Source organism: Ranitomeya variabilis, chromosome 4 (genome assembly GCF_051348905.1).
Source record: "Ranitomeya variabilis isolate aRanVar5 chromosome 4, aRanVar5.hap1, whole genome shotgun sequence".
In the NCBI taxonomy this organism is placed as follows: Eukaryota; Metazoa; Chordata; class Amphibia; order Anura; family Dendrobatidae; genus Ranitomeya; species Ranitomeya variabilis.
The window spans coordinates 585,654,733-585,726,821 of NC_135235.1; the positions used below are offsets into that span (position 1 = coordinate 585,654,733).

Sequence of the window (72,089 nt, forward strand, 5' to 3'; positions counted from 1 at the left end):
CTAGATGAAAAAAGCCCATCATAATACACTGGCTTATTACTATTTAAAATAGAATCATTTCATAGAGTGGAGACCCCAAGATATAATGAAAAAATCTTATCCCAAGGAGATGTAAAAAATGCAGCATATAATCATTTAGATGGCCCTATCATATGCAGTTCAAGCCACCCATCACGCCACATGGAGCGCCTTCACACGCAGAAGAAATAGAGATGTGGCCCATCTGATTCATCGACGTCCTTCAATAATGCTGTAGATATAAGTGCAATAGTCATTCAGATAGCCATGTCATATACAGCTCAAATAGTCATACAAGCGCTGTGGATACCGATCCAGAAGTCATTTAGATATCCATATCCTGTGCAGCTAGAGTAGTAATTAAGCCATATCAGGCGCTTTACTCATCTGATCCGTCGGAGTCCTTCACAGCACTATGGATGTCAGTCCCGCCACCGACCACCAACAGACATCTCCATGAAGTAGTCATCAGGCCATATCCAGCGCTTTTGCTCATCTGAATCGTAAGAGTCTTTCAGCAGCGCTGCAAATATCAGTCCAGCCACCAATGAAACGTCTCCGTACGGGATGACATCCCTTACAACATCTCCGTACGGAGATGTTTCATTGGTGGCTGGACTGATATAATAAACCAACATATATAATACTATCCTGTCAGACTTAGTCCATTGAGTAGAGTGTCCCATGGCGAACTCACATGTAGAACAGTCACATCAGGAGATGTGACCTCTACATGGCCGCCGGCGAAACACTGACAGGAGGTGATTGCTCCCGCAGTGTATCGCCGGTGGCGGGGTGAGATCGACGTGAGACACTCAGTATTAAATGGACTACGGTGCAAAGGTGAGTATATGTTGGTTTATTTTTGATTGGTTGCAGGAGACACGGGCATCGGGGATTAGGCGTTCGGTGAGTAAGTGAATATGTATGCAATTATGTAAAATGTTTTGATGTTGTGTTTTTGTTTGTTTTTTTCCAGTTGAACACAGGAGCTAGATGATGATACTATTCTCCCATCATCAGCTCATGCTGTCTCTGTTATATGTGACAAAACACGTAGCTGGATGGGAGTGGTAGTCCCATCAGATGACGCCTGGGTACACACACACATTCTCCGCCCACACACTCCTCCTCCTTCTGACATCGTTTCCCTTTGACAAACTGCCGCGCTTTTTACACCTGCGTTTCTACTGCAGATTTGATTGACTCAATTGAAGTCAATGAGTCAAAAACGCAAAAAGAATTGACATGCTGCAGAAAATAAAATGCTGCAAATATGGAGGGAAATCTACTGATCATATGCACAACACTTCAGGATTGTCATTGAATTACCTCACTATAGTATTCCATTGCGTTTTTGGAGCAGTTACGCGTGTAAAAAAAACCAAAACATTTTTAAATTGCGAAAATGCATCGTGCATTTTCAATTTTTGCCAAATTTCCATTTTTTTCATAAATAAATGCAAGCTATATCGAAGAAATTTTACCACTAACATGAAGTACAATATGTCACGAAAAAAATACAGTCTCAGAATCAGTGGGATATGGCATTCCAGAGCTATAACTTCATACAGTGACAGTGGTCAGAATTGTAATAATTGGCTTGGTCATTAAGTACCAAATTGGCTCTGTCACTAAGTTGTTCTCTGGAATATTGATATTGATAACCTTAGAATTAATCATCATTTGGAGGGGGCCAACACTTCTACCAATCAGCTGTTAGCTCACTGAAACAACTGTTGTGTAGCTGCTGTTGCCAGGTACTGCAGATCAGCTCATCATGGGGCTTCCAAGTGTAAGATCCCCACTATTGAATAGTGATGACCTACCCCGAGTCATGAGCCTCGACATTCCCTTTAGAATACTGTTGACCTTCCTCCATAAAGGGGTTCTGCGGCACCTCTTATTAGGCACTTTTCTCGGCATCTGTCCTGCCTGAAGTGCAGCAGCATCACTTTGCTGACAGATCAGGGAAACGCAGAAGTGCTCCATTTTTATGTAAACCGTGCCTCATCTGGCAACAGGCTGTTATCTTTGCTTCATTCAAATACATGGTTACTAAAGGTCTACCTCTGTCACTGCAGCCAAACCTCCCCCCCCCCCAAAAAAAAAAATGATTGGGGTACAGATGAGTTATAGCAAGCATGAATCTAATGATTGTTCTAGCGTCTGCCATAATAGGATTAAAACCTTCAATGCAATGAAGTGCAGGTATTGTACAAATAATTTTATTATTATACATTTATATAGCGCCATTTATTCCATGGCGCTTTACATGTGGAAGGGACAATTATAGACAAGCACCATAAACATGAGCAATACAAGGCACACACAAGTACAGAGGGAGAGCGGACCCTGCCCGCGAGGGCTCACAGTCTACAGGGGATGGGCCAGGATACTCTACGAGAGGGTAGAGCTGGTCGTGCGGCGGTTCAGCAGACTAAGGATCACTGCAGATTGTAGGCTTAGCGGATTTAAATATTCAAATGGATAACACCCCCCAAATGGATAACACCCAAAATTTTTAACCATATTATTATTTTTTTTTATTTTATTGTTATTTTGTTACATTGCTCTTAAACATATTAAAATGATGCCCATTTTTCACATCGATCTATGTAGAAACGTAACCATGGTATTTCATGTTCATAATCCTCTGAGCCAGCAATAGTCTGATTATACTGCCAAGTGCCCTATAAAATTCCTTTTTTGTGTGATAAATATTTTTAATATGTACAGTCATGGCTGAAAGTGACTCCCTTGAAATGGTTCCAGAAAATGCAATATTTCTCTCAAAATTATTGCAATTACACATTTTGCTATACAAGTTTTTTCCTTTTGTGTGTATTGGAGCAACCTAAAAAATGAGAGAGAGGAAAGTTTGAATAAATAACTGTAATCAATTTCTTCCTATAACCATCAATTTACATCTCTCAGAGGGATTTTTGGACCACTCTTCTTTTGCAAACTGCTCCAGGTCTCTCATCGTTGAAGGGTGCCTTTTCCCAACAGCAATTTTAAGAACCCTCCACGAGTGTCCAATGGGATTTAGATCCAGACTCATTGGTGGCCACTTGAGAGAGCTCCAATGCATTGTTTACATAAATTTCTGGGTACTTTTTGAAATATGTTTGGGGTCATTGTCCTGCTGGAAGACCCAGGACCTAGGATGCAAACCCAGCTTTAACACTAGGCACTACATTGTGACCCAAAATCCATTGGTAAGCTTCAGATTTCATGGTGCCTTGCACACAGTCAAGGCGTCTAGTGCCAGAGGCAGCAAAGCAACCCCAAAACATCTTTTGAACCTCCACAATATTTGACTGTAGGTACTTTTCTTTTCTTTGTAAGGCATCATTCGATTTCTGGTGTAGGAAATTTATTTTACTGTTTACTGTCTCTTCTGTTCAAAAGACGCTTTCCCCGAAGGTTTTTTTTCTTACTTACGCTTTGGCAAACTGCACTCTAGATTTGTTTTGTCTGTGTTAGCAGTGTGGTCCTCATGGGTCTCTTGTAGGGTTGATCGAATATCTTTGGATAAGTGCGTATTATTATTATTTATTGTTATAGCGCCATTTATTCCATGGCGCTTTACATGTGAGGAGGGGTATACATGATAAAAACAAGTACAATAATCTTAAACAATACAAGTCATAACTGGTACAGGAGGAGTGAGGACCCTGCCCGCGAAGGCTCACAATCTACAAGGGATGGGTGAGGATACAGTAGGCGAGGATAGAGCTGGTCATGCAGCGGTTTGGTTGATCGATGGTGACTGCAGGTTGTAGGCTTGTCGGAAGAGGTGGGTCTTCAGGCTCTTTTTGAAGGTTTCGATGGTAGGCGAGAGTCTGATGTGTTGTGGTAGAGGGTTCCAGAGTAGGGGTGATACGCAAGAGCAATCTTGTATACGATTGTGGGAAGAAAAGATAAGAGGGGAGTAGAGATGGGGATCTTGTGAGGATCGGAGGTTGCGTGTAGGTAAGTACCGGGAGACAAGGTCGCAGATGTATGGAGGAGACAGGTTGTGGATGGCTTTGTACGTCATGGTTAGGGTTTTGTAGTGGAGTCTCTGGGCAATGGGGAGCCAGTGAAGGGATTGACAGAGGGGAGAGGCCGGGGAATAGCGGGGGGACAGGTGGATTAGTCGGGCAGCAGAGTTTAGAATAGATTGGAGGGGTGCGAGAGTGTTAGAGGGGAGGCCACAGAGCAGGAGGTTGCAGTAGTCAAGGCGAGAGATGATGAGGGCATGGACTAGGGTTTTGCGTATCCGAATAGCTGCATCGACAACCTGGAGCGCTCCAGATAATCAGCTGTTGGGTGCTGCAGCTGCATGTGTCGCGGCTGTGTGACAGTCTCAACACATGCATTAATAGCCTGCTTGTTGGGATCAAGGATTCCCTTTCTATTTCCGATGCTACGGTGCAATCCTCTGCAGCTGTTTGCTGGCCCCAATGTCTAACAGTCCTGCCATGCTTGTGACAGCAGATGTGTACCCTGGCATCGATCACAAGTCCTACACACAAAGGAACCTTGTTTAGCAAGCACGCCATAAATGATGCTTCATGTCCGATCATCATCTTGGAGGTTAAGAAACACCTTTATTTGCACTGATCTTGTTGCATCACGTTTTGCACTCCTCTCCCTGCCAGGGCTGCATTCACAATTCTGTTAGGTGCCTGTTCAGATATGTTCACACAGATTTTACGGAGTGGACAAATTCTACCTGATTTTCAAGACAAATCCTAAGGGCTCGTTCAGACACCAGTTCTTCATGTCCAAGTGCTTTGTGTTTTTCACTTATAGTGCTCTTACCTATGATAGTTTATGCGGTTGGGTTTTTTTTTTTTTTTTTGCTGATCGGGTTGTCAGTGCAAAACAACGGAGTCATGTTAGTTTCGGATCAAATTTGGTAATGAATGTCTATGGATCCAGGGGGAAAAAAAGCGGACAGCGCTGGGTTGCCATCTGAATCATGTCTGTTATTCACGGACTGATGGAAGGCGAATAAACTTTTTTTTTTTTTTTTTTTTTCTCATCAGACTAGGACCTTTTTCTTATTTTTTCCTGCAGACTTTGTTACAGTGTTAATTCCTTGTGCAATCCGCTTTAAAATTATCAAATGATGGATATGTCACTATTTTTATTCCTTGATTTTTTTATTTTTTTTTACGAGTTTAAAAATAACAACTTGCTGTATAAACTACAATTTGGATTTCACACTAAAATCAATAGAAAGACTATCCAACCAGTATTTGAAGTATTTTGAGGTGGATATTGAAGTAGACCATACCCAGGAGATGGCAGCAGCATTAACCACGCTAATGACGCTGACAGTGGCATTTAAATTGAGTGGCCGCCAGTGTGTGCTCACATTGCTTTCCATCAGCCCCCCACGACACGATTGGTTATCATGGTTGTTGGGGGTCTGCTATTGCCACATCACTGCCATCTGGGTACTCCCGTGAAGCTCGGTCACAGGCTGAACTTCATGGGAAACCATAATTTTTGCTATATGCTGCAATACTACTAGTGCAAGTGATTAAAGGTTCAAGTCCCATGAGGGGTTTAAACTTTTTTTTTTTTAAAGATTAAAAAATGTAAAGTTCTAGTCTCTTCCCCTTTTGCACCATAAAAAAAAAATAAACATTTGGTATCACCGCATCCATTAAAGTCTAATCTGTCAAAATATAAAATTATTTAACTTGTACAGTAAACACCATAAAGAGAGAATCAAAATGCCAGAATTGCTATTTTTTTTTTGGTCATGTCACCTCTCTTAAAAAAAAAAAGCAATAAAAAGCGTTAAACTATGTATCAGCTCACCGCAATAAAAAAACAAAAAACAAAACTTAGTCTGTTCCATTAATGGAAAAATTAAAACTTTACAGGTCTTGGAAAAAGGTGACCCAAAGCAAAGTAAAGATATATTTTTTCATCACTTAAAAAAAAAAACCTGATGCAAGTTGGTATTGCAGTAATCGTATTTACCTGGACAATCACGTGTCCAGGTAATTTTTTACCGCACAAATGAACGTCCTAAAGAAATTGCAGAATTGCTTTTTTTAATTATTAATTTTTGCACATTTTCATTCCACTTGGAATCTTTTCCCTCCCACTTTTCAGTACATTGTATGGTAATAGGAATGGTGTCAAACTACAACTCGGTTCACAAAAAAAACAAAAAAGCCAGCATGTCAGTATGCTGACCAGGGCTGTGGAGTTGGAGTCGGTGTCATGGAAATTGAGAAGTCGGAGTTGGAGTCAGAGGTTTCTCTTACCAACGCCACAGCCCTGATGCTGACCAATCCGAATACAGGCAGACAAAAAAAATGGAAGTGCTGTTTCCTCTAGTGCCAATCAGGTGATTGCTTTTAAGGGGTCACCCTCTCTGAAAAACCCCTCCCCAAAGGACCATTCCTGTCTAATGACATGTGAACTTAATCACTGCACCATAAAAGTTTTGTAGCTCTGAAATATACTTTAATTTCTCAACGTTTACAAGATCTCTGTTTGATGCATGTGAACAGGAACAAATCACTAACAAAATATTAACATCCATTATTTTTCATAAACTGTTACCAGATTACACCTTTAACCCCTTCACCCCCAAGGGTGGTTTGCACGTTAATGACCGGGCCAATTTTTACAATTCAGACCACTGTCCCTTTATGAGGTTATAACTCTGGAACGCTTCAACGGATCTTGGTGATTCTGACTGTTTTCTCGAGACATATTGTACTTCATGTTAGTGGTAAAATTTATTCGATATAACTTGCGTTTATTTGTGAAAAAAATGGAAATTTGGCGAAAATTTAGAAAATTTCGCAATTTTCCAACTTTGAATTTTTATGCCCTTAAATCACAGAGATATGTCACGCAAAATACTTAATAAATAACATTTCTCACTTGTCTACTTTACATCAGCACAATTTTGGAAACAATTTTTTTTTTTGTTAGGGAGTTATAAGGGTTAAAAGTTGACCAGAAATTTCTCATTTTTACAACACCATTTTTTTTTAGGGACCACATCTCATTTGAAGTCATTTTGAGGGGTCTATATGATAGAAAATAACCAAGTGTGACACCATTCTAAAAACTGCACCCCTCAAGGTGCTCAAAACCACATTCAAGAAGTTTATTAACCCTTCAGGTGTTTCACAGGAATTTTTGGAATGTTTAAATAAAAATGAACATTTAACTTTTTTTCACACAAAACTTATTTCAGCTCCAATTTGTTTTATTTTACCAAGGGTAACAGGAGAAAATGGACCCCAAAAGTTGTTGTACAATTTGTGCTGAGTACGCTGATACCCCATATGTGGGGGTAAACCACTGTTTGGGCGAATGGCAGAGCTCGGAAGGGAAGGAGCGCCATTTGACTTTTCAATGCTAAATTGACTGGAATTAAGATGGGACGCCATGTTGCGTTTGGAAAGCCTCTGATGTGCCTAAACATTGAAACCCTCCACAAGTGACATCATTTTGGAAAGTATACCCCTTAAGGAACTTATCTAGATGTGTGGTGAGCACTTTGACCCAACAAGTGCTTCACAGAAGTTTATAATGCAGAGCCGTAAAAATAAAAAATCATATTTTTTCACAAAAATGATCTTTTCGCCCCCAATTTTTTATTTTCCCAAGGGTAAGAGAAGAAATTAGACAGCAAAAGTTGTTGTGCAATTTGTCCTCAGTACGACGATACCCCATATGTGGGGGTAAACCACTGTTTGGGCGCATAGCAGAGCTCGGAAGGGAAGGAGCGCCATTTGACTTTTCAATGCAAAATTGACTGGAATTAAGAAGGGACGCCATGTTGCATTTGGAGAGCCCCTGATGTGCCTAAACATTAAAACCCCCCACAAGTGACACCATTTTGGAAAGTAGACCCACTAGGGAACTCATCTAGATGTGTTTTGAGAGCTTTGAACCACCAAGTGTTTCACTACAGTTTATAACGCAGAGCCGTGAAAATAAAAATTATTTTTTATTTTGCACAAAAATGATTTTTTAGCCCCCAGTTTTGTATTTTCCCAAGGGTAACAGGAGAAATTGGACCCTAAAAGTTGTTGTCCAATTTGTCCTGAGTACGCTGATACCCCATATGTGAGGGAGAACCACTGTTTGGGCGCATGGCAGAGCTCGGAAGGGAAGGAGCGCCATTTGGAATGCAGACTTAGATGGATTGGTCTGCAGGCGTCACGTTGCATTTGCAGAGCCCCTGATGTACCCAAACAGTACAAACCCCCCACAAGTGACCCCATATTGGAAACTAGACCTCCTAAGGAACTTATCTAGATGTGTTGTGAGAACTTTGAACCCCCAAGTGTTTCACTAGAGTTTATAACGCAGAGCCGTGAAAATAAAAATTATTTTTTTTTTCAGAAAAATGAATTTTTAGACCCCAGTTTTGTATTTTCCCAAGGGTAACAGGAGAAATTGGACCCCAAAAGTTGTTGTCCAATTTGTCCTGAGTACGCTGATACCCTATATGTGAGGGGGAACCACTGTTTGGGCGCATGGCAGAGCTCGGAAGGGAAGGAGCGCCATTTGGAATGCAGACTTAGATGGATTGGTCTGCAGGCGTCACGTTGCATTTGCAGAGCCCCTGATGTACCCAAACAGTACAAACCCCCCACAAGTGACACCATATTGGAAACTAGACCTCCTAAGGAACTTATCTAGATGTGTTGTGAGAACTTTGAACCCCCAAGTGTTTCACTAGTTTATAACGCAGAGCCGTGAAAATAAAAATTCTTTTTTTTTTTCAGAAAAATGAATTTATAGCCCCCAGTTTTGTATTTTCCCAAGGGTAACAAAAGAAATTGGACCCTAAAAGTTGTTGTCCAATTTGTCCTGAGTACGCTGATACCCCATATGTTGAGGTAAACCCCTGTTTGGGCGCACGGGAGAGCGCGGAAGGGAAGGAGCACTGTTTTACTTTTTCAACACAGAATTGGCTGGAATTGAGATCGGACACCATGTCGCGTTTGGAGAGCCCCTGATGTGTCTAAACAGTGGAAACCCCCCAATTATAACTGAAACCCTAATCCAAACACACCCCTAACCCTAATCCCAACGGTAACCCTAACCACACCCCTAACCCTGACACACCCCTAACTCTAATCCCAACCGTAAATGTAATCCTAACCCTAACTTTATCTCCTAACCCTAACTTTAGCCCCAACCCTAACTTTAGCCCCAACCCTAACTTTAGCCCCAACCCTAACTTTAGCTCCAACCCTAGCCCTAACCCTAGCTCTAACCCTAGCTCTAACCCTAGCTCTAACCCTAACCCTAGCTCTAACCCTAGCCCTAATGGGAAAATGGAAATAAATACATTTTTTTTATTTTTCGCTAACTAAGGGGGTGATGAAGGGGGGTTTGATTTACTTTTATAGCGGGTTTAGCGGATTTTTATGATTGGCAGCCGTCACACACTGAAAGACGCTTTTTATTGCAAAAAATATTTTTTGCGTTACCACATTTTGAGAGCTATCATTTTTCCATATTTTGGTCCACAGAGTCATGTGAGGTCTTGTTTTTTGCGGGACGAGTTGATGTTTTTATTGGTAACATTTTCGGACACGTGACAGTTTTTGATCACTTTTTATTCCGATTTTTGTGAGGCAGAATGACCAAAAACCAGCTATTCATGAATTTCTTTTGGGGGAGGCGTTTATACCGTTCCGTGTTTGGTAAAATATATAAAGCAGTTTTATTCGTCGGGTCAGTACGATTACAGCGATACCATTTATATCATTTTTTTATGTTTTGGCGCTTTTATACGATAAAAGCTATTTTATAGAAAAAATAATTATTTTGGCATCGCTTTATTCTGAGTACTATAACTTTTTTATTTTTTTGCTTATGATGCTGTTTGGCGGCTCGTTTTTTGCGGGACAAGATGACGTTTTCAGCGGTACCATGGTTATTTATATCCGTCTTTTTGATCGCGTGTTATTCCACTTTTTGTTCGACGGTATGATAATAAAGCGTTGTTTTTTGGCTTTTTTTATTTTATTACGGTGTTCACTGAAGGGGTTAACTAGTGGGACAGTTTTATAGGTGGGGTCGTTACGGACGCGGCGATACTAAATATGTGTACTTTTATTGTTTTTTTTTAGATAAAGAAATGTATTTATGGGAATAATTATTTTTTTTATTTATCTAGGAATTTTTTTCTCACTTAGAGCACTGCAGGCTTACCAGCGTCTGCTCTGAGCAGGCACTCGGTAAGCCACCTCCCTCCCTGCAGGACCTGGATGCCGCGGCCATCTTGGATCCGGGCACCTGCAGCGAGGAGGAGGTAAGAGACCCTCGCAGCAACGCGATCACATCGCGTTGCTCCGGGGGTCTCAGGGAAGCCCGCAGGGAGCCCCCTCCCTGTGCGATGCTTCCCTATACCGCCGGTACACCGCGATCATGTTTGATCGCGGTGTGCCGGGGGTTAATGTGCCCGGGGCGGTCCGTGACCGCTCCTGGCACATAGTGCCGGATGTCAGCTGCGATAATCAGCTGACACCCGGCCGCGATCGCATATGACGTACTATCCCGTCGGTGGTCATACGGGCCCACCCCACCTCGACGGGATAGTACGTCAGATGTCAGAAAGGGGTTAAAAAATACTGGAAAACGGCAAATTTATGGAAAAATACGTTTTTAATACAATTATCACAAATTGTAACAATAGGCAAAACTTCAGTAGAAAAAGTCATAAGAAGTGTCAACAACTGCGGCGTAAAGTGCTGATCTGGTGAATTTATAGAATGGAAGCTCAATGGAGATAGACAGAAAATGTCCTTTTAATCCGGCATCATCGGTGCGTAGTAGGTTCTGGATTATCAGACAGTCGCGGGTACCCAAAAAATAACACAAAATCTACAGAATTTTTTTACATGGATTTTGAAGATGCTTCAAAATTTTCATGAAAATCTATTTCAGATATCTTTGAATATTCTATTGCTTTCAATGGGAAATTCCTGAGGCTCTTCACGCAGCGAGTTGTTACTTTACAAGGCTTGGAAAACTTTGCGTCTTAAAAAAGGAGTGGTAGGTCAAGTCTTTGATGCAGATTCCCAGGTTACATGTGGTTTTTGAAGAGTTTCTCCATGATTATTGATGCATTTTTAATTATAAGCAGTAAGGCGCTTTTGTTGGTAGGTTCCTGCTTGTAAAAACTCTTTTGTGGCAATTCTTCAGGCAGATTCTTGGTGGAATCCACCTGAAAAAGAGGTTGTGTGCATATAGCCTTGGGGGGCGGTCACACTAAATCTCTTCTCTGCTGTTAAAAACGACTGTTTTCCATGCGAAATACACTTAAAGTGAAGCTGTCATCAGGATTTTTCTAAGTAAACTACAGGCATTGTCAGTTTGGCGCTGTTATACTGATTAAAATGATACCTTGGGTGAAGATATCCATCTTATGGTTATTGTTTAATCTGTGTTAGAAGTTATCAGTTAATGAGATTCTGGGCTTGTGGGCGGGGCTGTGGGGCATGTGGGCGGGGCTTTATTTGGTGCTCTGGCCTCATCGTCCTTATTCTGGCTTAAATGACAGGTCACTGTACCTTCAGTGATCTGCCTCCTATTTTAAATACTGCCTTTGTGCAGTTAATATCGTGATCTTTAAAAAAAAAAAGTAACTGCAGCAAAATGTCGGCGCATGCGCAGTAGCATCTATCGCTTGCAAGTTTCATTTTGATTATACTATTTTGTAGATACAGTACATTCAGTGGACGTTTGCTTGTCTTTACAGTATTCACAGTGGCTTCATATCTTATTCTGTGGAGTGATGTCCTTGGTTGTATGGGTCCAGTACCTTGGTATCCTATGTGTTGACCATACTTGGTGACCATAATTGCTGGTTGGACTTGAGTCTAGTACATGCATGATACCTATATTTCTCATGGTGGATCTCATGGAATATGCGGATGTTGGTTGGTGAAGAAGGCGTGGTGGACCTGATACTGTCTAGGAGTCATAAATTGTCATAAGTCTAGTAGGCCGTTCCATAGACAGAGCTAGCCAACCTACTCCTTTGAGTCTCAGGCTCCAGCTTTTGGGATAGAACATTCAAGATTTGTTCAAACTTCTTATACCTCTCAGTCTGGTCAGCCATTGAGCCTTTATTTCCCCAAAACAGCCTCAAGGAAAATTCAGTCTTGAAGGCTTCTCTTAATTCTGGTTGAGGTATGAACCCTGGAAGAAAATAAGACCGCCTTAATATATCTTATATCATGCCACTTAACTCCTGCCCCTCATTTACTTATTTTCCCATGTATATAAGTTTTTCATACAATTGATTTTTTTTTTTAAGGAAACAAGCTACCCAAACTGTCTGACTACAGTGGGGGAAAAACTATTTAGTCAGCCACCAATTGTGCAAGTTCTCCCACTTAAAAAGATGAGAGAGGCCTGTAATTGACATCAAAGGTAGACCACAAGTATGAGAGTCAAAATGAGAAAACAATTCCAGAAAATCACCTTGTCTGATTTGGCAAGATCTATTTTGCAAATTATGGTAGAAAATAAGTATTTGGACACCTAAAAACATGCAAGATTTCTGGCTCTCACAGACCTGTAACTTCTTTAAGAGGCTCCTCTGTCCTCCACTCACTAGATGTAGTAATGGTACCTGTTTGAACTTGTTATCAGTAGAAAAGACAACTGTCCACAACCTCAAACAGTCACACTCCAAACTTCACTATGGTGAAGACCAAAGAGCTGTTGAATGACACCAGAAACAAAACTGTAGCCCTGCACCAGGCTGGGAAGACTGAATCTGCAATAGGCAAGCACCTTGGTGTGATGAAATCAACTGTGGGAGCAATGATAAGAAAATGGAAGACATACAAGACCACTGATAATCTCCCTCAATCTGGGGCTCCACGCAAGATCTCACCCCGTGGGGTCAAAATGATCACAATGAAGGTGAGGAAAAATCCCAGAACCACACGGAGGAACCTAGTGAAGGACCTGCATAGAGCTGGGACCACAGTAACAAAGGCTACCATCAGTAACACACTACGCCGCCAGGGACTCAGATCCTGCAGTTCCAGACGTGTCCCCCTGCATAAGTCAGTACATGTCCAGGCCCATCTGACGTTTGCTAGAGAGCATTTAGATTATCCAGAAGAGTATTGGGAGAATGTCATATTGTCTGATGAAACCAAAGTAGAACTGTTAGGTAGAAACAAAACTTGCCGTGTTTGAAGGAGACAGAATGCTGAGTTGCATCCAAAGAACACCATACCTACTGTGAAGCATGGGGGTGGCAACATCATGCTTTGGGGCTGTTTCTCTGCAAGGGGACCAGGATGACTGATCCGTGTACATGAAAGAATGAATTGGGCCATGTATCATGAGATTTTGAGTGCAAACCTCCTTCCATCAGCAAGGGCATTGAAGATGAAACGTGGATGGGTCTTTCAGCATGATAATGACCCAAGCACACCGCCAGGGCAACAAAGGAGTAGCTTCGTAAGATGCCTATGAAGGTCTTGGAGTGGCCTAGCCAGTCTCCGATCTCAGCCCCATAGCGTGTTGCCCAGCGACAGGCCCAAAAACATCACTGCTCTAGAGGAGATCTGCATGGAGGAATGGGCCAACACCACCAACAGTGTGTGCCAACCTTGTGAAGACTTACAGATAACATTTGACCTCTCTTATTGCCAACAACGGATATATAACAAAATATTGAGATTAACTTTTTTAATGACCAAATACTTATTTTCCACCATAATTTTCAAAATAAATGTTGCCAAATCAGACAAGGTGATTTTCTGGATTTGTTTTCTCATTTTGATTCACAGTTGTGGTCTACCTATGATGTCAATTACAGGCCTCTCTCATCTTTTAAAGTGGGAGAACTTGCACAATTGGTGGCTGACTAAATACTTTTTTTCCCCACTGTATATCCTTTCAGTGGTCCAACTGGGTAGGTGGTGTCTGGAAGTATCCCAGTTATTTCTCTAATCTTACATCCACCATTAGTCTTGCCTTTTTGAGACCTCTCTAATGGCCTCAGCACCTATTATTGCCTCCTACCTTTGAGTTTGCGCTCAGCGTTGCTTTGGTAGAGCTCGGCATTGGCAGCGTATGATCGTGCAGCTTGCAGTATGCGGAGCAGACGTCCACAGCTATCGTCCACTGCACCTCCCCAATCATCCTCTCCTTCCAGAGCCTTAAGTACCGGCAAAATGTGTGGAACTACAACATTGTTGGATGATGGCTCTGTGAGGCCTGGTGGGCATGAGGCAAAGTATGAAAAAAATATGTTATAACTCAACACTGCTCAATAAAACTAGTTATAGGAACACAGGTTAGTAGTATCAGGCGGATTACTCGAGTGTGTGTAGTAAACCCAGCTGATAAAAATTACACTTATTTTCTATATAGAGAACAGCATTATAATAGTTATATTCTTGTACTTAGGAGAAAGTATTATAGTAGTTATATTCTTGTACATAGGAGCAGTATTATAGTAGATATTCTTGTACATAGGGGGCAGTATTATAGTAGTTATATTCTTGTACATAGGAGCAATATTATAGTAGATATTCTTGTACATAGGGGGGCAGTATTATAGTAATTATATTCTTGTACATAGGGGGCAGTATTATAGTAGTTATATTCTTGTACATAGGAGCAGTATTATAGTAGATATTCTTGTACATAGGGGGCAGTATTATAGTAATTATATTCTTGTACATAGGGGGCAGTATTATAGTAGTTATATTCTTGTACATAGCGGTAGTATTATAGTAGTTATATTCTTGTACATAGGAGCAATATTATAGTAGATATTCTTGTACATAGGGGGCAGTATTATAGTAGTTATATTCTTGTACATAGGGGGCAGTATTATAGTAGTTATATTCTTGTACATAGCAGTATTATAGTAGATATTCTTGTACATAGGGGGCAGTATTATAGTAATTATATTCTTGTACATACGGGGCAGTATTATAGTAGTTATATTCTTGTACATAGGGGGCAGTATTATAGTAGTTATATTGCTGTACCTAGGGGGCAGTATTATAGTAATTATATTCTTGTACATAGGGCAGTATTATAGACGTTATATTCTTGTACATATGGGCAGTATTACAGTAGTTATGTTCTTGTAAATAGGGGAAGTATTACAGTAGTTATATTCTTGTACATAGGAGGCAGTATTATAGTAGTTATATTCTTGTACATAGGAGCAGTGTTATAGTAGTTATATTCTTGTACATAGGAGGCAGTATTATAGTAGTTATATTCTTGTACATGGGGTAGTATTATACTAGTTATGTTCTTGTACATAGGGGCACTATTATAATAATTATATTCTTGTACATGGGGCAGTATTATAGTAGTTATATTCTTGTACATGGGGTAGTATTATACTAGTTATGTTCTTGTACATAGGGGAAGTATTACAGTAGTTATATTCTTGTACATAGGGGGCAGTATTATAGAAGTTATATTCCTGTACATAGGGGCAGTATTATAGTAGTTATATTCTTGTACGTAGGGGGCAGTATTATAGTAGCTATATTCTTGTACATAGGAGGCAGTATTATAGTAGTTATATTCTTGTACATAGGGGGCAGTATTATAGTAGTTATATTCTTGTACATAGGGGGCAGTATTATAGCAGTTACATTCTTGTACATAGGGGCAGTATTAGAGTAGTTATATTCTTGTACATAGAAACAGTATTATAGTAGTTATATTTTTGTACATAGGGGGCAATATTATAGTAGTTATAGTCTTGTACATAGGGGGCAGTATTATAGTAGTTACATTCTTGTACATAGGGGGCAGTATAGTAGTAGTTATATTCTTGTACATGGGGGCAGTATTATATTAGTTATATTCTTGTACATAAGGGCAGTATTATAGTAGTTATATTCTTGTACATAGGGGGCAGTATTATAGTAGTTATATACTTGTACATAGGAGGCAGTATTATAGTAGTTATATTCTTGTACATAAGGGCAGTATTATAGTAGTTATATTCTTGTACATAGGAGGCAGTATTATAGTAGTTATATTCTTGTACATAAGGGCAGTATTATAGTAGTTATATTCTTGTACATAGGGGGCAGTATTATAGTAGTTATATTTTTGTACATAGGAGCAGTATTATAGTAGATATTCTTGTACATAGGGGGCAGTATTATAGTAGTTATATTGCTGTACCTGGGGGCAGTATTATAGTAATTATATTCTTGTACATAGGGCAGTATTATAGACGTTATATTCTTGTACATATGGGCAGTATTACAGTAGTTATATTCTTGTACATAGGAGGCAGTATTATAGTAGTTACATTCTTGTACATGGGGCAGTATTATAGTAGTTATATTCTTGTACATGGGGTAGTATTATACTAGTTATGTTCTTGTACATAGGGGAAGTATTACAGTAGTTATATTCTTGTACATAGGGGGCAGTATTATAGAAGTTATATTCCTGTACATAGGGGCAGTATTATAGTAGTTATATTCTTGTACATAGGAGGCAGTATTATAGTAGTTATATTCTTGTACATAAGGGCAGTATTATAGTAGTTATATTCTTGTACATAGGAGCAGTATTATAGTAGATATTCTTGTACATAGGGGGCAGTATTATAGTAGTTATATTTTTGTACATAGGAGCAGTATTATAGTAGATATTCTTGTACATAGGGGGCAGTATTATAGTAATTATATTCTTGTACATAGGGGGCAGTATTATTGTAGTTATATTGCTGTACCTAGGGGGCAGTATTATAGTAATTATATTCTTGTACATAGGGCAGTATTATAGACGTTATATTCTTGTACATATGGGCAGTATTACAGTAGTTATATTCTTGTACATAGGAGGCAGTATTATAGTAGTTATATTCTTGTACATAGGAGCAGTGTTATAGTAGTTATATTCTTGTACATAGGAGGCAGTATTATAGAAGTTATATTCCTGTACATAGGGGCAGTATTATAGTAGTTATATTCTTGTACATAGGGGGCAGTATTATAGTAGTTACATTCTTGTACATGGGGCAGTATTATAGTAGTTATATTCTTGTACATGGGGTAGTATTATACTAGTTATGTTCTTGTACATGGGGCAGTATTATAGTAGTTATATTCTTGTACATAGGGGGCAGTATTATAGAAGTTATATTCCTGTACATAGGGGCAGTATTATAGTAGTTATATTCTTGTACATAGGGGGCAGTATTATAGTAGTTATATTTTTGTACATAGGAGCAGTATTATAGTAGATATTCTTGTACATAGGGGGCAGTATTATAGTAGTTATATTTTTGTACATAGGAGCAGTATTATAGTAGATATTCTTGTACATAGGGGGCAGTATTATAGTAATTATATTCTTGTACATAGGGGGCAGTATTATAGTAGTTATATTCTTGTACATAGGGGGCAGTATTATAGTAGTTATATTGCTGTACCTAGGGGGCAGTATTATAGTAATTATATTCTTGTACATAGGGCAGTATTATAGACGTTATATTCATGTACATGGGAGGGCAGTATTATAGTAGTTATATTCTTGTACATAGGGGCAGTATTACAGTAGTTATATTCTTGTACATAGGAGGCAGTATTATAGTAGTTATATTCTTGTACATAGGAGCAGTGTTATAGTAGTTATATTCTTGTACATAGGAGGCAGTATTATAGAAGTTATATTCCTGTACATAGGGGCAGTATTATAGTAGTTATAGTCTTGTACATAGGGGGCAGTATTATAGTAGTTATAGTCTTGTACATAGGGGGCAGTATTATAGTAGTTACATTCTTGTACATGGGGCAGTATTATAGTAGTTATATTCTTGTACATGGGGTAGTATTATACTAGTTATGTTCTTGTACATAGGGGAAGTATTACAGTAGTTATATTCTTGTACATAGGGGGCAGTATTATAGAAGTTATATTCCTGTACATAGGGGCAGTATTATAGTAGTTATATTCTTGTACATAGGGGCAGTATTATAGTAGTTATATTCTTGTACATAGGGGGCAGTATTATAGTAGTTCTATTCTTATAGTAGTCATTTTAATTTTATTAAAAACAATATAATTGTGTTTTACTCACATTCATCCAAGTCTCTAAGGGCTGGTTTGAGGTGCTTATGGAAGGTGATGGCACTGTCTGTGTGCGTTTGACGTAGCATCTGCCATGTTTGTTCTAGACGAGAAACCTGAACATAACAATTTTGCTTTAGCAAAAGATCTGAACAGGAGAATAATTTGGTACTGCACATTACATATGACACAAGTCGCCATTATTCATATGCTGTAGTATTTAGAACTTTATCAATACATAACACAAATCAAAAGTGGCGTAGCTATGGAGGGTTCTTTGTCAGCATTACCTTTAATGTAGCTTTTTAAAATAACTGACAACCAGCAAAAATTTGTGTGAAATTTATCAAAATTCCTGACAAGACATGATAAATTTGGTGTTAGTCTAAATTAGAAATGTTAGTCTCTTTACCATACGTCACGTCCTGTTCATGTGTAGTAAGAGTTTGCTCCAAAAATGTTGCAAATCTTTAAAAAAAAATGCATCACATTTGAAGATCCTGCCTAGGTGAGCTAGTTATGTTTCCCTTTACCTTCTTCTGCATCACCGCGGGCTCTCTTACCTGTGGCACCATCAAGGCCTTCATGACAGCGGAAAAAGCAAAGAGATCCCCTGCAAAGTCCTTCAGCTCAGATGCCAAGCAAATGATCCGGTGTAACGTGTGCGCTCGTTCTGCGACAGCTCCAGTGCAGCCCAGTATGTCCACAGCTATACCCAGCGAGAGCAAGTGATGTCTGGACAGGGGAACAATAGTTCATTTTATATGTACATGAATGAGAGAGAGAAGGAATCTTCATAAGGAGGTAACTACTTTTGTTAAAAAATTAATTTTCCGCTCATGGAGTTACTGGGTACATACATTACATTGCTTATTCTGAGTTACATCCTGTATTATACTCCAGAGCTGCACTCACTATTCTGCTGGTGGAGTCACTATGTACATACATTACATTACTTATCCTGTACTGATCCTCAGTTACATCCTGTATTATACTCCAGAGCTGCACTCACTATTCTGCTGGGGGAGTCACTGTGTACATACATTACATTACTTATCCTGTACTGATCCTGAGTTACATCCAGTATTATACTCCAGAGCTGCACTCACTATTCTGCTGATGGAGTCACTTTGTACATACATTACATTACTTATCCTGTACTGATCCTGAGTTACATCCTGTATTATACTCCAGAGCTGCACTCACTATTCTGCTGGTGCAGTCACTGTATACATACATTACATTACTTATCCTGTACTGATCCTGAGTTACATCCTGTATTATACTCCAGAGCTGCACTCACTATTCTGCTGGTGCAGTCACTGTATACATACATTACATTACTTATCCTGTACTGATCCTGAGTTACATCCTGTATTATACTCCAGAGCTGCACTCGCTATTCTGCTGGTGCAGTCACTGTATACATACATTACATTACTTATCCTGTACTGATCCTGAGTTACAGCCTGTATTATACCCCAGAGCTGCACTCACTATTCTGCTGGTGGAGTCACTGTGTACATACATTACATTACTTATCCTGTACTGATCCTGAGTTACATCCTGTATTATACTCCAGAGCTGCACTCGCTATTCTGCTGGTGCAGTCACTGTATACATACATAACATTATTTATCCTGTACTGATCCTGAGTTACATATTTTGTACTATAATCCTGAACTGCACTCAGTTCAGAACTGTAACTTACGATCTACGCAGGATATGTAATATAACCCATGTACAGAGTGACTGCACCAGCAGAATAGTGAGTGCAGCTCTGGAGTATAATACAGGATGTAACTCAGGATCAGTACAGGATAAGTAATGTAATGTATGTATACAGTGACTCCACCAGCAGAATAGTGAGTGCAGCTCTGGAGTATAATACAGGATGTAACTCAGGATCAGTACAGGATACGTAATGTAATATATGTACACAGTGACTCCACCAGCAGAATAGTGAGTGCAGCTCTGGGGTATAATATAGGATGTAACTCAGGATCAGTACAGGATCAGTAATGTAATGTATGTACACAGTGACTCCACCAGAAGAACAGTGAGTGCAGCTCTGGAGTATAATACAATATAACTCTGGATCAATAATACAATGTATGTACACAGTGACTACCTTACCAGCATAATTAGTGCAGCTCAGCAATGTCACACTAATGCATACTAATGGAATAAATATTAATAGGCAGTGAGTGTGCTAGAGAATCACCTGCGTTCCAAACCTCTTATGGAAACATCTTCTTTAGTTCCCTTCTGGGTGTTATGTCACCCAGGTAACACTGAGAACAGTTTTACAAGACGTCTTGGCAGACAAAATCCACATTCTGCTCCAGATAAGTTATTTGTGACACTGTGCAGAGCTGCCAAGTATCACCAAAGACATAGGGGCAGATTCATTGAGACTGGCATAGAGCACACTCGCCCTATTCCAGCCCTGAAGGCGCCAAATGCTTATAGAGGTGCATGCCACTTAAAGTGTAAGGCGCCTCTTCTGAATGTTGCATTCCTCCATGCACCACACTAGAAATGCTATTCCAGTCAGGGACTGGAGTAGTGTTAATATTAGTGATGAGTGAATATATTCGTTACTCAAGATTTCTCGAGCACGCTCAGGTGTCCTCCGAGTATTTTTTAGTGCTCGTAGATTTAGTTTTTCTAGCGGCAGCTGAATGATTTACATCTGTTAGAAAGCAAAAGTACATGTGGGGGTTGCCTGGTTGCTAGGGAATCCCCACATGTACTTATGCTGGCTAACAGATGTAAATCATTCAGCTGCGGCAATAAAAACTAAATCTCCGAGCACTAAAAAATACTCGGGAGGACCCCTGAGCATGCTCAAGAAATCTCGAGTATCGAGTATATTCGCTCATCACTAGTTAATATACAAAACAAAGCCACTTCTCATGAATCTGAAGAGAAGAGCAGGAATGGCCATGCCTAATCCCAGCCGGTTCCTCCCTGGCTCTGCTCATTTTGGTGGAACTGACCCAAATAGGAGAGAAAATGGCAAAAATCGCAGTTTTTTGTATACCTCTGTTGTGCACAAAAATTGCAACTTTTCAAAACGTTTCCGCCACTTTTGTGGATCAAAAGCTTTGATGAATCAGCCTCAGTGTTCCTCATCTATAAACTATTGATTGTCACTTCCTTAAGAATTTGCAGATTTTCTCCTAAAACAGAATCACACTTGACCAGGGGTACCGTCTGGTATTAAAACTGCTCTCCACTGACTGATGCTGAGCTGCAATACCACACACAATCTATGGACAAGTGAAGTGGGGCATTTTTTTCTAGAAGAAATCTGCCATGTTTTTTAATCCTGCGCAACCTGTATTTAATGAGGAACCATCATTTTCATTTTTATTTAAAAAATCAATGGTACACATGAAAATTAGCAACTTTTTAATATATCTTATCAGGGAAATCAACTTCTTTCTCCAACAGGACAGATAATTTATTTTCAAAATTCTCAATTCACAGATAAAATCTGTCTTCAGTGAAGACAGACATTCCCATTACTGAGATAGGAAATGGCAGCTGCAACTGATAAGATTCTATGTAGACAGGAGAAGAGGAGAAGGGAGGAGTTAGAGGCAAAGCTCCCTCCTCCTCTCCTGTCTACATAGAATCTTATCAGTAGAATATTCCAACTTCTATGTAGACAGGAGAGGAGGAGAAAGAAGGCATTAGAGGCAAAGCTCCCTCCTCCTCCTCTCCAGTCTACATAGAAGATGGCAGATGCTACTGATAAGATTCTATGTAGACAGGAGAGGAGGAGAAAGGAGGAGTTAGAGGCAAAGCTCCCTCCTCCTCTCCTGTCTACATAGAAGATGGCAGATGCTACTGATAAGATTCTATGTAGACAGGAGAGGAGGAGAAACGAGGAGTTAGAGGCAAAGCTCCCTCCTCCTCCTCTCCTGTCTACATAGAAGATGGCAGATGCTACTGATAAGATTCTATGTAGACAGGAGAGGAGGATAAAAGAGTTAGAGGCAAAGCTCCCTCCTCTCCTGTCTACATAGAAGATGGCAAATGCTACTGATAAGATTCTATGTAGACAGGAGAGGAGGAGTTAGAGGCAAAGCTCCCTCCTCCTCCTCTCCTGTCTACATAGAATCTTATTAGTGGCATCTTCCAACTTGTATGTAGACAGGAGAGGAGAAGGGAGCTTTGCCTATAACTCCTCCTTTCTCCTCTCCTGTCTACATAGAATCTTATCAGTAGCATCTGCCATCTTCTATGTAGACAGGAGAGGAGGAGGAGGAGGGAGCTACATCTACATAGGAGATGGCTTTTGCTTCTGATAAGATTCTATCTCAGTAATGGAAATGTCTGTCCTTACCGAATACAGATTTTATCCGTGAATTGAGAATTTTGAAAATAAATGATCAGTGGCGGGGAAGAAAGAAGCAGATTTCACTGATAAGATATATTAAAAAGTTGCTTATTTTCATGCGTACTATTGGATTATTAAATTAAATTAAATTAAAACGACGCTTACTCTTTTAGTAAGGGTAAAAATAAGGCAAGGAATAAGGTCATGGTCTTGTAAGATACTGACCTCTCCAGAAGATCCTTTCTTAGCTGTTGCCCATAGGGCAGTAATATTAGCTCCAAACCTGACTGAACACCCATAATCTTCTGTCGTTCTTTGGTAACTCCCCAGATATGAATCTCCTGCAAAAAAGTAAAATCATGTTCCACCTTTTAAACGTCCTGTATGTTATTATGTAAGGGGTTATCCAAGAATTTTTGTATTTTTCTGTCAAACTCCCGTAGCCTAATAACCCCAGTAAAGTAAATGAACCATGATTTCAGATACTCATTGGCTAGATTCCTACTCTTCTTTATAGCTCCATCTTCTCCATAACTGCGTCTCTCTGCTCGGTGTAAAGTGGGCGGTCCTTCAGTGTTGCCCATGTGACCAGTGTAAACTACATTTCCCACAAGCACCTGCTCCTTCTCCAGGTTCCCTGGCTCTTGTGCAGAACCCACATCAGCTACGCCCCTTACAGGAGGGGACAGTGCTATGGCAATACTTATTAATTAGTTTTTTTTATTAATATATACACCTATTAATATACTCCATGGGAGACTAGAAGCTGCACTACTTCGATCGCCTCTGCTACACACAGGCGATGATCGCCTGTGTGTAGCAGAAATGCTCACTTGTTATGAGAGCTGACCACCAGGCGGTGCTCATAGCAACCTGGTTATGACAACCATAGAGGTCTGTTGGAGACCTCTGGTTGTCATGTCGACACATCGGTGACCCACGATCATGTGACGGGGTCACCGATGAGCGGGATAAAGGATGCGCTGCCGGTAAGTGAGAGTTAAATGCCGCTGTCAGAGATTGACAGCGGCATTTATCTAGTTAACAGCCGCGGGTGGATTGTGATTCCACCTGCTGCTGTTGCGGGCACATGTCAGTGGTAAAGATCTGCTGACATGTGCCTGAAAATGTGCGGGCTCAGTGCCGGAGCCCACAACAAACGGGGAGTCTGACATGGGTGTACTATTACGCCCAACGTTAGAAAGGGGTTAATACTCCACTCAAGCTGTACTTGTCCAATTGGCTCTGCTACATATACAGTACAGTATTCTTCAATGTAGCCACCTTTTGCTTTGATGACTGCTTTGCACACTCTTGGCATTCTCTTGATGAGCTTCAAGAGGTAGTCACCGGGAATGGTCTTCCAACAATCTTGAAGGAGTTCCCAGAGATGCTTAGCTCTTGTTGGCCCTTTTGCCTTCACTCTGTGGTCTAGCTCACCCCAAACCATCTCGATTGGGTTCAGGTCTGGTGACTGGGGAGGCCAGGTCATCTGGCGTAGCACTCCATCACTCTCCTTCTTGGTCAAATAGCCCTTACACAGCCTGGAGGTGTGTTTGGGGTCATTGTCCTGTTGAAAAATAAATGATGGTCCAACTAAACGCAAACCGGAAGGAATAGCATGCCGCTGCAAGATGCTGTGGTAGCCAAGCTGGTTCACTATGCATTCAATTTTGAATAAATCCCCAAGTGTGTCACCAGCAAAGCACTAATGTCCATTCCTTGTGTTCTTTAGCCCAAACAAGTCTCTTCTGCTTGTTGCCTGTCCTTAGCAGTGGTTTCCTAGCAGCTATTTTACCACGGAGGCCTGCTGCACAAAGTCTCCTCTTAGCAGTTGTTGTAGAGATGTGTCTGCTGCTAGAACTCGGTGTGGCATTGACCTGGTCTCTAATCTGAGCTGCTGTTAACCTGCGATTTCTGAGGCTGGTGACTCGGATAAACTTATCCTCAGAAGCAGAGGTGACTCTTGGTCTTCCTTTCCTGGGGCGGTCCTCATGTGAGCCAGTTTCTTTGTAGCGCTTGATGGTTTTTGCCACTGCACTTGTGGACATTTTCAAAGTTTTCCCAATTTTTCAGACTGACTGACCTTCATTTCTTAAAGTAATGATGGCCACTCGTTTTTCTTTACTTAGCTGCTTTTTTCTTGCCATAATACAAATTCTATCAGTCTATTCAGTAGGACTATCAGCAGTGTATCCACCAGACTTCTGCACAACACAACTGATGGTCCCAACCCTATTTATATGGCAATAAATCCCACTTATTAAACCTGACAGGGCACACCTGTGAAGTGAAAACCATTCTCGGTGACTACCTCTTGAAGCTCATCAAGAGAATGCCAAGAGTGTGCAAAGCAGTCATCAAAGCAAAAGGTGGCTACTTTGAAGAACCTAGAATATAAGACATAATTTCAGTTGTTTCACACTTTTTTGTTAAGTCTATAATTCCACATGTGTTAATTCATAGTTTTGATGCCTTCAGTGTGAATGTACAATTTTCATAGTCATGAAAATACAGAAAAATCTTTAAATGAGGTGTGTCCAAACTTTTGGTCTGTACTGTAGGAGATGAACCGATCACCTGTATATAGCAGAAATGTACACTTGCTATGAGTGCCAACCACCGGTCGGCTCTTATAGCAATTTGGCTATGACAACCATAAAGGTCGCTGGAGACCTGGTTGTCATGCCAACCTATCAATGACACGCTACACGTGGCAGGGTCATCGATGGGCGGGATTTCCGGCAGAGGCATTTAACTAGTTAACAGCCACGGGTGGATCGCGATTCCACCAGTGGCTGTTGGAACACGTCAGCTGTATATGTCAGCTGTCATGTGCCCAGAAAGGAGCGGGCACAGTGCTGGATCCCGCACCAAACAGGGGGAGTCTGACATTGGTGTACTATTACACCTGATGTCGGAAGGGAGTTGTTTTACCTCACAGAAAGAATAAGCTGTGATCCCATGCTGTACTATATAATCTCGTTTGATTTTTCACAGCACAGTAAGAATGCTAGAAACATAGCAGGTATCTACTAAGCATGTGCTACCTGTCCTAAAAAAGCTACAGGACATATTCACAGGCAACCAAATAAGCAAAAGCCGCTGATTTTCAGGGGGCTATATCTGGACTAACGAGCACTTTTTGGAAATTTATACCATTTAATAAAGTTATTTTAGGATATTAGGCCACTGAGCTGTGATTTCATGTTGTGGGAATAACCCTTTAAAATGTTTTACAGGTTTCAAAGACCTGGGGCCTTCACCAATTACAAAGGCAGTCATGGGCCTCTGGAAAGTGTCTTCATATCTTTGTCATTGGGCATAGTTTTTTGTTCCATGATATGGCATAATTTTGAATACGCAAGAAGCCACCATCATGATGGCATCCCACCGGTTAGAATATAGTTATTGGCCAGCTAACAGCTGGCTCTACCTACCTGGCAGTCTTCTCGTAGGATATGAAGAGCACTCTCTTTGCAATCTCGTTGGCTGACAATCTCCTTGAGCTTGCGTAAGGCGTTCGGTTCCAAAGGTTTATTGTCTGGAGAAAGTAGAATGGACTGGAAGGTTCTTGGTTGAAATGAGGTTGTGGTCTGTATTTGTGGTCGCACAAATTCATCCCCTTCTTCTGGAATCTCTAATATAGGTTGATTCACCTTGGAATAAGACATTCTAAAATTGGATATTTTAAGATTTTCCGGGCTGAAATGTAATACTTTAGAACGATCTATAGATTCTGAAAGGAGTGTTGTTGATTTCTCAGTTTGAACCACTTTGGATTTGTCCAACTCGGAGTAGATTATTTTTGAATTGTCCACCTCTGAAGTAATGAGGTTGCAGAGACCAACCCGTCCAGGGGAAATCGCCTCTGGTGACTTTTCAGCATCCAGGAAACCAAAAGTAGTCTCAGTGGCACGGGCTCGATTTTTCCATTTCTCCTCTGCTTTTAAAGTGTCTACATATCTTTTGGTTATGGGAGCACGGGGCACCAATTCACAGTACGTATCTGATCCTTCAGGGGGGTCAGGAAGAAGCACAGAAGGGGCTCTTATGGGTTTAGGAGGAGCCTTGGAGTGTAGCTGGCTGTCAGATCCTCTCAAAGCACTGTTTCCGTCATAGTCTAAGGGAACAACTGGCTGGGTTTTGGCTCTTAGGACTGGGTCACTACCCGTGCGGAACATCGGGGAGAGGGGAATGGGTAAGGGTTCTTCTGGAGACCCTGAAGTTTCTGCAGAAATGGCTGAAATGAAAACATTTTTTGAGAGAAGAGTAGGGCAAAGAATAAGAAAAAATGTTCTTATAGCCAGTCAGAAGCATTAAGAGGACTGCTTTCTTCTAAAAACAGTTCTACAACTGTCCATGGGTTGTGTCTTGTATTGAACCTTAGCGCTATTTAAGTGATGGGTCAAAGCCACAATACCACACAGGAGCTGTGAACAAAATGTATGCTTTTTTCCTTAATATTTTCTAATCTACAACAACCCACTTAAGGGCAACTATTATACCAAGGCCACAATTGTTCATCTTGTCCCAAACCTTACCTGAGAGCAGGTTGCTGTCCGACTGGGCACTTTGTAAGGGTATTTCCTTAAGCACATCGAGGTTCCCAGGTTGGCTTCCAAATCTGTCTTTATTCCTGGTGAATAGAGATGCATAGAATATTTTGTAAGACTTTGGCCTGCATATCCCTCTCTCTTCTGAGTGGGTGGGTTCTTCATGGTGTTATGCTAAATCTGTGTTCAGAAGAACCAATCATATGGCTTTCCATTTCTCCTCCACCCCTTTCATAAAGAGAGTGAGAAACTGCAGCAGCATCCCCTTCCTCTCTCTCTTTGCTCATTGTCTCAAGACTTTTTTGGTGACTGAGGGGGTTTCTGAACATTTTCAGAGATCCTGCAGGCCAGGACAGGAAAACTACAGAATGTTGGAAGGCCATATTTCATCACATAAAGATATTTTTTACCTTAGCAAGCTGCTGTCGCCCAGATGAAGGCTCCTCCTGTTTTCTTTATTTGCCCTCTGGGACTCTTGCCTCCCCCTCAGCACACTGATCGGCAAGGTCCTGTTCAGGGGGTTCTTGATAACTGCTCTTGAAGATTCAGACACTGTCCTCTTATCGCCAACATAGGAGCGAACAAGAGCAGGAATGTTGTTGAATTGGTCTTGCTCCAGCTGGTAAAGAACCCGGGAGATACCCTGACGTGGACGCAGGGTGACGGCGATGATCTTAAAGTGGAGGACCTGCCTGGAGCTGACACAACTCAGTACATAGTCTCCAGGGGAGGATAGCGAGTCACGGATTAGGAAGTCTCCATCTGTCTGCAGAAGTCTCTCTGCCTCCTGTGGGCAAAAGGAACAATCTCAAATTGAAACCATCTACTAGGTTCTATCTACGACAGAGGTGTCAAACTGTATTCCTCGAGGGCCGCCAACAGGTCATGTTTTCAGGATTTCCTTAGCATTCCACAAGGTGCTGGAATCATTCTGTGCAGGTGATTAAATTATCACCTGTGCAATACAAGGAAATCCTGAAAACATGACCTGTTGGCGGCCCTCGAGGAATGCAGTTTGACACCTCTGATCTACGAGGATATGGGACCTTTACCCCAGCTTCAAAGTTAATTATGCTCCACTCACATCCAAATATGCATTCACAATTTTCCTGTGAAAATGTCTGCATTGATGCCAATTTATTTTCTTAACCTAAACCACATTTCGAGGGTTTCAGCTTCCAAAAGAATAATTTATACAACCAATGGATGAATTTAACGTCAGGTTATAAGCTATTATTTACATAACATGAATAAGTGACATAACTTCTGTTAGGGAGTGTATGGGGTTTGAACTTTCCAGATGTTTTTGGCTGATTTATCAGTTGAAACTTTAAAAAAAAACTAAACAAAACATTTTTTGCCTAAATATACTTCAGTTCCCCCCTTCTGGAGTGTTTTATGTATCTGGATTTTTTTTTTTTTTTGCGAATATTAACAAACTACTATAACTAAAAAGTAATGAAAAAAGTTCAAGACATAATTAAAGAGTATATTTAATTTTTTTTTTACATTTTCCACAAAATTAATGAGCCGCGTGCAATTATTTGAATAGTTTGTAGAAAAAAAATGTCAGCAAATATCACAAGCCAAAAAATGATTTTTTTTGTTAAAAGGACTGTCAGTGGGGTTTTGTTATGTAATCTGACAGCACCATGATGGAAGGGCAGAGACCCTGATTTCAGTGATGTATCACTTAGTTTACTGGGTGCAGCAGTTGTGATTGAATCACAGTTTTGTCTGCTGCAGATCTAGCAGAGCTTGGAATATTATATCAATAATATATTGATCCCAGTGTATAACCCCGCCCACACCACTTATTGGCTGATTTTTGTTTACACTGTCTATTGACTGCTAATCAGTGCTGGGTGCATGGTTGGACTAAGAGGCACAAGACACCTAGTCCTGCAGTGATAATCTCCTGCTGATGAAACACTGATTGTATTGAAACATCAAATCACAGCCCAGTAGGTGACACATCGCTGTAATCAGGCTCTCAGCCCCTACATCATGCTGCTTTCAGATTACATAATAAACACCTGCTGACAAATTCCCTTTATGTTAACCTTACATGGTTTTGTCTGTTTTTTTTATTGTATTTAGTATTTTGGGAATGGTTTTCTTTATCTGAACTCATCATTTGCAATTTTTTTTCCAAGATGTTGGTTGCAACATCTTTGTGTAACTGCAATCCAGTAACCTAGCGGGGTACAAAATCTGTCTAGTTTTATTTTTGCGCTATGTTATTACGTGAGACATTTTAAAGCATCATGCTTCTTTTTGTTCTAAAAATATGCAAAGAATGTAAAAAAAAAAAGAGCATTTCTGAATTACACAAAATTCATCAACTTGTACATGCTGTTCTGAAGAGTTTGGCACAAAAAAACAGCAAGGTAAAAAAAAAGTCACAAAAGATGAATCGAGAACTATGTGCCCCCTTTGGGCTAATAACAATAATAAAGTTCCCAATTAATAGAGCCATGTACCACTATACAGCACCTTAATACCACCATACCACAACTTAATGCTACCTACCTACGATGCCTAAACTGTGCCATACAGTGCCAAAAATGAAAGATCCTACGTAATACTGCCTTGTAGTGCTAAATGATACAGATGACAAATAATGTCCATATCAGATCTACAACCAAAGTTATACCATATAGCTATTGTATGATGACGCCATGTACTCACCTGTCTGGAGAGAGGTCCGTGGTACCACGCATGACTCCGCAGGTCTTCACTGCTGAGCTTCAGCTCCTCCTCTAGCTCTTTCTTAAAAGCTTCTGCTGAAGACAGCATCTTTCTTTCTAAGACAACATACCCTTAGTAAATGAAATGTTCCTTCTCTAATCTGAGCACAGCATGACTCAATAGATTTGGCTACTTACACATTTTTTTTTTTAAAAACCAAGCCTTGTTTTTGTGCAGCCCATCCCTTTGGCTTTTTATAAGATTGGAATTGTTTCCCTAGAGTTGAGTTAGTTAGAGGGTCACATACGGACAAAAGTAGCCAATTAGCGTCCAATACTCAGTTCTATAATATAATTGTGGAGGTCGAGTTTTACGGATCTGGAGCTCCAAATACCTTGTATAGCCATGGTATTATCATGGAATTTTAACTGCCACCACAAGAGGGAGCTAAAGAGTTTCATGTTCTATTATTGATCTCAAGAAACTGTATGCAGTAAGCTCCCTCTAGTGGTGACTGCGGGCAGTGATAATTTTATAAGTATGACTGTCCAGAATATTTGGACCTTTGTGTTAGAATAATATCTGCTCTCCTAACTTCAGACTTCTACTTTTTCCCTTATAAATCCTTGTTACCTCTATCTACCTCTAGCAGTAGGAATGTGGAAATTCCAGTTTTCTAATCTAATCTGTACAGATCTGCAGGACTGAGGTTTAACTAATCCCTGTCATATTTTACATACTTGAAGGGGTTTTCTTAGAACATGAACACTCATGATGTATCCTAAAACTTACAATTGGTGGGGATCTGATTGCTAGAGCCCCCACCAATCTGCACAATGAGGGGTCCTGTTCATTGCTTTTACATTGTCTCGGTGCCTGATACTGCAGCTCCTGCTACCATCATTTTTCTGATTAGAACAGGTCATGAAGGTCGGACCCTTTTGTACATTAGAAGGCTGAAAACCCAATCTTGACCTACTTCTTGTCACAGCTGAGGGTTTGTTACACTGCAACAGTCAAGACCAGTTACAATTGTATCAGTCTGGGGTCCAGGCTATACAAAAGATTGGCTAAGCAGGGTAGAATTCTAGCAAACGCTCAGATGTGAGACACAGACCTGTCACCAGATGAAGTGGGCAGTTTTTGCTACCCTGATTGTTTTTTTTCTTCTTTTTTTTCAATCCACCATACAGTTGAATATGATATGGCCTTTTAATTTAGTTCTACCTTTTATGGTCTTCAAGGGGGCGTGGCTCACAGGATCCTCTGGGGCGTGTCTTTAGGCTTCTCTGCATAATTACCGTATCAGCCACACCCCCTTAGAAAAGACCATAAAGTTAGCACTAAATTTAAAAGGCCACATGTCTTGAACCGTATGGCGGACTTAAAGAAAGACAAGGACAGAATACTCATAGGAACAGATAAAATAAACTGGACTGTTTTGATCTGGTGACAGGTCTCATATTTTTAGCCACAGAATGTAAACCGGAAAGTCCCCGTTCACTGACTGCAAGAACAGATCTTCACAATGGTGAGGAATTGAAAAGCAAAGTATATTAGAGAGTTGCAGAATTGACAAATTGTGTATAGATACTTAAGACTGGCCTGGCCTCTAGGATCCCAGCACACAACCCTCACGCACCACGTGCTTCTCTTACCTCAGCCCCTGTTCGCGGAATATTTCTTGTAGTTTCAGCTTTGAAGGGTTCTGTGACTACATTGTGAGCCTCGGTCCCCCGACCCTTGGTGGTAACATTGGGTGTCACGGTGCAGGCTGTTGGCGCTGGGTGCAGCTCCTACTGGTTTTAAACACATTCCATTGTCAGTCTCTTAATCATTAACCGTCAGAGATGAGGAGAGGAAATCACACCCCACTGACATCACAGGTGCAAGAGGCAAGTCCGGGCACACAGCAAGGAATCTCGGGAGGAAAGGACATTCCTGCAGAAAGCACATGTCATAACACCGCAGTGCTCTCCCTGCAACCCCCAGTGCTCTCCTGGCACCCCCCAATACTGTCCCCAGTGCTCTCCCTGCGCCCTCCAATGCTGTCCCCAGTGCTCTCCCTGCAACCCCCAGTGCTCTCCTGGCACCCCCCAATACTGTCCCCAGTGCTCTCCCTGCAACCCCCAATACTGTTCCCAGTGCTCTCCCTGCACCCTCCAATACTGCCCCCAGTGCTCTCCTGGCACCCCCCAATACTGTCCCCAGTGCTCTCCCTGCACCCCCCAATACTGCCCCCAGTGCTCTCCCTGCACCCCCCAATACTGCCCCCAGTGCTCTCCCTGCAACCCCCAATACTGTTCCCAGTGCTCTCCCTGCACCCTCCAATACTGTCCTCGGTGCTCTCCCTGCACCCTCCAATACTGCCCCCAGTGGCCTCCCTGCGCCCCCCAATACTGCCCCCAGTGCTCTCCCTGCACCCTCCAATACTGTCCCCAGTGCTCTCCCTGCACCCTACAATACTGTCACCTGTGTCCTCCCTGCACCCCCCAATACTGTCCCCAGTGGTCTCCCTGCACCCCCCAATACTGCCCCCAGTGCTCTCACTGCACCCTCCAATACTGACCCCAGTGCTCTCCCTGCACCCTCCAATACTGTCCTCAGTGCTCTCCCTGCACCCTCCAATACTGACCCCAGTGCTCTCTCTGCACCCTCCAATACTGTCCTCAGTGCTCTCCCTGCACCCTCCAATGCTGTCCCCAGTGCTCTCCCTGCACCCTCCAATACTGCCCCCAGTGGCCTCCCTGCGCCCCCCAATACTGCCCCCAGTGCTCTCCCTGCACCCTACAATACTGTCCCCAGTGCTCTCCCTGCACCCTACAATACTGTCACCTGTGTCCTCCCTGCACCCCCCAATACTGTCCCCAGTGGTCTCCCTGCACCCCCCAATACTGCCCCCAGTGCTCTCACTGCACCCTCCAATACTGACCCCAGTGCTCTCCCTGCACCCTCCAATACTGTCCCCAGTGCTCTCCCTGCACCCTCCAATACTGTCCCCAGTGCTCTCCCTGCACCCTCCAATACTGACCCCAGTGCTCTCCCTGCACCCTCCAATAATGTCCTCAGTGCTCTCCCTGCACCCTCCAATGCTGTCCCCAGTGCTCTTCCTGCACCCTCCAATACTGTCTCAATGCTCTCCCTGCACCCCCCAATACTGTCTCCAATGCTCTCCCTGCACCCTCAATACTGTCCCCAGTGATCTCCCTGCACCCTCCAATACTGTCCCCAGTGCTCTTTCTGCACTCCCTAATACTGTCTCCAATGCTCTCCCTGCACCCTCCAATACTGTCCCCAGTGCTCTCCCTGCACCCTCCAATACTGTCCCCAGTGCTCTCCCTGCACCCTCCAATACTGTCCCCAGTGCTCTCTCTGCAACCCCAATACTGTTCCCAGTGCTCTCCCTGCACCCTCCAATACTGTCCTCAGTGCTCTCCCTGCACCCTCCAATACTGCCCCCAGTGGTCTTCCTGCACCCCCCAATACTGCCCCCAGTGCTCTCCCTGCACCCTCCAATACTGACCCCAGTGCTCTCCCTGCTTTCCCCAATACTGTCCCCAGTGCTCTCCCTGCACCCTACAATACTGTCACCTGTGTCCTCCCTGCACCCCCCAATACTGTCCCCAGTGCTCTCCCTGCACTCCCCAACACTGTCCCTAGTGCTCTCCTTGCACCCTCCAATGCTGTCCCCAGTGCTCTCCCTGCACCCTCCAATGCTGTCCCAAGTGCTCTCCCTGCACCCTCCAATGCTGTCTTCAATGCTCTCCCTGCACCCTCCAATACTGTCTTCAATGCTCTCCCTGCACCCTCCAATACTGTCTCCAATGCTCTCCCTGCAACCCCCAATACTGTCCTCAGTGCTCTCCCTGAACCCTCCAATACTGTCCCCAGTGCTCTCCCTGCAACCCCCAATACTGTCCTCAGTGCTCTCCCTGCACCCTCCAATACTGCCCCCAGTGCTCTCCTGGCACCTCCAATACTGTTCCCAGTGCTCTCCCTGCAAACCCCAATACTGTCCTCAGTGCTCTCCCTGCACCCTCCAATACTGCCCCCAGTGCTCTCCCTGCACCCCCAATACTGTTCCCAGTGCTCTCCCTGCACTCTCCAATACTGTCCTCGGTGCTCTCCCTGCACCCCCAATACTGTTCCCAGTGCTCTCCCTGCACCCTCCAATACTGTCCTCAGTGCTCTCCCTGCACCCTCCAATGCTGTCCCCAGTGCTCTTCCTGCACCCTCCAATACTGTCTCAATGCTCTCCCTGCATCCTCCAATACTGTCTCCAATGCTCTCCCTGCACCCTCAATACTGTCCCCAGTGATCTCCCTGCACCCTCCAATACTGTCCCCAGTGCTCTTTCTGCAATCCCTAATACTGTCTCCAATGCTCTCCCTGCACCCCCCAATACTGTCCCCAGTGCTCTCTCTGCAACCCCCAATACTGTTCCCAGTGCTCTCCCTGCACCCTCCAATACTGTCCTCGGTGCTCTCCCTGCACCCTCCAATACTGCCCCCAGTGGTCTTCCTGCACCCCCCAATACTGCCCCCAGTGCTCTCCCTGCACCCTCCAATACTGACCCCAGTGCTCTCCCTGCACTCTCCAATACTGTCCTCAGTGCTCTCCCTGCTTTCCCCAATACTGTCCCCAGTGCTCTCCCTGCACCCTACAATACTGTCACCTGTGTCCTCCCTGCACCCCCCAATACTGTCCCCAGTGCTCTCCCTGCACTCCCCAACACTGTCCCTAGTGCTCTCCTTGCACCCTCCAATACTGTCCCCAGTGCTCTCCTGGCACCCTCCAATGCTGTCCCCAGTGCTCTCCCTGCACCCTCCAATGCTGTCCCCAGTGCTCTCCCTGCACCCTCCAATGCTGTCCCCAGTGCTCTCCCTGCACCCTCAAATGCTGTCCCCAGTGCTCTTCCTGCACCCTCAAATACTGTCTTCAATGCTCTCCCTGCACCCTCCAATACTGTCTCCAATGCTCTCCTTGCACCCCCCAATACTGTCTCCAATGCTCTCCCTGCAACCCCCAATACTGTCCTCAGTGCTCTCCCTGAACCCTCCAATACTGTCCCCAGTGCTCTCCCTGCAACCCCCAATACTGTCCTCAGTGCTCTCCCTGCACCCTCCAATACTGCCCCCAGTGCTCTCCCTGCACCCCCAATACTGTTCCCAGTGCTCTCCCTGCACCCTCCAATACTGTCCTCGGTGCTCTCCCTGCACCCTCCAATACTGCCCCAGTTGTCGCCCTGTGCCCCCCAATACTGCCCCCAGTGCTCTCCCTGCACCCTCCAATACTGTCCTCGGTGCTCTCCCTGCTTTCCCCAATACTGTTCCCAGTGCTCTCCCTGCACCCTACAATACTGTCACCTGTGTCCTCCCTGCACCCCCCAATACTGTCCCCAGTGCTCTCCCTGCACTCCCCAACACTGTCCCCAGTGCTCTCCCTGCACCTTCCAATGATGTCCCCAGTACTCTTCCTGTACCCTCCAATACCGTCCCCAGTGCTCTCCTTGCACCCTTCAATGCTGTCCCCAGTGCTCTCCCTGCACCCTCCAATACTGCCCCCAGTGCTCTCCTGGCACCCCCCCAATACTGTTCCCAGTGCTCTCCCTGCAACCCCCAATACTGTCCTGAGTGCTCTCCCTGCACCCTCCAATACTGCCCCCAGTGGTCTCCCTGCGCCCCCCCAATAATGCCCCCAGTGCTCTCCCTGCACCCTCCAATACTGACCCCAGTGCTCTTCCTGCACCCTCCAATACTGTCCTCGGTGCTCTCCCTGCTTTTCCCAATACTGTCCCCAGTGCTCTCCCTGCACCCTACAATACTGTCACGTGTCCTCCCTGCACCCTACAATACTGTCACCTGTGTCCTCCCTGCACTCCCCAACACTGTCCCCAGTGCTCTCCCTGCACCCTCCAATGATGTCCCCAGTGCTCTTCCTGCACCCTCCAATACTGTCCACAGTGCTCTCCCTGCACCCTCCAATGCTGTCCCCAGTGCTCTCCCTGCACCCTCCAATGCTGTCCCCAGTGCTCTCCCTGCACCCTCCAACGCTGTCCCCAGTGCTCTTCCTGCACCCTCTAATACTGTCTCCAATGCTCTCCCTGCACCCCCCCCAATACTGCCTCCAGTGCTCTTCCTGCACCCCCCACTGCTGTGACTATTGCTCTCCCTGCACCCTCCAATGCTGTCCCCAGTGCTCTTCCTGCTCCCTCCAATACTGTCCCTGATACTTTCTCTGTACCCCCCACTGCTGTCACCATTGCTCTCTCTGCATCCCCCCAGTGCCTAGTGTCCTCCCTTCCACTGTCACCCCTACATTTATTACACTTACTGCTCTATTAATAATAGCTTTCCCGGATGATGTAAAAGGAACACCTCCGCTCGGGGCCACATTATCACATTGTGTACATCAGTCACATGTCTGATGTCCCTGCTGTTCAAGAACATTCCAAAATGTCTACTTTCCCTACATAAAATGTTATAGATTCTTATTGATTTCAATAACAGGTAGATACACTGTATCACACTATCATGTGTTACAGTTAAACTGTCTGCCGAGCTGCTGTATCTGAGCCCATCATCTGAGATACTATCTTCTGAGCTGATGTATCTCAGCCTATCGTGTGTGATACTGTGCTGTGGAGCTGCAGTGTCTAAAGCCTATCATGCATGATTCTGTTTGCTTAGCTGTGTATCTTGGCCCAAGTGTCATATTGTCTGCTGTATCTAAGAATATCATGCGTGATGCAGTCTGATGAGCTGCTGTATCTAATCCCACAAAGTATGATACTGTGTAATAAGTTGTGCATCTAAGCCTGTTATATCTGGTATTGTGCTGCATCTAAGCCTATCAAGTGCCATACTTTCTGCTAATTTGTGTACCTAAGCTTATCATGTGTGATATTGTTTATTGAGCTGCTGTATGTAAGTTTATCAGGTGTGATACTCTCCGCTGGGCTGTGTATCTTAAGGTACCGTCACACTAAACGATATCGCTAGCGATCCGTGACGTTGCAGCGTCCTGGCTAGCGATATCGTTTAGTTTGACACGCAGCAGCGATCAGGATCCTGCTGTGATGTCGCTGGTCGCTGAATAAAGTCCAGAACTTTATTTGGTCGTCCGATCGCCGTGTATCGTTGTGTTTGACACCAAAAGCAACGATACCAGCGATGTTTTACACTGGTAACCAGGGTAAACATCGGGTTACCAAGCGCAGGGCCGCGCTTAGTAACCCGATGTTTACCCTGGTTACCAGCGTAAAAGTAAAAAAAACAAACAGTACATACTCACCCAGCGTCATACCTCCCCCAGCGTCTGCTTCCTGACACTGACTGAGCGCCGGCCCTAAAGTGAAAGTGAAAGCCGCTCTGCTGTTAGGGCCGGAGCTCAGTCAGTGTCAGGAAGCAGACGCTGGGGGACGCTGGGTGAGTATGTACTGTTTGTTTTTTTTACTTTTACGCTGGTAACCAGGGTAAACATCGGGTTACTAAGCGCGGCCCTGCGCTTAGCAACCCGATGTTTACCCTGGTTACCCGGGGACCTCGGCATCGTTAGTCGCTGGAGAGCGGTCTGTGTGACAGCTCTCCAGCGATCAAACAGCGACGCTGCAGCGATCGGCATCGTTGTCGCTATCGCTGCAGCGTCGCTTAATGTGACGGTACCTTAAGGGTACCGTCACACAGTGCCATTTTCATCGCTACGACGGCACGATTCGTGACGTTGCAGCGTCGTATAAGTATCGCTCCAGCGTCGTAGACTGCGGTCACACGTTGCAATACACGGCGCTGGAGCGATAATTTCATGACGTATTTGCGATGTAGAAGCCGTTGGTTACTGTGCGCACATCGTATACAACATGTGTCATACGATGCAATCATGCCGCCACAGCGGGACACTAGACGACGAAAGAAAGTTTCAAACGATCTGCTACGACGTACGATTCTCAGCGGGGATCCGGATCGCAGTAGCGTGTCAGACACTACGATATCGTAGCGATATCGCTGGAACGTCACGAATCGTGCCGTCGTAGCGATGAAAATGGCACTGTGTGACGGTACCCTAAGTCCCTGGTGTGATAAGCTTCCTTGTACCCCTCTGCCCCTTCCTCTCTGCAGCACATACTGAGAGCTGAAATCCTCTGTGCTGGAGGCTGTGGAATAATTCTCTAGCCTCAGGCAGCAGCACAGAGGAATTCAGCAGTTTCCTCTTAAAGCTACAGTGCGCTGTGCAATGAGGTGACAGTGAGAGAGTTGCAGTCCTGTAAGTGTCTGTGCACACCATGCCATCAGATGGTGCAGTTGGGTGAAAATGATAAAACATGGCATTTTTGCTAGCAGCTACAGATCTAAGAGGTGGCTCAGCCTCAGCCTTCCATGATGATGATATATATTATATATATATATATATATATATATATATATATACGATTAAACATCAGCTGCAAACATGCATCGAGTTCTGCTGTCTTATCAGTTGTAGAACCACAAGAGCCATAATGCATCGCCATATATATGTTCTTATAAAGCGTGAAGTCGCAGCCTGCCAAACCAAGATAAATCGGGAATCTAGAAGGTTTAGAAGTAAAAATACCAGCTTGCCCTTTCCACATTAGGAAGTGATAACCTGCCGGACTGCTCAGTACTACAAGTCTCAGCAATTACAGCAAGCAAACAGGGCACAATGGGACTTGTAGTTCTACATCAGCCAGTAGCAGTTACATATAATGTATCCTAGATCAATGCCATGTACTCTGCTTCATATTCTGGATCCCACCTCCCCAAAAAAGTCTTGTTCTCCCCGTTGCCTACCTTATGGCCTCCTGTGTAGACGATGGGCGAGCAGAGCCCAGTGCCTGGCAGTCCAGTACTGTGTGCTGACAACAATCCCTCCCTTTCCTGGACGCCTTCCTGACTTTCTCATCAGGAATGCAGGAGGCCAGACCATCCCTATACACACAATGACTGATCTCAGCATCTGACATAAGGTAGACCCACCCAACTGTCCTACCTGAGCCCAGCAGGTATCCACAATTATTCACAGCCAATGGAGTTACCAGGATTGCAAATACGGAAATCTGTGTCACTGTGTACATACATTACATTACTTATCCTGTACTAATCCTGAATTACATCCTGTATTACTCCCCAGAGCTGCACTCACTATTCTGCTGGTGGAGTCACTGTGTACACACATTACATTACTTATCCTGCACTGATCCTGAGTTACATCCTGTAGATCTTTTATTATAAAAATGAAAAACATAACAACAATAATAGCAGAAAACATAACAAAAATATTAGCCAGAAAATAATCAATATACTGAACACTGGTCCAGCCGCTCATTCTCTCCTCTCACACATATTATACAGTATATACAGAACAATAACTACTTTGATTTTCAGGCCCGGTCACCAAAAAAAATAATAACAAATAAAATAAACAATGGCAAACAGACTATATACAGGTCCTTCTCAAAAAATTAGCATATAGTGTTAAATTTCATTATTTACCATAATGTAATGATTACAATTAAACTTTCATATATTATAGATTCATTATCCACCAACTGAAATTTGTCAGGTCTTTTATTGTTTTAATACTGATGATTTTGGCCTACAACTCCTGATAACCCAAAAAACCTGTCTCAATAAATTAGCATATTTCACCCGTCCAATCAAATAAAAGTGTTTTTTAATAACAAACAAAAAAACCATCAAATAATAATGTTCAGTTATGCACTCAATACTTGGTCGGGAATCCTTTGGCAGAAATGACTGCTTCAATGCGGCGTGGCATGGAGGCAATCAGCCTGTGACACTGCTGAGATGTTATGGAGGCCCAGGATGCTTCAATAGCGGCCTTAAGCTCATCCAGAGTGTTGGGTCTTGCGTCTCTCAACTTTCTCTTCACAATATCCCACAGATTCTCTATGGGGTTCAGGTCAGGAGAGTTGGCTGGCCAATTGAGCACAGTAATACCATGGTCAGTAAACCATTTACCAGTGGTTTTGGCACTGTGAGCAGGTGCCAGGTCGTGCTGAAAAATGAAATCTTCATCTCCATAAAGCATTTCAGCCGATGGAAGCATGAAGTGCTCCAAAATCTCCTGATGGCTAGCTGCATTGACCCTGCCCTTGATGAAACACAGTGGACCAACACCAGCAGCTGACATGGCACCCCACACCATCACTGACTGTGGGTACTTGACACTGGACTTCAGGCATTTTGGCATTTCCTTCTCCCCAGTCTTCCTCCAGACTCTGGCACCTTGATTTCCGAATGACATGCAAAATTTGCTTTCATCAGAAAAAAGTACTTGGGACCACTTAGCAACAGTCCAGTGCTGCTTCTCTGTAGCCCAGGTCAGGCGCTTCTGCCACTGTTTATGGTTCAAAAGTGGCTTTACCTGGGGAATGCGGCACCTGTAGCCCATTTCCTGCACACGCCTTTCCACACCAGACTCAGTCCACTGCTTCCTCAGGTTCCCCAAGGTCTGGAATCGGTCCTTCTCCACAATCTTCCTCAGGGTCCGGTCACCTCTTCTCGTTGTACAGCGTTTTCTGCCACATTGTTTCCTTCCAACAGACTTACCATTGAGGTGCCTTGATACAGCACTCTGGGAACAGCCTATTTGTTGAGAAATTTCTTTCTGGGTCTTACCCTCTTGCTTGAGGGTGTCAATGATGGCCTTCTTGACATCTGTCAGGTCGCTAGTCTTACCCATGATGGGGGTTTTGAGTAATGAACCAGGCAGGGAGTTTTTAAAAGCCTCAGGTATCTTTTGCATGTGTTTAGAGTTAATTAGTTGATTCAGAAGATTAGGGTAATAGGTCATTTAGAGAACCTTTTCTTGATATGCTAATTTATTGAGACAGGTTTTTTGGGTTATCAGGAGTTGTAGGCCAAAATCATCAGTATTAAAACAATAAAAGACCTGACAAATTTCAGTTGGTGGATAATGAATCTATAATATATGAAAGTTTAATTGTAATCATTACATTATGGTAAATAATGAAATTTAACACTATATGCTAATTTTTTGAGAAGGACCTGTACATGAACTTTTTTTTTTTTTTAGTTTTAAATAAAATAACTACAAATATATACAATACTACAAGCTATCCTCCATTCCCAACCCCCCGCACTGACCTGAGAGCTGGTCCTGCGTCTCATGCCTGAGTCCATGTCCAACGTCCATAGGCCAGATCAGGCAGTGCCAGTTTTTCCCCCAAACAACCCAGTGTCCCATAGTCCCACAAGATAAACCCACCTCCCCCCCTTTCCCACCACCCAACCTAACACCTACACCCAAATCTATATCCCCATATACAATATATACAATATATACAGCAGCACACACCACAATAATCACAACTCACGAAGCCCAAGTTCGGCGCTTGCAGCCCTACATCACTGTATAATCAAACAAAACAAAAATCTACAGTGTCCACATCAGCCCACCACCAGGAAAGGAGATGACCAGACTAGGGCACACTAAAAGAAAAGCCCCTCCAGAGGAGCGCGGCTCTCCGTGCGCCCAGTCTCCCATACTCCAGAGAGCGCACCTTCACCAGGTCACGGAGTATGGTCCTAAACACATCGTCCACTGGGAGGATTTTTCGTTGCGTCGATACTAAGCACCGTGCGTTCCACGTGTGATACCTAACCACTGCGCTAACTAGAAATAAGGTGCAGCGGTCCCGACCACCCAGGTCTCCGAATGCTCCATAGGCCCATTCCGCATAGGAGAGACCGGCCAGCCGAGACCAGCCAATGAAGGCGCCCACCCTGTTGTACACCTCTGTGTTGAAGGGACAATGAAGCAGGAAGTGGTCCATGCTTTCCAGCAAGGTACCACAATGCTCCCGAGGACAATTCCTGTCCTCAGAGCTCCTACACTTCAGATTGTCCCTCACACACAGTTTCCCATGGAAGCAGCGCCAAGCCAAGTCCCATAACTTCGAGGGGATCCTGATAGAATTCAAAAGATGCAAACCCACCCCAATATCCCGACTTGGGCAGTCCCTGAGCGCCAGAGGCCTCTGGAAATGGGTCAAAAGAACCCTACTGTCAAGTAGTTTCCTTGGCAGAGTCCTGATCTCCCACATTCCCAGACCCCACCGACGAATTACCTTCAGAACCAAGGTAGCGTAAGCCGGAAGATGTCCATGCGGTGTGCGAAGATCCTTCACTTGCCCTCCTGTCTCCCATTCCTGGAAGAAAGGCTGAAACCATCCCCTACAGGAGAATACCCACGGAGGAGCCCTCTCTTTCCAGAGGTTTGCGATATTGATCTTAATTAAGGTATCCACAAGGAATACCACAGGGTTGACCATACCCAACCCTCCTCGTCTCCTCGTACGGTAAGTAACCTCCCTCTTGACCAGGTTCAGTCTATTCCCCCATAACAGTTGGAAGAACAAACTGTAGACCCGAGTCCAGAGAGATTCCGGCAAGATGCACACACTGCCCAGATAAATCAGTAAAGGGAGCAGGTAAGTTTTGATCAGGTTTACCCTTTCCCTTAGGGTCAAAGACCAACCCTTCCATTGGTTCACCTTCTGAGTGGCGATCTCTAGCCTGCTGTCCCAATTTTGTTTGGGGTAATCCCCCTGGCCAAATTCGATGCCAAGGACTTTTGCAGAGACTTTGGGTCCTGGAAGGGTGTCCGGGAGATCAAAACCAGGATCTCCTCCTCCCAGCCAGAGACTCTCACACTTATCCCGTGTTGATCTTGGACCCGGATGTCTCCGAGTAGCGATCTACCTCTGACATCAGCCACCCTGCCTCCTCGTGAGAGGAAGCAAACACAGTGACATCATCGGCATACACCACCACCCTCAGAGTGGCCTCCGATGCTGCCTGATCCATCCCGATCCCGGCCAACGGTCCACGCTCCACCCTCCTAAGAAGAGGGTCAATTGCAAACACGTACAGCAGCGGGCTCAAGGGACAACCCTGGCGAACACCGGACCCAACCTCAAAAGAGCTACCAATCCAACCATTCACAAGCGGGAAACTCTCTGCCCCACTGTACAAGGTCTTAAGCCAATCAACAAACCCCCCCGGCAGGCCATATCTCAGAAGGACGGACCAGAGGTACTCGTGATTAACCCGATCAAACGCTTTTGCCTGGTCCAGTGACAGCATGTACCCCTTCCAGTGACCAGCCCTACCCTGCTCCACTGCCTCTCGGACACAGAGCACAGCACTAAATGTGCTGCGGCCTGGAACAGAGCAATGCTGGGCCCCCGAAAGGAGTCGGGGTGCAAATTTCACCAGCCGATTAAACAGCACCTTTGCCAGAACCTTCCTGTCTGCATTGAGAAGCGCTATGGGACGCCAATTCTCAATGCAAGACGGGTCCTTACCCTTTGACAAGATGATCAGAGCAGACCTCCTCATTGACTTCGGCAGAGTGCCCGAGGAAAGACACTCATTGAATACCTCAGTCAAGAGGGGAACCAAAACGTCCTTAAAGGTCTTATAGAATTCAGATGTTAAGCCATCTGGACCAGGCGATTTTTTGGGGGCAAGCCCTTCAATCGCCAACTGAACTTCCTCTTCCCTGATCATTTCTGTCAAAACGTCAAGAGAGGGGTCTACCCCTGGTTCGGGGACAGCTTCTGCCAGGAAAGCCGACATCTCATCCCAATCAAGATCCCTCTTCCCCAAGAGGTGCGAGTAGAAGGATCTGACAACCTCCAGGATCCCTGATCTGGATCGCCTCAGGGACCCCGTAGTGTCGACCAGTCCTGTAACCACTTTACTATTCACTGACATCTTGCAGTTTCTGTAAGGGTCGGGCGAGCGGTACTTCCCGTAATCCCTCTCAAAAACCAAAGATGCGTGTCTATCGTACTGACACCTCATTGTTGTGAAATTGGATTTTGGGCTCCCCCGGTGGCCACTGGTGGAATTGAACTGGTGTGCATCATCCTCTCTGTTCACCTGTTTCCATCAGGATGTGGGAGTCGCTATTTAGCCTTGCTCCTCTGTCACTTCCATGCCGGTCAACATTGTAATCAGAAGCCTTTCTGTGCATGTTCCTGCTGCTAGACAACTCCCAGCTAAGTTGGACTTAGTCCTTGTTTGTTTTTGCATTTTGTTCCAGTTCACAGCTGTAGTTTCGTTTCTGTGTCTGGAAAGCTCTTGTGATCTGAAATTGCCACTCTGATGTTATGAGTTAATACTAGAGTCTTAAAGTAATTTCAGGATGGTATTTTGATAGGGTTTTCAGCTGACCATGAAAGTGCCCTTTCTGTCTTCCTGCTATCTAGTAAGCGGACCTCAATTTTGCTAAACCTATTTTCATACTACGTTTGTCATTTCATCTAAAATCACCGCCAATATTTGTGGGGGCCTCTGTCTGCCTTTCGGGGAAATTTCTCTAGAGGTGAGCCAGGACTATATTTTCCTCTGCCAGGATTAGTTAGTCCTCCGGCCGGCGCTGGGCGTCTAGGGATAAAACGCAGGCTACGCTACCCGGCTACTGTTAGTTGTGCGGCAGGTTAAGTTCATGGTCAGTTTAGTTTCCATCCTTCCAAGAGCTAGTTCGTATGTTTGCTGGGCTATGTTCTCTTGCCATTGAGAACCATAACAGTTTGACCGGCCCAAAAGGGTTAAATTAATTGACAGAGAAAGGAGAGAAAAGAGAAGTCTGCTGAAGATTTTTTTTTTTTTCTCAGTTCTGAGTGTGCTTGTAATTGAATCTCTTGCAAGTCTGCCTATATTGCAGCCTTTCTCTCTCTCTCTCTCCTTCTAATCCTGGAATGGCTCTGTGTTCACCTGTTTAAAATGGATATTCAGAGTTTAGCTGCAGGTTTGAATAATCTCACCACGAAAGTTCAAAACTTACAAGATTTTGTTGTTCATGTTCCTATATCTGAACCTAGAATTCCTTTGCCTGAATTTTTCTCGGGGAATAGATCTTGCTTTCAAAATTTCAAAAATAATTGCAAGTTGTTTTTGTCCCTGAAATCTCGCTCTGCTGGAGATCCTGCTCAGCAGGTCAGGATTGTGATTTCTTTGCTCCGGGGCGACCCTCAGGATTGGGCTTTTGCATTGGCTCCAGGGGATCCTGCGTTGCTCAATGTGGATGCGTTTTTTCTGGCCTTGGGGTTGCTTTATGAGGAACCTCAGTTAGAACTTCAGGCGGAAAAGGCCTTGATGTCCCTATCTCAGGGGCAAGACGAAGCTGAAATATACTGCCAGAAATTCCGTAAATGGGCTGTGCTTACTCAGTGGAATGAGTGCGCCCTGGCGGCGAATTTCAGAGAGGGTCTCTCTGATGCCATTAAGGATGTTATGGTGGGGTTCCCTGTGCCTGCGGGTCTGAATGAGTCCATGACAATGGCTATCCAGATCGATAGGCGTCTGCGGGAGCGCAAACCTGTGCACCATTTGGCGGTGTCTACTGAGAAGACGCCAGAGAATATGCAATGTGATAGAATTCTGTCCAGAAGTGAACGGCAGAATTTTAGACGAAAAAATGGGTTGTGCTTCTATTGCGGTGATTCAACTCATGTTATATCAGCATGCTCTAAGCGTACTAAGAAGCTTGATAAGTCTGTTTCAATTGGCACTTTACAGTCTAAGTTTATTCTATCTGTGACCCTGATTTGTTCTTTATCATCTATTACCGCGGATGCCTATGTCGACTCTGGCGCCGCTTTGAGTCTTATGGATTGGTCCTTTGCCAAACGCTGTGGGTATGATTTGGAGCCTCTTGAAACTCCTATACCCCTGAAGGGGATTGACTCCACCCCATTGGCTAGCAATAAACCACAATACTGGACACAAGTAACTATGCGGATTAATCCGGATCACCAGGAGATTATTCGCTTTCTTGTGCTGTATAACCTACATGATGTGTTGGTGCTTGGATTGCCATGGCTGCAATCTCATAACCCAGTCCTTGACTGGAAAGCTATGTCTGTGTTAAGCTGGGGATGTAAGGGGACGCATGGGGACGTACCTGTGGTTTCCATTTCATCATCTATTCCCTCTGAGATTCCTGAATTCTTGACTGAATATCGTGACGTTTTTGAAGAACCTAAGCTTGGTTCATTACCTCCGCACCGGGAGTGCGATTGTGCCATAGATTTGATTCCGGGTAGTAAATACCCTAAGGGTCGTTTATTTAATCTGTCTGTGCCTGAACATGCTGCTATGCGAGAATATATAAAGGAGTCCTTGGAAAAGGGACATATTCGTCCTTCGTCATCTCCCTTAGGAGCCGGTTTTTTCTTTGTGGCTAAGAAAGATGGCTCTTTGAGGCCGTGCATTGATTATCGGCTTTTGAATAAAATCACGGTTAAATATCAATATCCGTTGCCACTGCTGACTAATTTGTTTGCTCGCATAAAGGGGGCCAAGTGGTTCTCTAAGATAGATCTTCGTGGGGCGTATAATTTGGTGCGAATTAAGCAGGGGGATGAGTGGAAAACCGCATTTAATACGCCCGAGGGCCACTTTGAGTATTTGGTGATGCCTTTTGGTCTTTCAAATGCCCCTTCAGTCTTTCAGTCCTTTATGCATGACATTTTCCGTGATTATTTGGATAAATTTATGATTGTGTATCTGGATGATATTTTGATTTTTTCAGATGACTGGGACTCTCATGTCCAGCAGGTCAGGAGGGTTTTTCAGGTTTTGCGGTCTAATTCCTTGTGTGTGAAGGGTTCTAAGTGCGTTTTTGGGGTTCAAAAGATTTCCTTTTTGGGATATATTTTTTCCCCCTCTTCCATCGAGATGGATCCTGTCAAGGTTCAGGCTATTTGTGATTGGACGCAACCCTCTTCTCTTAAGAGTCTTCAGAAATTTTTGGGCTTTGCTAACTTTTATCGTCGATTTATTGCTGGTTTTTCTGATGTTGTTAAACCATTGACTGATTTGACTAAGAAGGGTGCTGATGTTGCTGATTGGTCCCCTGCTGCTGTGGAGGCCTTTCGGGAGCTTAAGCGCCGCTTTTCTTCCGCCCCTGTGTTGCGTCAGCCTGATGTTGCTCTTCCTTTTCAGGTTGAGGTCAACGCTTCTGAAATCGGAGCTGGGGCGGTTTTGTCGCAGAGAAGTTCCGATTGCTCCGTGATGAGACCTTGTGCTTTTTTCTCGCGTAAATTTTCGCCCGCCGAGCGGAATTATGATGTTGGGAATCGGGAGCTTTTGGCCATGAAGTGGGCTTTTGAGGAGTGGCGTCATTGGCTTGAGGGGGCTAGACATCAGGTGGTGGTATTGACTGACCACAAAAATCTAATTTATCTTGAGTCCGCCAGACGCCTGAATCCTAGACAGGCGCGCTGGTCGTTGTTTTTCTCTCGGTTTAATTTTGTGGTGTCCTACCTGCCGGGTTCTAAGAATGTTAAGGCGGATGCCCTTTCTAGGAGTTTTGAGCCTGACTCCCCTGGTAATTCTGAACCTACAGGTATCCTTAAGGATGGAGTGATATTGTCTGCCGTTTCTCCAGACCTGCGGCGGGCCTTGCAGGAGTTTCAGGCGGATAGACCTGATCGTTGCCCACCTGGTAGACTGTTTGTTCCTGATGATTGGACCAGTAAAGTCATTTCTGAGGTTCATTCTTCTGCGTTGGCAGGTCATCCTGGAATCTTTGGTACCAGGGATTTGGTGGCAAGGTCCTTCTGGTGGCCTTCCCTGTCTCGAGATGTGCGAGGCTTCGTGCAGTCTTGTGACGTTTGTGCTCGGGCCAAGCCTTCTTGTTCTCGGGCTAGTGGATTGTTGTTGCCCTTGCCTATCCCGAAGAGGCCCTGGACACACATCTCGATGGATTTTATTTCGGATCTTCCTGTTTCTCAGAAGATGTCTGTCATCTGGGTGGTGTGTGATCGTTTCTCTAAGATGGTCCATTTGGTTCCCCTGCCTAAGTTGCCTTCTTCTTCCAAGTTGGTTCCTCTGTTTTTTCAAAATGTGGTCCGTTTGCATGGTATTCCGGAGAATATCGTTTCTGACAGAGGTACCCAATTCGTGTCTAGATTTTGGCGAGCATTCTGTGCTAGGATGGGCATAGATTTGTCTTTCTCATCTGCTTTCCATCCTCAGACTAATGGCCAGACCGAGCGGACGAATCAGACCTTGGAGACATATTTGAGGTGTTTTGTGTCTGCAGATCAGGATGATTGGGTTGCTTTTTTGCCTTTAGCGGAGTTTGCCCTCAATAATCGGGCCAGTTCTGCCACCTTGGTGTCTCCCTTTTTCTGTAATTCGGGGTTTCATCCTCGATTTTCTTCTGGTCAGGTGGAATCTTCGGATTGTCCTGGAGTGGATGCTGTGGTGGAGAGGTTGCATCAGATTTGGGGGCAGGTAGTGGACAATTTGAAGTTGTCCCAGGGGAAGACTCAGCTTTTTGCCAACCGCCGGCGTCGGGTTGGTCCTCGGCTTTGTGTTGGGGACTTGGTGTGGTTGTCTTCTCGTTTTGTCCCTATGAGGGTTTCTTCTCCCAAGTTTAAGCCTCGGTTCATCGGCCCGTACAAGATATTGGAGATTCTTAACCCTGTGTCCTTCCGTTTGGACCTCCCTGCATCTTTTTCTATTCATAATGTTTTTCATCGGTCATTATTGCGCAGGTATGAGGTACCGGTTGTGCCTTCCGTTGAGCCTCCTGCTCCGGTGTTGGTTGAGGGCGAGTTGGAGTACGTTGTGGAAAAAATCTTGGACTCCCGTGTTTCCAGACGGAAACTCCAGTATCTGGTCAAATGGAAGGGATACGGTCAGGAGGATAATTCTTGGGTGACTGCCTCTGATGTTCATGCCTCCGATTTGGTCCGTGCCTTTCATAGGGCTCATCCTGATCGCCCTGGTGGTTCTGGTGAGGGTTCGGTGCCCCCTCCTTGAGGGGGGGGTACTGTTGTGAAATTGGATTTTGGGCTCCCCCGGTGGCCACTGGTGGAATTGAACTGGTGTGCATCATCCTCTCTGTTCACCTGTTTCCATCAGGATGTGGGAGTCGCTATTTAGCCTTGCTCCTCTGTCACTTCCATGCCGGTCAACATTGTAATCAGAAGCCTTTCTGTGCATGTTCCTGCTGCTAGACAACTCCCAGCTAAGTTGGACTTAGTCCTTGTTTGTTTTTGCATTTAGTTCCAGTTCACAGCTGTAGTTTCGTTTCTGTGTCTGGAAAGCTCTTGTGATCTGAAATTGCCACTCTGATGTTATGAGTTAATACTAGAGTCTTAAAGTAATTTCAGGATGGTATTTTGATAGGGTTTTCAGCTGACCATGAAAGTGCCCTTTCTGTCTTCCTGCTATCTAGTAAGCGGACCTCAATTTTGCTAAACCTATTTTCATACTACGTTTGTCATTTCATCTAAAATCACCGCCAATATTTGTGGGGGCCTCTGTCTGCCTTTCGGGGAAATTTCTCTAGAGGTGAGCCAGGACTATATTTTCCTCTGCCAGGATTAGTTAGTCCTCCGGCCGGCGCTGGGCGTCTAGGGATAAAACGCAGGCTACGCTACCCGGCTACTGTTAGTTGTGCGGCAGGTTTAGTTCATGGTCAGTTTAGTTTCCATCCTTCCAAGAGCTAGTTCGTATGTTTGCTGGGCTATGTTCTCTTGCCATTGAGAACCATAACACCTCATAAGCAAAGATTTCACTCTGGAGATCTCCTCGCGGCTACCTCCAGTTGAGACAAGATGCTCGAGTTTCCTCCTCAGACCCTGATACAGGCGGTACCTGCTCAGACTCCTGAGGCTCGAGAGCTGGCGGAAGAATCTCGCCACCCTTTCCTTGAACATCTCCCACCACTCTGACCTACTACTACAAAGATCCAGTAAGGGTACCTGGCTCTGAAGAAAATCCTCAAAGGACTGTCTTATCTCCGCTTCTTCCAAGAGAGACGAATTGAGCCTCCAAAAGCCTCTTCCCATCCGGAGGGTCTCTGTAACATTCAGAGAAAACAAAATTAAACAGTGGTCGGAGAACTCCACCTCAACAACAGACACTGCTGAAGAGACAGCTTCCTCCTTTAAATAAAACCTATCTATTCTGGACCTACAGTTACCTCTATGATAGGTGAACCCCTCGTGGCCTGGGGTGTGCCGAATGTGGACATCCACCAGGGGAGCCTCACTAGCTATACTATTAAGGGCGACGCTATCGTAAGTCAGCTTGTCTCTGGAACCTCCTCTATCTCGGGGCCTCGTGACAGCATCGAAGTCCCCTCCAAAGACAACCTGCCGACTTGTAAAAAGGTAGGGCTTGATCCTCATAAAGAGACACTTCCGGTCCCACTTAGATTGGGGACCATAGATGTTAATGAGCCGGAGCTCTTGTCCCTTCATGAGGACATCTAAGATCAGGCACCTCCCCATTTCTAACTCAATAACCCGTCGGCATTCCACCGGTGCGGTAAAAAGGACCGCCACTCCGCTATACGGCTCTGCCGCAAGAGACCAATAGGAGGGCCCGAGTCTCCACTCCCTCTTAGCTTTAAACACATCTGCCATGTTTGGCAGCCTGGTCTCTTGCAAAAAGAAAATGTCAGCTTCAACCCGGCTGAGAAAATCAAAGGCCGCAAATCTAGCTGTATTTGACTTTATGCTGGCGACATTAATGGACGCCAGCGTCAACGGAGTGGGTTCCGCCATCATTGGTGATTGAGTTAGATGGCTTTCTTTTTCCCACTCCCCTTATCCTCTGCCTCAGAGGAGGAATCCTTCCCCCTCTTTAATGACATGGAGGTATCCATTTCCACGCGTTTTTTATTTTTTTCGTCCTCGTCTCCGGACTCTGGGCCAGTCCCTCCCTCCAAAGATCTTATGTTCCCAGAAGGAGGAGACTCGGCGCCCCCTGTGAGCCCCGCCGAAGCCAGAACCTCACCCTCAGCTTCCCCCTCAGAAGAAGAGATGTTTTCAAGGGCTTGGAACCGGTTAGAAAGACCAACCAGAGGGGAGTCGGTTTTTCCTTCCTTAGGTACCTTGGTCAGAGTGAGAGAAGATTTTTTTTTTCCTCCCTTCTTTCTCTTCTTTTTGGTGCCGAGCTTACGCTTGTCCTATAGCCACTGCCTATTATCCTCATCCATACTTTCATAATGGGAGGACTCTGAGGCAGTGGCATTCTCCTCCCTGTGGATCCTCCTGACCTCCTCATCCAACTCATCATCCCTTGGGGCCTCAGCAGCAAGACTGGCATCCAGGACAGGGGCCGCCCCAGTAGCCCGAGGCTCTCCCAGCTCCCTATCCTGTCTGCGCTTGTCTAGACGCCTTAGCTGGGCAGGCGTCTTTTTATTGCTTTTCTTCCTTGGCCCCTCAGCTCCCTCACCCTTGCTAGTCCCTTCCCCAGCAGAATCAGCCTCACGGCTTTCTCCCACCGGGGTCACGACTGCGTTAGCGAAGGAACGAGGACAACGGCTGAATGGGTGACCTAACTCACCACACAGGTGGCACCTAATCTCCACACAAGATGCAGCAAGATAGCCGACATCCCCACACAATGCACACTTCTGCACAGTGCAGTTTGCGCTGAAGTGTGTGGGGTCGCCGCACCTGTGACAGAGCTTCGGTTGCCCCTGGTAGAAGACCAGGATACGATCCCTACCCAGGAAGGCAGATGATGGTATGTGGGCAACCGTACCACCTGAACGCTTAAGTTTTACCATAAACGTCCAGGCCCCTGACCAGATACCAAACTCGTCACGGTTTTTCTTTGGCATCTCCACTACCTCTCCATACCGGCCAAGCCATGTCATGATGTCATAACAAGAAAGCGACTCGTTACACGTCATCACGGTCACTTTCTTGACTTGATTTTGGTGAGACACCGCCTGAACGGCAAAGTCTCGCCAGCCGGGCTCATTTTTTGCCAACTCATAGTTCGACCAGAAAAGTTCAAGCCCCTCCGGCCGAACAAAGCTGACATCAAACTCGGGTGTGGAATAGGGATGTATCAAGGCGTAGATGTCAATCGCCTTGAAGCCCATCCTCAGCAGGAGCTCCACAACCTTCGACCTTGGAGGACATGCATCACTGCCCCTCCAGCGAAGACGGACCACATTCCTACGCACACTACCCGGCCCGGCTGTTGGGAGGGACCACACTGTATCCCCCCCTCTTTGCTCTCGGAAGGCCCCGAGGCCATGCCTCTCTATCCAGAAGGATAGATCAACCTCTCGACCCTCTACCATTAGTGATCTCTCTCCCTCTTTAGAGCCTCCAGGAGACACCGTTGCAACAAGCCGTCCCCAGAGCCCAGAGACGAGGAGGACGCCCTATTTCCCCCGGAGGTGACAGCGGCATAACTCCTGACAGGTGCTGCCACCACCGGGGGGGCAACCGGGCCAGTGACCACATCCACACCAACAGCATCACCATTACCCACCTCCATAACCTCCTCACCCTCTACCAAACCAGCAACCACACCACTAGACAAAGACTTTTCCTCATCCATACCCACCACCACATTCACTCCTGCTGGACCAGTGACAACAGGGGGTGACATTTTGGCCTCCGCATCATCAGGCACAAGGGGCTGAGTCTCCTCCACAGAACTGGAGGTGACCTCACCCCTGGTTTTATGTGTGCCCTCCGCATCATCAGTTGATATTTTCCGCTGCTTCATGGTTGCTACCAGGCGCCGTTGATCTTTAGCTCCTGTGAGGCACCGCTGATCCTTAGCATCAGGATCTTGTTGACCAGCAGCGCCAACACAGAACAGGACTTTGGTGGGAGGACCGGAACGCCCCGCCCCGGTAACCCCCTCACACTGCCGCCGCTTCTCAACTAAGTGATCAGCGGCAACAGCATTCAGGGGCACCGAGGCTACCGGAGCTGCCCCTGACACCGGGCTGCTCCCCCCTCCCACTGGGGAGCGCACCACAGTATCGTGGCCTGATTTTTCGCCCGCCGCCGGGCCGCCCTCACTGTCCAGCCTCTCGGCTGATGCACCTGCTCCTACGTCCCAGCTACTACAAGCAGAGACGGAGCTCAGCGCCTCACTACCGTGCTTTGTAGTCTCCCCGCGCCTTTGCACCGGATCCACAGCAGAACCCGGGCTGGGCTGGGCAACGGGGCTTATACAGCGAGCTGACCCTGCAGCCGACTCAGGGGGTACAGGGAGGGGGGCATACACATAGCTTACCGCTTCCTGGAGCTTAGGTTTGATCTTCTTCACCTTTTTTTTCTTGCCCCTAGGTGCCTCCTCTGGCAAATCATCACCAAGATGGAAGTTCTGAAGGCACACTGGGGACTCCAGGAGCTTGATCTCTGCCATTAGTGCCCCTCCCTGGCCGATGTCACTGTCCTCCCCAGAGCCAGCAGAACTGCGACGAGATGTAATTGTCGCCTGTCCAGCAGGGAGCTCGCTGCACGTGGCCTGTGAGTGACTAAGCAGGCTGCCAGGTGGGGCTTTCTGCTGGTCATCCTCCTCCTTCTCATCATCATCATCATCATCATCATCCACCTGGCTCCCAGGCTGCAGCCCTATCTGCCTTTGCTCTCTGTTATCAGCCATTTCTCTGAATCGATCTTCATTTTGCAATTTTTCTTTAAATGGTCCACTTTTTTCTTGGATAAACGCTTTTCTCACCTCCAGGTCATTAATTTCAAGCTTCAGCCTCTTTACCTCAGCCTGGAATTGCATCTTCCTGGGTCTGGAGGCGCCTGCAGCTTTTGCGCTTGTGCAGCGCAGCTCCTCCCGGAGCCTTCTCAATCTCTTGCTTGCGTCTTCATACTCACGGAGGTGGCTCATGACCCGGGAGGCATAGGTGGACACAGACTCCCGGGGTCTCTGCAGCGCCCAACCCTCCTCAGTGAGGTCGGCCTCACCTCCGTGAGCACTCAGCTTTCCTCCGGAAGGGCCGTCATCCTGCACGCTAGCAGGCTTCTCCTCCATGGAAGCCTTGCGGCTTCTCTGGGTCTCTGCAGACCTGGGGGGAGTAGGAGCCACATTGCTGCGACTCCTGGTGGGGCGTCTCACCCCCGAATCCTCTAATGTGCAGGCTGGTTGCTGGTTCCTTCTGCCCCCCGCCAGCCTGGTCCGGGAAGCAGAAGCCTGGGACTTGGCTCCTTCACTCATCCCAGGAAACCCACTCACTCCCTGGGTAAGAGAGAGAGCAGGTCCCCGGGTGGAGAGGTGGTGGTTCTCAGGAGCTCAGGAGCACACAGCAGGTTCAGCAGCGACCGCACCCACAATCAGCACAGTGAGCAGCAGCTGAGCAGAGCTGCACCCACTATCCTGCTGGAGCAGTCACTGTGTACATACATTACATTACTTATCCTGTACTGATCCTGAGTTACATCCTGTATTATACTCCAGAGCTGCACTCACTATTCTGCTGGTGGAGTCACTGTGTACATACATTACATTACCTATCCTGTACTGATCCTGAGTTATATCCTGGATTATACTCCAGAGCTGCACTCACTATTCTGCTGGTGGAGTCACTGTGTACATACATTACTTATCCTGTACTGATCCTGAGTTACATCCTGTTTTGTACTCCAGAGCTGCACTCACTATTCTGCTGGTGGAGTCACTATGTACAAATGTGACACCCCAGGAGTCCGGGTACCACAGTGGTATTGCCTTCCTCTCGGGGAGGGTGATGCCATGCCTGGAAATGAGGAGGATCCCTTTAACAGGTAACATGTACATGCAACACGTTCGAACTCCAGGCCAGAAGGGGGAGCTCTAGACCTGGTTTCAGGGGAATTCCCTTATATATGTTCTGGCTTGGAGGAGGAGTTAGTTCAGTGTCTGTATAGAGTGTGTAGGAGGAAGGAGCCTAGGAGAAGTGAGGAGCTGGAGGGGAGCTGCAACTGGGTTCCCTCCACGCTGAAGTGCAGGAGCCGGACACCGGGAGTCTGAGGCTGTGTGGGACTGTATTCCCCACAGCAGAAAGCGGAGGGCAGGAGATTGAAAGTTACTTGCCCACATCTACACCCGAAGGCACAGCAGCATCCAGAGCCCGGAATCACCGTAAATACAGACACCTGTATAAAGGCTCGCACTGCCTGCCATGTGGGTACCGTCCTAGGATACAGAAAGAGAGAAAGAGAGAGGACCTTGAGAGAAGCCTCAGGCAGCAAGGCGCTTATAGTGCAGCAAGGAAGGCTGCTAATCCCACCTGGCTAAAGGGATCCCTAATCGTTTCCAGGCTGCCTGGACCTCACCATCACCTGTTACTGGTACCCTGGACTGTATCTTTTCCCCACCAGTAAACAGGTAAAGAGACTGCAACCTTGTGTATTCTGATTCTTTCTGGCACCGCACCATCTTTGCTTATTACACCGGGAGCACTGTGGACCCAGCTTCACCTGCGGGAAGCCATACCATTCCTCCTGCAGTACCATCATTCACCAGTGGACCCCTTTAAACAGCGTCGGTCATCCCTGACCGAGTACCACAGGTGAAGTCACAAACACTCTTTATTCAAATAACCCCTTAAAAGTCTTCCTTTTTCTTGGTCGCCCAGGGCCACGAACCGGGTCACTGCCACTGTGACCACCCCTTTAACGACCACCGGACCCGGCCTGAGTACCCCAGGGTCCTAGCGGGAGCACCAACTTGGCGTCACAAACAGGATGCGTACCCTGGCATTGCCCTGTACTGTGTGCCATAGACTGTGTTAAATTTGTGTGTGGGCTGCCATTGCAACATCGTGTGGAGTGCGAGGAGAAAAAGGGGGCGTGCCTTCATGGGCGGAGCTTGACAAAGAGTGCAGAGAGGAAGCGGCGCTCCGTGCTGAGAGGTACGCGAGTGAAGAAGCAGGAAGCCCAGGACGGAGAATCGGAAGGAGCACCGCAGCAAGCGCGGGTGGAATCGCTGCAGATTCTGGACGTCAGGCCTGCTTGAGGTTAGCACAGGGGAAGGTATATGTCCGACCCGGGAGGAGATCCAGCCGCAGCTGCAGGCCCCATGGTTCCACCAGGCCCCGCGGAGGCCGCAAACCCTGTAAACCGGCTGGACCCAGCCGCAGCTACAGCCCCCATTATGCCCTTATGAGTGAGTGATCCGATCCCCATTGCAATATCCCCCAGGAGTGAAATGTTAATCTGGTGTCGGGCAGCAATAGGCCTCAGAGGTAAAGATTACCAGGCCCTGGTAGAACCAGTGTATTCAGATAGTAGGCCCACAATCCTGACAGCCAGAGGGGTGGTTGATGTCCACAAGGGGAGGGTACCAGCAGGGGTAGATAAAGGGTAGCCAGGGCCCTGGGCTGTTCAGACACTGGGTCCCCCGGTCATGTGACGGGGTCATGTGACGGGGTCATGTGACAGGGTCATGCGACAGGATCATGCAACGGGGTCATCATATACCTGAACTAGATCGTTCCAGAAAAATAGTTGCTGTGTGAAACTATAACCTGTCAAACATCCATTGATCTAGTCAATTTACCCTTCAGTTAGGAAGAAGAAAATAACACAATACTATCACCATAAGTGTCAGTATTCACAGGAGATCTGTACTTAGCATGCAGTGTCTGTGTAGAGGTAATACAGTGATCACCGGTGACATTATGCACAGGACCTCTGTATATAGTATACAGTGTATAGTGTCAGTGTATAGGTAACACTGACTCACCAGTGACATCTCTAGGTGAAGTCCTTCATCTTTCATCCAGCACAGACCGCCATCACTTCATCCAGCCAGGACTTGTCTCTACAGGAAATAACACAGTTATCTCGAGCTTTGCTTGCAGAACACATTACTTAATTTTTCCCAACTTCTACATTACACCACATGAAGAAAAAGTGTCACTCTACACAGTAACAGGACCGCCCCCCCCGCCCCCATTTAAAACAGTGTCCTCAAAAAATAAAATAAATACATCACTGCAGTAATAATATCCCTTAATTAGCCTCTATGATAAGAATAACATCCCCATCCTGGCCCCGTGTATCTCATTCCTGGCTTCAGCCATATGTTCTCCCATCCTGCCCTCATGAGTATCCATTCTGCCCCATATGATCTCCCAGTCCTGCCCCATATGATCTCCCCATCCTGCCCCATCAGTCTTCATCGTATCCATCCTGCCCCATGATCCTGCACGATCTGTCTCCAATCCTGCCCCATGTCTTTCATTCTGCCCCGTGTCTTCAATCATGCCCCATATCTACATTCTGCTCATGTCTCCAATCCTGCCCCATCTGTCTCCAGTCCTGCCCCCAGTGTGTCCAGCATCTCAGCCCTCAATGTCCAGCATCTCTGCCCCCAGTGTCCAGCATCTCTGCCCCCAATGTGTCCAGCATCCTGCCCCCAGTGTGTCCAGCATCTCTGCCCCCAGTGTCCAGCATCTCTGCCCCCAATGTGTACAGCATCCTGTCCCCAATGTCCAGCATCTCTGCCCCCAATGTGTCCAGCATCCTGCCCCCAATGTCCAGCATCTCTGCCCCAGTGTCCAGCATCTCTGCCCCCAATGTGTACAGCATCCTGCCCCCAATGTCCAGCATCTCTGCCCCCAATGTGTCCAGCATCCTGCCCCCAATGTCCAGCATCTCTACCCCCAATGTGTCCAGCATCCTGCCCCCAGTGTGTCCAGCATTCTGCCCCAGTGTGTCCAGCATATTGCCCCCAGTGTGTCCAGCATTCAGCCCCCAGTGTGTCCAGCATTCTGCCACCAGTGTGTCCAGCATCCTGCCCCCAGTGTGTCCAGCATATTGCCCCCAGTGTGTCCAGCATATTGCCCCCAGTGTGTCCAGCATTCAGCACCCAGTGTGTCCAGCATTCTGCCCCCAGTGTGTCCAGCATATTGCCCTTAGTGTGTACAGGATCCTGCCCCCAGTGTGTCCAGCATATTGCCCCCAGTGTGTCCAGCATATTGCCCTTAGTGTGTCCAGCATATTGCCCCCAGTGTGTCCAGCATTCAGCCCCAGTGTCTCCTGCATTCAGCCCCCTGTTGTGGATTCTGTTTGCGGGCTCCCTCTGGTGGTTACTGCTGGTACTGGGTGACTTTGGTGGGTTGCGGCCTTTGGTTTCCATCTGTCCATCAGAGGCTGGGTGTTTCCTATTTTACCTGGCCTTTCTGTCATTTCCCTTGCCGGCTATCAATGTGTTCAGATGTGCTCTGTTTGGTTTCTGCCTACCTGCTCCCAGATCTTTCAGGATAAGCTAAGTGCTGATTTTCAGTTGTTTGGTTTTTTTGTCCAGCTTGCTTAGAATGTCTCTTTGTTAGCTGGTTGCTCTAGTGGACTGAGGTTCTCCCCATGTGCCATGAGTTGGCACATGGGTTCTTGTAATCTCAGGATGGTTTTTTTGATTAGGGTTTTTTGCTGACCGCTCAGTCCCCTTTTGTGTCATTCTGCTTTCTAGTTTTTAGCGGGCCTCTATTTGCTAAAGCTATATACATCATCTCTATGTGTGTGCCTTCCTCTCATTTCACCGTCAATACATGTGGGGGGCAACTATATCTTTGGGGTTAATTCCTCTGGAGGCAAGTGAGGTCTTTGTTTTCTCTGCAGTACTAGTTAGCTCTTAGGCTGGTGCGTGGCGTCTAGAACCAACGTAGGCACGCTCCCTGGCTATCTCTAGTTGCGTTTGTCAGGCGTAGGGCAGCGGTCAGCCCAGGTTCCATCACCCTAGAGCTCGTCCGATATTTTTATTAGCTTTGCTTATCCTGTGCTATCCCTAGCCATTGGGGATTCATGACAGTATAGCCGGCCAGCAAAGTGTTAATTGTTTGGGCTGAAGCAGGAGAAAAAGAAGTGTTCAAGGGAATTTTTTTTTTTTTTTTTCCTTCAGAGTTTTGCTGCCTAGCCCTTAATTGCTGTCTAGCTGCTTCTTACCTCCTCTTAACCCTTGAATGGCTCTGATCTTAGCTGTTTATCATGGATGTCCAGAGTTTGGCTTCCAGCCTGAGTAATCTCGCGGCAAAGGTTCAAAACATACAGGATTTCGTTGTTCACACTCCCATGTCTGAACCTAGAATTCCTATTCCAGAGTTTTTTTCTGGAGATAGATCTACCTTCCTGAATTTCAGGAACAATTGTAAATTGTTTCTCTCTTTGAAATCTCGCTCCTCTGGAGACCCTGCTCAACAGGTCAAGATTGTTATATCGTTCCTACGGGGCGACCCTCAGAATTGGGCATTTGCATTGGCACCAGGGGATCCTGCATTGCTCAGTGTGGATGCGTTTTTTCTGGCATTGGGATTGCTCTATGAGGAACCTAACCTAGAGATTCAGGCTGAAAAGGCTTTATTAGCCCTCTCTCAGGGGCATGATGAAGCGGAAATATATTGTCAGAAATTTCGGAAATGGTCGGTGCTTACTCAGTGGAATGAGTGCGCCCTGGTTGCAAACTTCAGAAATGGTCTTTCTGAGGCCATTAAGGATATTATGGTGGGGTTCCCTGCGCCTACAGGTCTGAATGAGTCTATGGCTATGGCCATTCAGATTGATCGGCGTTTACGGGAGCGCAAACCCGTGCACCAGTTGGCGGTGTCTTCTGAACAGGCACCTGAGACTATGCAATGTGATAGAATTCAGTCCAGAAGTGAACGGCAAAATTATAGGCGGAAAAATGGTTTGTGTTTTTATTGTGGTGATTCAGCTCATGTTATATCAGCATGCTCTAAACGCACAAAAAGGGTTGATAAATCTTTTGCCATTGATACTCTGCAGTCTAAGTTCATTTTGTCTGTGACTCTGATTTTTTCACTGTCTTCCATTTCCGTCGATGCCTATGTGGATTCAGGCTCTGCCCTGAGTCTTATGGATTGGTCATTTGCTAAACGCTGTGGTTTTAGTCTAGAGCCTCTGGAAGTTCCTATTCCTCTGAAAGGAATTGATTCTACACCATTGGCTATGAATAAACCGCAGTATTGGACACAAGTGACCATGCGCATGACTCCCGTTCATCAGGAGGTGATTCGCTTCCTTGTACTGTATAATTTACATGATGTACTAGTGCTTGGTCTGCCATGGTTACAAACTCATAATCCTGTCCTGGACTGGAAAACAATGTCTGTGCTAAGCTGGGGATGTCAGGGGGTTCATGATGATGCACCTCCGATTTCTATCGCTTCATCTACTCCTTCGGAGATCCCTGCGTTTTTGTCGGATTATAGGGATGTTTTTGAGGAGCCTAAGCTCAATTCGCTCCCTCCCCATAGAGAGTGTGACTGTGCTATAGAATTGATTCCTGGCAGTAAGTTCCCTAAGGGTCGTTTATTTAATCTGTCACTGCCAGAGCATACTGCTATGCGGAATTATATTAAGGAGTCCTTGGAAAAGGGACATATTCGTCCATCTTCGTCCCCTCTGGGAGCAGGTTTTTTTTTCGTGGCAAAAAAATATGGTTCCCTGAGGCCTTGTATAGATTATCGCCTTCTGAATAAGATTACAGTCAAATACCAGTATCCATTGCCATTATTTACTGATTTGTTTGCTCGCATTAAGGAGGCTAGGTGGTTCACTAAAATAGATCTTCGTGGTGCGTATAATCTGGTGCGGATAAAACAGGGTGATGAGTGGAAAACCGCATTTAATACGCCTGAGGGCCATTTTGAGTATTTGGTAATGCCTTTTGGACTCTCCAATGCTCCGTCAGTCTTTCAGTCCTTTATGCACAATATTTTCCGTGAATATCTGGATAAGTTTATGATTGTGTATTTGGATGATATTTTGGTGTTTTCTGATGACTGGGAGTCTCATGTTCTACAGGTCAAGAAGGTGTTTCAGGTTTTGCGGGCCAATTCTCTGTTTGTGAAGGGCTCAAAGTGTCTCTTCGGAGTCCAGAAGATTTCTTTTTTTGGGGTACATTTTTTCTCCTTCTACTATTGAGATGGATCCCGTTAAGGTTCAGGCTATTTGTGACTGGACACAACCTACATCTGTTAAGAGCCTTCAGAAGTTCTTGGGGTTTGCTAATTTTTATCGTCGGTTCATTGCTAATTTTTCCAGTATTGTTAAACCTTTGACTGATTTGACTAAAAAGGGTGCTGATGTTGCTGATTGGTCTCCTGCGGCCGTGGAGGCCTTTCGGGAACTTAAGCGCCGGTTTTCTTCTGCTCCTGTGTTGTGTCAACCAGATGTTTCACTTCCTTTCCAGGTGGAGGTTGATGCTTCCGAGATTGGAGCGGGGGCGGTTTTGTCACAGAGAAGTTCTAATGGCTCGGTGATGAAGCCATGTGCTTTCTTCTCTAGAAAATTCTCGCCCGCCGAGCGCAATTATGATGTGGGTAATCGGGAGCTTTTGGCCATGAAGTGGGCATTTGAGGAGTGGCGTCATTGGCTTGAGGGTGCTAAACATCGCGTGGTGGTCTTGACTGATCACAAGAATCTCATTTACCTTGAGTCTGCCAGGCGTTTGAATCCTAGACAGGCTCGTTGGTCATTGTTTTTTTCTCGTTTCAATTTCGTGGTTTCATACCTGCCAGGTTCAAAGAATGTGAAGGCAGATGCTCTTTCCAGGAGTTTTGTGCCTGACTCTCCTGGAGACACTGGGCCTGCTGGTATCCTTAGGGATGGGGTAATATTGTCCGCCGTATCCCCAGACTTGCGACGCGCATTGCAGGAGTTTCAGGTGGATAAACCGGATCGATGTCCACCAGAAAGACTGTTTGTTCCGGATGATTGGACCAGTAGAGTCATCTCCGAGGTCCATTCTTCTGTGTTGGCTGGTCATCCTGGAATATTTGGTACAAGAGACTTGGTGGCCAGGTCTTTTTGGTGGCCTTCCTTGTCTAGGGATGTGCGTACTTTTGTGCAGTCTTGTGAAGTGTGTGCTCGAGCTAAGCCTTGCTGTTCACGGGCTAGTGGGTTGTTGTTATCCTTGCCCATCCCGAAGAGGCCTTGGACGCACATTTCCATGGATTTTATTTCTGATCTCCCGGTTTCACAGAAAATGTCCGTTATCTGGGTTGTGTGTGACCGCTTTTCTAAGATGGTTCATTTGGTGCCCTTGCCTAAGTTGCCCTCCTCCTCTGAGTTGGTTCCTTTGTTTTTTCAGAACGTGGTTCGTTTGCATGGGATTCCGGAGAATATCGTTTCTGACAGGGGATCCCAGTTTGTGTCTAGATTTTGGCAGACGTTTTGTGCCAAGATGGGCATTGATTTGTCTTTCTCGTCTGCATTCCATCCTCAGACGAATGGCCAGACGGAGCGAACTAATCAGACCTTGGAAACTTATTTGAGGTGTTTTGTTTCTGCTGATCAGGATGACTGGGTTGCTTTTTTGCCACTGGCCGAATTTGCTCTTAATAATCGGGCTAGTTCGGCCACGTTGGTCTCTCCTTTTTTTTGTAATTCGGGGTTTCATCCTCGTTTTTCCTCTGGTCAGGTGGAGTCTTCGGATTGTCCTGGAGTGGACGTGGTGGTGGACAGGCTACATCACATTTGGAATCAGGTGGTGGACAATTTGAAGTTGTCTCAGGAGAAGACTCAGCAGTTTGCTAATCGCCGTCGCCGCGTGGGTCCCCGACTTCTTGTTGGGGACTTGGTGTGGTTGTCTTCTCGTTTTGTCCCTATGAAGGTCTCTTCTCCTAAGTTCAAGCCTCGGTTCATCGGTCCTTATAGGATCTCGGAGATTCTTAACCCTGTATCCTTCCGTTTGGATCTCCCAGCATCGTTCGCTATTCATAATGTGTTCCATCGGTCGTTGTTGCGGAGGTATGAGGTGCCTGTTGTTCCTTCGGTCGAGCCTCCTGCTCCGGTGCTGGTGGAGGGAGAATTGGAGTATGTTGTTGAAAAGATCTTGGATTCTCGTGTTTCCAGACGCAAACTCCAGTATTTGGTTAAGTGGAAGGGTTATGGTCAGGAGGACAATTCCTGGGTGGTCGCCTCCGATGTTCATGCGACTGATTTGGTCCGCGCCTTCCATAGAGCTCACCCTGATCGCCCTGGGGGTTCTCGTGAGGGTTCGGTGACCCCTCCTCAAGGGCGGGGGTACTGTTGTGGATTCTGTTTGCGGGCTCCCTCTGGTGGTTACTGCTGGTACTGGGTGACTTTGGTGGGTTGTGGCCTTTGGTTTCCATCTGTCCATCAGAGGCTGGGTGTTTCCTATTTTACCTGGCCTTTCTGTCATTTCCCTTGCCGGCTATCAATGTGTTCAGATGTGCTCTGTTTGGTTCCTGCCTACCTGCTCCCAGATCTTTCAGGATAAGCTAAGTGCTGATTTTCAGTTGTTTGGTTTTTTTGTCCAGCTTGCTTAGAATGTCTCTTTGTTAGCTGGTTGCTCTAGTGGACTGAGGTTCTCCCCATGTGCCATGAGTTGGCACATGGGTTCTTGTAATCTCAGGATGGTTTTTTTGATTAGGGTTTTTTGCTGACCGCTCAGTCCCCTTTTGTGTCATTCTGCTTTCTAGTTTTTAGCGGGCCTCTATTTGCTAAAGCTATATACATCATCTCTATGTGTGTGCCTTCCTCTCATTTCACCGTCAATACATGTGGGGGGCAACTATATCTTTGGGGTTAATTCCTCTGGAGGCAAGTGAGGTCTTTGTTTTCTCTGCAGTACTAGTTAGCTCTTAGGCTGGTGCGTGGCGTCTAGAACCAACGTAGGCACGCTCCCTGGCTATCTCTAGTTGCGTTTGTCAGGCGTAGGGCAGCGGTCAGCCCAGGTTCCATCACCCTAGAGCTCGTCCGATATTTTTATTAGCTTTGCTTATCCTGTGCTATCCCTAGCCATTGGGGATTCATGACAGCCCCCAGTGTGTCCAGCATTCTGCCCTCATTGTGTCCAGCGTTCTGCCCCCAATGTGTCCAGCATCCTGCCCCCAGTGTGTCCAGCATATTGCCCCCAGTGTGTCCAGCATATTGCCCCCAGTGTGTCCAGCATATTGCCCCCAGTGTGTCCAGCATATTGCCCCCAGTGTGTCCAGCATTCTGCCCCCAGTGTGTCCAGCATCCTGCTCCCAGTGTGTCCAGCATATTGCCCCCAGTGTGTCCAGCATATTGCCCCCTGTGTCTACAGCATTCAGCCCCCAGTGTGTCCAGCATTCTGCCCCAGTGTGTCCAGCATCCTGTCCCCAATGTGTCCAGCATCCTGCCCCAATGTGTCCAGCATACTGCCCCCAGTGTGTCCAGTATATTGCCCCCAGTGTGTCCAGCATATTGCCCCCAGTGTGTCCAGCATATTGCCCCCAGTGTGTCCAACATCTCTGCCCCAGTGTGTCCAGCATATTGCCCCCAGTGTGTCCAGCATCCTGCCCCAGTGTGTCCAGCATCCTGCCCCCAGTGTGTCCAGCATATTGCCCCCAGTGTGTCCAGCATATTGCCCCCAGTGTGTCCAGCATATTGCCCCCAGTGTGTCCAGCATTCAGCCCCCAGTGTGTCCAGCATTCTGCCCCCAGTGTGTCCAGCATCCTGCCCCCAGTGTGTCCAGTATATTGCCCCCAGTGTGTCCAGCATCTCTGCCCCCAGTGTGTCCAGCATTCTGGCCCGGGCCCCCCGGATTGCCGTTCGCAATAACAAAAAACCAAAAACCTCTCCTCACCTGGCCGCGCTCCTTCGGCGATGCTCCCTCCAGCAGCGTGCAGTCGCCGGCGACTGACAATGACATCAGATGCCGGCGATGTGCGCTCTGCGGCTGGCGTCAGCTGCCAGCCTCCAATTGGCTGTTAACTATTAACCTGCGGGCGTGCGCCCACACGTCAATAGCGTTAAACTGCCGAAGCGCCGTAGGGGCCCGGTGAGCAGATAAGACGGGGCCTGATGCGGGCCCCCTCTGCCTACTGGGCCCATACGCCAGTCAGGGCAGTAATGTCCTGATGGTGGCGGTCAATCTGGGCGGTTGCCCAGGGCCCCCCACACCACTGGGCCCTGGGCTACCGCCCAGATTGACCTCATTATAATCCGCCACTGGGTACCAGTACGCGTCCTTAAATGTGAGGAAAAAGAGGTCCATTTACCCAGATATGCCACCCTTGCTAAACTGTTCACTGTTAGTGATAATGCAATAAAAGCAACAGAACCCTTGGTCCCGTCCGACCAGGCGGAGGACAATGGCTCTGCAGGACAGATGGAGGATTGGTGCCAGAAGTTACACGTGGGCACTGACTCTACCCCTTCACACCAAAAACATGGGGCTTACCGGGTGGTCCATGAGTATGAGCGGATATTCAGCAAAGATCCACTAGATTTTGGGGATGTAAAAGAGGTTCAACATCATATCCCCACTGGAGGCCATCCGCCCATTAAAGAGAGGTACCGGCCTGTAACTCCAGCTCACTACCAAAGTGCCAAGAGTATGTTATGGGAGATGAAGGAGGCTGGGGTGATCAGAGACAGTTATAGCCCCTGGGCAGCTCCATTAGTCCTCATCAGAAAGAAAGATGGTACAATGAGAATGTGTGTTGACTACAGGCAGATTAACCGCATTACACACAAGGATGCTTACCCGTTACCCAGAATTGAAGAGTCATTTGAGTCGCCCGCCAGGGCCTGGGGAATTCGGCACCGGGTTCGGTCGCAATTAAAGGGGTGGTCATGGTGGCAACGACCTGGTCCGTGCCCTGGGCACTCAAGTAAAGGGGAAAGGTCTTTAAAGGGTATTGTATTAAAGTTTGTGTTCGTGATGCCACCTGTGGTTCTTGGTCAGAGAGGACCGATGCTGCTTAAAGGGGTCCTCTGGGGTGATGTTGTTGCAGCAAGACGGTGACACTTCCCACAGGTGAAGCGGGGTCCCCAGGGCTCCCAAGGTGTATTTGCAAGGATGGTGTATGCCGGCAAATAAGTGGAGGACACAGAGTTGTAAAGTCTTTACCTGGACAGTAGCAGTCCACAGTCCAGGGTACCAGGAACAGGTGGTGGAAAGGTCTGGCCGGCCTGGAGGCAAAGTGGATCCCTCTCCCAGGTGAGGTCCGTAAGCCTTCCTACTCGCGCTAGTATGCGAGAAACCTGCTGCCTGTAGCTTGCTGGCAATGTCCTCTCCCTCCTGTCCTGAGACAGGTACCTGTATGGTGGGCAGCTTGAGCCGTTTTATAGGGTCTCTATCATGACACGGGCTCTACAGGTGCTGCTCCACCTCCAGGCGTGGTGTGGGCAAATAATATACAGTCCTATGCCCTCTGGTTCTGCTATGTGTCCTAGAGTGCAACACAGCCCCGGGATCCCGGTGCCCAGTTCCTGCGCTTCGGCTCTGAGGGTGCCCTGTCACAGTTCCCCTCTGAGCCCCTTTCCTTCTCCACTGTGCTCCTTTCCTCAGTAGCTCCACCACTTTCAACCCCTCGAGTTCACTTCCTTCCTAGGAGCTGCAGCTCAGTCCTGGCTGTACGGCTCCGCTGTCTGCTCTCCATTCCAGACTTCCTTCTCTGTCCACTGTCTCTCACCAACTGCCTAACTCCTCCAGACCAGAACACTTAAAGCTGGGGAACCTCCCCTGAATCCAGGTTCTGAGCTCCCCCTTCTGGCCTGGACTCAGAATGTGTTGTGTGTTGTGGATTCTGTTTGCGGGCTCCCTCTGGTGGTTACTGCTGGTACTGGGTGACTTTGGTGGGTTGCGGCCTTTGGTTTCTATCTGTCCATCAGAGGCTGGGTGTTTCCTATTTTACCTGGCCTCTCTGTCATTTCCCTTGCCGGCTATCAATGTGTTCAGATGTGCTCTGTTTGGTTCCTGCCTACCTGCTCCCAGATCTTTCAGGATAAGCTAAGTGCTGATTTTCAGTTGTTTGGTTTTTTGTCCAGCTTGCTTAGAATGTCTCTTTGTTAGCTGGTTTCTCTAGTGGACTGAGGTTCTCCCCATGTGCCATGAGTTGGCACATGGGTTCTTGTAATCTCAGGATGGTTTTTTTGATTAGGGTTTTTTGCTGACCGCTCAGTCCCCTTTTGTGTCATTCTGCTTTCTAGTTTTCAGCGGGCCTCTATTTGCTAAAGCTATATACATCATCTCTATGTATGTGCCTTCCTCTCATTTCACCGTCAATACATGTGGGGGGCAACTATATCTTTGGGGTTAATTCCTCTGGAGGCAAGTGAGGTCTTTGTTTTCTCTGCAGTACTAGTTAGCTCTTAGGCTGGTGCGTGGCGTCTAGAACCAACGTAGGCACGCTCCCTGGCTATCTCTAGTTGCGTTTGTCAGGCGTAGGGCAGCGGTCAGCCCAGGTTCCATCACCCTAGAGCTCGTCCGATATTTTGCTTATCCTGTGCTATCCCTAGCCATTGGGGATTCATGACAGTATAGCCGGACCACAAAGTGTTAATTGTTTGGGCTGAAGCAGGAGAAAAAGAAGTGTTCAAGGAAAATTTTTTTTTTTTTTTCCTTCAGAGTTTTGCTGCCTACCCCTTAATTGCTGTCTAGCTGCTTCTTACCTCCTCTTAACCCTTGAATGGCTCTGATCTTAGCTGTTTATCATGGATGTCCAGAGTTTGGCTTCCAGCCTGAGTAATCTCGCGGCAAAGGTTCAAAACATACAGGATTTCGTTGTTCACACTCCCATGTCTGAACCTAGAATTCCTATTCCAGAGTTTTTTTCTGGAGATAGATCTACCTTCCTGAATTTCAGGAACAATTGTAAATTGTTTCTCTCTTTGAAATCTCGCTCCTCTGGAGACCCTGCTCAACAGGTCAAGATTGTTATATCGTTCCTACGGGGCGACCCTCAGAATTGGGCATTTGCATTGGCACCAGGGGATCCTGCATTGCTCAGTGTGGATGCGTTTTTTCTGGCATTGGGATTGCTCTATGAGGAACCTAACCTAGAGATTCAGGCTGAAAAGGCTTTATTGGCCCTCTCTCAGGGGCATGATGAAGCGGAAATATATTGTCAGAAATTTCGGAAATGGTCGGTGCTTACTCAGTGGAATGAGTGCGCCCTGGCTGCAAACTTCAGAAATGGTCTTTCTGAGGCCATTAAGGATATTATGGTGGGGTTCCCTGCGCCTACAGGTCTGAATGAGTCTATGGCTATGGCCATTCAGATTGATCGGCGTTTACGGGAGCGCAAACCCGTGCACCAGTTGGCGGTGTCTTCTGAACAGGCACCTGAGACTATGCAATGTGATAGAATTCAGTCCAGAAGTGAACGGCAAAATTATAGGCGGAAAAATGGTTTGTGTTTTTATTGTGGTGATTCAGCTCATGTTATATCAGCATGCTCTAAACGCACAAAAAGGGTTGATAAATCTTTTGCCATTGATACTCTGCAGTCTAAGTTCATTTTGTCTGTGACTCTGATTTTTTCACTGTCTTCCATTTCCGTCGATGCCTATGTGGATTCAGGCGCTGCCCTGAGTCTTATGGATTGGTCATTTGCTAAACGCTGCGGTTTTAGTCTAGAGCCTCTGGAAGTTCCTATTCCTCTGAAAGGAATTGATTCTACACCATTGGCTATGAATAAACCGCAGTATTGGACACAAGTGACCATGCGCATGACTCCCGTTCATCAGGAGGTGATTCGCTTCCTTGTACTGTATAATTTACATGATGTACTAGTGCTTGGTCTGCCATGGTTACAAACTCATAATCCTGTCCTGGACTGGAAAACAATGTCTGTGCTAAGCTGGGGATGTCACGGGGTTCATGATGATGCACCTCCGATTTCTATAGCTTCATCTACTCCTTCGGAGATCCCTGCGTTTTTGTCGGATTATAGGGATGTTTTTGAGGAGCCTAAGCTCAATTTGCTCCCTCCCCACAGAGAGTGTGACTGTGCTATAGAATTGATTCCTGGCAGTAAGTTCCCTAAGGGTCGTTTATTTAATCTGTCACTGCCAGAGCATACTGCTATGCGGAATTATATTAAGGAGTCCTTGGAAAAGGGACATATTCGTCCATCTTCGTCCCCTCTGGGAGCAGGTTTTTTTTTCGTGGCAAAAAAAGATGGTTCCCTGAGGCCTTGTATAGATTATCGCCTTCTGAATAAGATTACAGTCAAATACCAGTATCCATTGCCATTATTTACTGATTTGTTTGCTCGCATTAAGGGGGCTAGGTGGTTCACTAAAATAGATCTTCGTGGTGCGTATAATCTGGTGCGGATAAAACAGGGTGATGAGTGGAAAACCGCATTTAATACGCCTGAGGGCCATTTTGAGTATTTGGTAATGCCTTTTGGACTCTCCAATGCTCCGTCGGTCTTTCAGTCCTTTATGCACAATATTTTCCGTGAATATCTGGATAAGTTTATGATTGTGTATTTGGATGATATTTTGGTGTTTTCTGATGACTGGGAGTCTCATGTTCTACAGGTCAGGAAGGTGTTTCAGGTTTTGCGGGCCAATTCTCTGTTTGTGAAGGGCTCAAAGTGTCTCTTCGGAGTCCAGAAGATTTCTTTTTTGGGGTACATTTTTTCTCCTTCTACTATTGAGATGGATCCCGTTAAGGTTCAGGCTATTTGTGACTGGACACAACCTACATCTGTTAAGAGCCTTCAGAAGTTCTTGGGGTTTGCTAATTTTTATCGTCGGTTCATTGCTAATTTTTCCAGTATTGTTAAACCTTTGACTGATTTGACTAAAAAGGGTGCTGATGTTGCTGATTGGTCTCCTGCGGCCGTGGAGGCTTTTCGGGAACTTAAGCGCCGGTTTTCTTCTGCTCCTGTGTTGTGTCAACCAGATGTTTCACTTCCTTTCCAGGTGGAGGTTGATGCTTCCGAGATTGGAGCGGGGGCGGTTTTGTCACAGAGAAGTTCTAATGGCTCGGTGATGAAGCCATGTGCTTTCTTCTCTAGAAAATTCTCGCCCGCCGAGCGCAATTATGATGTGGGTAATCGGGAGCTTTTGGCCATGAAGTGGGCATTTGAGGAGTGGCGTCATTGGCTTGAGGGTGCTAAACATCGCGTGGTGGTCTTGACTGATCACAAGAATCTCATTTACCTTGAGTCTGCCAGGCGTTTGAATCCTAGACAGGCTCGTTGGTCGTTATTTTTTTCTCGTTTCAATTTTGTGGTTTCATACCTGCCAGGTTCAAAGAATGTGAAGGCAGATGCTCTTTCCAGGAGTTTTGTGCCTGACTCTCCTGGAGACACTGGGCCTGCTGGTATCCTTAGGGATGGGGTAATATTGTCCGCCGTATCCCCAGACTTGCGACGCGCATTGCAGGAGTTTCAGGTGGATAAACCGGATCGATGTCCACCAGAAAGACTGGTTGTTCCGGATGATTGGACCAGTAGAGTCATCTCCGAGGTCCATTCTTCTGTGTTGGCTGGTCATCCTGGAATATTTGGTACAAGAGACTTGGTGGCCAGGTCTTTTTGGTGGCCTTCCTTGTCTAGGGATGTGCGTACCTTTGTGCAGTCTTGTGAAGTGTGTGCTCGAGCTAAGCCTTGCTGTTCACGGGCTAGTGGGTTGTTGTTATCCTTGCCCATCCCGAAGAGGCCTTGGACGCACATTTCCATGGATTTTATTTCTGATCTCCCGGTTTCACAGAAAATGTCCGTTATCTGGGTTGTGTGTGACCGCTTTTCTAAGATGGTTCATTTGGTGCCCTTGCCTAAGTTGCCCTCCTCCTCTGAGTTGGTTCCTTTGTTTTTTCAGAACGTGGTTCGTTTGCATGGGATTCCGGAGAATATCGTTTCTGACAGGGGATCCCAGTTTGTGTCTAGATTTTGGCGGACGTTTTGTGCCAAGATGGGCATTGATTTGTCTTTCTCGTCTGCATTCCATCCTCAGACGAATGGCCAGACGGAGTGAACTAATCAGACCTTGGAAACTTATTTGAGGTGTTTTGTTTCTGCTGATCAGGATGACTGGGTTGCTTTTTTTGCCACTGGCCGAATTTGCTCTTAATAATCGGGCTAGTTCGGCCACGTTGGTCTCTCCTTTTTTTTGTAATTCGGGGTTTCATCCTCGTTTTTCCTCTGGTCAGGTGGAGTCTTCGGATTGTCCGGGAGTGGACGTGGTGGTGGACAGGCTACATCACATTTGGAATCAGGTGGTGGACAATTTGAAGTTATCTCAGGAGAAGACTCAGCAGTTTGCTAATCGCCGTCGCCGCGTGGGTCCCCGACTTCTTGTTGGGGACTTGGTGTGGTTGTCTTCTCGTTTTGTCTCTATGAAGGTCTCTTCTCCTAAGTTCAAGCCTCGGTTCATCGGTCCTTATAGGATCTCGGAGATTCTTAACCCAGTATCTTTCCATTTGGATCTCCCAGCATCGTTCGCTATTCATAATGTGTTCCATCGGTCGTTGTTGCGGAGGTATGAGGTGCCTGTTGTTCCTTCGGTCGAGCCTCCTGCTCCGGTGCTGGTGGAGGGAGAATTGGAGTATGTTGTTGAAAAGATCTTGGATTCTCGTGTTTCCAGACGCAAACTCCAGTATTTGGTTAAGTGGAAGGGTTATGGTCAGGAGGACAATTCCTGGGTGGTCGCCTCCGATGTTCATGCGACTGATTTGGTCCGCGCCTTCCATAGAGCTCACCCTGATCGCCCTGGGGGTTCTCGTGAGGGTTCGGTGACCCCTCCTCAAGGGGGGGGTACTGTTGTGGATTCTGTTTGCGGGCTCCCTCTGGTGGTTACTGCTGGTACTGGGTGACTTTGGTGGGTTGCGGCCTTTGGTTTCTATCTGTCCATCAGAGGCTGGGTGTTTCCTATTTTACCTGGCCTCTCTGTCATTTCCCTTGCCGGCTATCAATGTGTTCAGATGTGCTCTGTTTGGTTCCTGCCTACCTGCTCCCAGATCTTTCAGGATAAGCTAAGTGCTGATTTTCAGTTGTTTGGTTTTTTGTCCAGCTTGCTTAGAATGTCTCTTTGTTAGCTGGTTGCTCTAGTGGACTGAGGTTCTCCCCATGTGCCATGAGTTGGCACATGGGTTCTTGTAATCTCAGGATCGTTTTTTTGATTAGGGTTTTTTGCTGACCGCTCAGTCCCCTTTTGTGTCATTCTGCTTTCTAGTTTTCAGCGGGCCTCTATTTGCTAAAGCTATATACATCATCTCTATGTATGTGCCTTCCTCTCATTTCACCGTCAATACATGTGGGGGGCAACTATATCTTTGGGGTTAATTCCTCTGGAGGCAAGTGAGGTCTTTGTTTTCTCTGCAGTACTAGTTAGCTCTTAGGCTGGTGCGTGGCGTCTAGAACCAACGTAGGCACGCTCCCTGGCTATCTTTAGTTGCGTTTGTCAGGCGTAGGGCAGCGGTCAGCCCAGGTTCCATCACCCTAGAGCTCGTCCGATATTTTGCTTATCCTGTGCTATCCCTAGCCATTGGGGATTCATGACAGTTGTGTGTAGGTGCATTATCTGGTAAAGAGAATCCTTCTTGCCTCCAAGCATGATATCACCCTCCCCGAAAGGAAGGCAAAATCACTGTAACAACCGGTTACCTGGGGTATTACACATTAGCTGCCTTAAAATCTGCTAACTATTTCTTCACCTTAGATCTCACTAGTGGGTATTGGCAGATTCCCGTGGCAGAGGCGGATAAAGAGAAGATCGCCTTCACGACACCGATGGGCCTCTCCAAATTCAACTACATGACGTTCGGACTTTGCAACGCACCAGGGACTTTCCAGAGGATGATGGAGTGCTGTCTTGGGCACAACAACTTTGAAACCATTCTGTT

At 46.0% G+C, this 72,089-nt stretch overlaps 1 protein-coding gene across 1 annotated transcript; it reads right to left on the reverse strand.

Moving 5' to 3' along the window:
- Positions 1-10,658: 10,658 nt before the first annotated feature.
- LOC143765920 (breast cancer anti-estrogen resistance protein 3 homolog) lies at positions 10,659-38,647 on the reverse strand. The gene is made up of 11 exons (XM_077253120.1): positions 38,514-38,647; positions 31,362-31,502; positions 29,704-29,819; positions 27,423-27,799; positions 27,001-27,095; positions 25,897-26,699; positions 22,682-22,797; positions 18,669-18,840; positions 18,116-18,221; positions 14,065-14,259; positions 10,659-12,216 (listed from the first exon to the last, which is right to left on the reverse strand). Exons 3-11 carry the CDS (start codon positions 29,809-29,811, stop codon positions 12,014-12,016), a joined length of 2,175 nt encoding a protein of 724 aa, XP_077109235.1. The 5' UTR covers positions 29,812-29,819; positions 31,362-31,502; positions 38,514-38,647; the 3' UTR covers positions 10,659-12,013.
- Between the last annotated feature and the right edge of the window lie 33,442 nt (positions 38,648-72,089).

What these genes read in the sequence shown, in the direction of transcription:
- LOC143765920 (XM_077253120.1), bottom strand. Translation starts at nt 29,811, where the DNA reads ATGCTGTCTTCAGCAGAAGCTTTTAAGAAAGAGCTAGAGGAGGAGCTG. An exon ending in GGACAGCAACCTGCTCTCAG is followed by an intron (nt 26,700 to 27,000) that starts GTAAGGTTTGGG and finishes TTTTCATTTCAG; the next exon opens with CCATTTCTGCAGAAACTTCA. An exon ending in AGGCCTTGATGGTGCCACAG is followed by an intron (nt 18,222 to 18,668) that starts GTAAGAGAGCCC and finishes TGTTATGTTCAG; the next exon opens with GTTTCTCGTCTAGAACAAAC.